Source organism: Trachemys scripta, chromosome 8 (assembly GCF_013100865.1).
Source record: "Trachemys scripta elegans isolate TJP31775 chromosome 8, CAS_Tse_1.0, whole genome shotgun sequence".
In the NCBI taxonomy this organism is placed as follows: Eukaryota; Metazoa; Chordata; order Testudines; family Emydidae; genus Trachemys; species Trachemys scripta.
In genome coordinates this window covers 83625241-83697329 of record NC_048305.1, presented here as the reverse complement: position 1 = coordinate 83697329, position 72089 = coordinate 83625241, and the positions used below count along the sequence as shown (strand labels likewise).

The window sequence follows — 72089 nt, the reverse complement described above, 5'->3', positions numbered from 1 at the left end:
AAGGAATTAAATTTATATCTGGAAGCTGTAACAAACTCACATTCTTTGTAGCACAGAGAGGGATGTGTAACACACACCAAACTGTGGGTTATATAACTGCTAATGTAGACAGTGCAATGAAGACTTCTGCTCAACGTGCAGCTGCAGTGAAAAATCAAACACAATGTTAAGATTTGTAAGGAAGAGACAATGAATAATACAGGGAATATTATAAGGCCATTATATCAAGCAGTGCTGTGGTCTCATCTGGAATCCTGTCACCTCATCTCAGAACAGACATTGCTGAATTAGAGAAGATTCAGACATGAGAAGAAAAACTCTCCTAGGAAGAGAGATTGAAAAGCGTGGGATTGTTTACCTCAGAAAGGAGACAAATCAGAGGGAACATGATAAATGTATATACAATAATGAATAGTATAGAGAAGTTGGATTGGGAACTTTTGGTCTCATGGTCTCATAACACAAGAAGAGGGGGATATTTGATTATACTGAAAGGCATCAAAAACAAAGCCAATAAAAGGAAATACTTCTGCACACAATACATAACTGGACAGTGGAGCTCATTGTTACAGGAAATTGTTGAGGCCAGGAGGACAAAGAAAACATGAAAGCAATAGCAGCTACAATTGGAGAGTTCGTTCCTCACCATGAAAGGGAAGAGGGTGCAACCACAACAAAATATTGCATATTATTATTTCATGTTATGGCCATAATAAAGGGTGAGGTGTACATATTTGCGAATGTGAGGTGATACATGGGGAAAAAAGTACAAAAGTATGAGAGAGGGGTTGGAGAGGGACTGCTCAGTATCTCAAGTATTTGCCATCATCAATATGTTTTGAAATATGTTTGGTTCAGAAGAAGATTCCAAAGGTCATAAATGTATCTTCAAAGTGGAAGAGACTGAGGCCCAGAAACTCAAAAGTAGGGGTGGCTCCAGTCAGTACTGCAGTGCCTAACCCCTAGGTAGACTGCTGCCTACTGGACTCCTCAACCTCCAGCTGGGCACATAGGGAAGGGTGGGTGCCCCAGAACGGCATTTTCAGAAACCAGCAAACTGACTGGAAGCCACCTAAGTTAGCAAGGAGTGAAATGCCACAGTAAGGGGTGGAAAGAGGAGGGGCCCAGGCACCTAACCTGGGCCGCCTGGCTCACGGGCCAGAGATAGGTTCTCCCTCCATTTGGGATCCTCAGTTATGAACCATGTCCTGGAGTTAAGTGGCTGACCTAGCTTAGTTCCTAGGTAGTTCATGCCCTCAGAGCTGAAACAGTGTCTATCTTTCGCTGTCTCCTGCTCGTGCGCGATACTGCTCTCGTGCTCACCCTACATTTCCCTGTGTCCCTGCTGTCTTGTGTGTGTGCTGTCCTGCCAGTCTGCTGTGATGCACTGCTGGAGCAGTGCAAGGACCAAAAAGTTCTGCTGTAAGGATTGTATTCCAGGGGTTTAGCCAGATTAGACTGCAAGGCTCCCTCATCCAACTGCACTGCTAGAAATGCTGCAGGCTGCACAAATTGCAGACTATCATTGCAAAGACCTGAGGGGAGTCTGTAGGAGACTGTGGGACTATCACTTTTTAAGGATCTGGTATGACCTACAGCGGGTTTGGACACTATGCCACTGAGACGGGTAAATCCTCTCAGAGGAAGAGTTCGAGTGGAGTGTATGCATATAACTATGTTTTACATTTGAAGTTGATAGCCACAAGTACTAAAACTTGGGGGAAACCCCACTGAAAGTGTTGTCTTAAAAGATTTCTTATTGCCAATATTCATACTTGTTTCAAGGACTGTAAGTAACTATGATGTAGTCATATATAGGTTTATTTAGTAAACGTTTTCATTCCAAGATTTTGTGTCACTGATCTTCTATCAGAGATTTAACTCTGTATGATATTTGTGAGTATACATATATATCAAAGTGCTGAAAAGACTACACCCTGGTCTCTACTGCAACGGAGAGAGAAACTACAATACAGGCAGAGGGAAGAAATACTATACCTGATTTAGCATATTGCCTTCCCCAGACCTGTTACAGAAACACCCACAGGCTCCAGTCAGGACCCCATTGTTCAAACACAGCTATGTTTTTTGCCCCAAAGAGCTTACAATTTAATTAAAGGCAAGACCCAACCTGGAGGAAGAACAAGAAATAATAAAATCATAAGGCCAATTGGGGAAGGAGCTAGTTTCCCATTACAACTGGCCTATAGACAGACTTTCTGCCTTTGGGTTTGTTTTCCCTTGATTACATTAGAGAGAGTCACTGTATTCCAGAACAGTCTATAGAGGTCCTGTGCTGTCAAAGTGTCTCTGCGTGTCTTAACCCGAACTTGGCTCCATAACTACGCCGCTCCAGTGGAGCCATTCTGCCATGGACTTGAAGCAGCATAAGCTTTGGTGTGGAATCTTAGGGGAGACGATGCATGGAGATTGTATGCTCCCGCCTTCCGACCACTCATCACCACCTGAGCATCTCTCATCCCAATCCACTCCATGCTTGGGCAACGATCCAAGGAGTTTTGGCCCCATTATGGCAGGGTGGAAAATGAATTCTGCAAAAACAATGTATAGCTCCCATGAAGGTAAACATTAAACCACAATGAAAACAATTTTAACATAATCCTAGGTAGAGAGGAAAGAGAAAGAGGGTGTGTATTTTTAAAAAATATGGGATCAGCTACTCAGCTGATGTGAATTGATGTAATTCCACTGAAATCATCAGCAAAGGATCTGGCCCCCAGCCTAGGTAAGGAACTGTTTATAATCATAAACTAAAGGAAAGATTATTACAAATGGATAGCACAGTCAGGAGAGACAGAATAAGGCTATACAATTCCAAAGGCTTTGTCAGACAAACATTTTAACACAAGTTTGAATTTAACTCTTAAAGTTTAATGAATGGCTTCTGTTAGGAACTGCTGTAAGGTTTGAATGGCTTTTTGCATACTCTGTGTATAGGAGGGGCCATCTGTGCTTAGTTGCTGTCTGGTTGAAACCATTAAAAATTGGCATTCATTGTGTCTTGGTGAGTCAAGCAGGAGAATGTGCATTGATAAACTAATGAAATTAAAATAGGTAAAAAAAATAGGTTTAAGGTAATAATGGTAAATGTTGTAATCCTGTCTATCTGTGAATACAATTTCTGCTTCTTACACTCCATCTAAAAGTAATGAAGGATATTGGGACAAATAAATTTCCACTGTAAATTACAGTTAAGTGAACTGTTGGAAGAAGCAGACAAAAGTTATTTTAGGTGCATTCAGATGTTTGTAGATAACCACAAAATAACCTTCCTATGCTGAGTCCAGGAAAGCCATATTTGCTATTTTTGAACAGCTTTGGATTTTCTCAGTAAACTGTTCTCCCAGCCCTGCTAGTAATGTAATCAGCACTTATCCAGCAATAACAGGAGTGAGAGTGGCTTAGGCAATATCTTTAACCTCCAGAGACAATGGAAAATGGGTGTTTACAAAGGCTCAGTACTATAATGCACTTATACAAAGAAAGTATTTTGGGGGTTGAAACAAACTGGGCAGTAATTCACTTAAAACTTTCTGGAATGTTTACAAACGTATAAATAAACCAGGAGGAGGCTTTAAACATTGTTAATAATCAAAAGAGTCAGTAGATGGCATGAGAGACTTGAAAATTCAATGTGAATAGGCGTTCCCTTCTTCAACATTGTGCCCTGTCTCCTGTTTTAGCGCCAAGCCCTCCACTGTGTGGATTCCCCTGGTCTCTTATTCATAAGTTGCACTTTACTTACACATAGCACATTTGTTTTTTAGTTTACTTACTAACCACTTATTCAAACATTGAGTGAAATCCTGGACCCATTAAGGTAAATGGGAGTTTTGTCATTGACTACAATGGGGCTGCGATTTCACTCATTTTTTAAAGTTCTTATTATGAAGTGTAGGCATTTAATTTCCAGCAGCAATTTGATCTTAACTATTTCTTCCTCTCCTGTCATCCTGGATCCCTTGTCGCTGGCTGCAGTACAATATCATACTTTCTTAAAAATGACACCCGTTGTCCTTCAAACTAATGAATCAACAGGAACCTAATAGAAGCATCTGATTGGACCAAACTGTTTATCACCTTTGTTCAGGAATGAAAAGAATCTGTTCAGATCAACCTTTTCCCTCTTTCACTTTAATTTAATAATTTAAATAATTTAGACTCATTACAAATAGGTGAGTTTTAATCAAAACTGAACACAAGCAAATCAACATGCTGTTTTGATTTCTCCAGATGTCTAGTTGTTTTAAAATGTGCTGAATCCTGAAAATACAACCCCTTTTCTTATCATTAAAATATACCGCATTTGGTAATGAGACCAATTGGAAAAATACCTTAATTTCTATCATCATGGACTAAATTGTGTAACATATACAAGAATAAATATTAATATCTAAGTATTATTAACTCCATGCAGGAGGTAGGTATTGTTATCCGTAGATGGAGAAAATGAGGCTGAAAGATCACTAGACTTGCTGAAGGACACACTGCAAGTCAGTGTTAGAGCCAGGATTAGACCTCAGGACTTCACATACTCTCGGGCGTATGTCATTCTTCCAGCCCTCATTTCATTACACAAGTGCAAATGAAAATAAAACATAGATGGGTGAGAACCCCTCAGTGGTCTGGATGGGCCCCAAAATGTCAGTGGTATACTCGATACAGCTGCTGCACCCAAAAAAATCAGCGAACCGAGATTCAGGCTCCAAACACTTGCTAAACACACTATAACAGGTTAAAAAGTGAGGGAGCAAAGTACAAAATTACAGCTTTTATATTTTCTGTTTGTTTATTACAGGTAAAGGGAATAGAACAAACGTCAGTATATGATGAATAAAGCAGCAGAAAAGGCAGATGAACAAAGACACTCACGAAGAAGCAGTTAGAAGAACTGTGTGAATAGCGAGGGCTGTCAGTCGATTAGAAGAAATCAGAGCTGGTGGCCTTGCTGCACTTACATGCCATGAAGAGCAATGGGGTTCCTGCCCAAAACTGGGGTCCAGAGAAGTCCCTTTTTCTCTTACAGGGCATATAAGAGACCAAGCAGATGGTTCCCCAGATGATCCAGCAGAGATAGCAGTGATGGTGAGAGGTCTAGACGTGTGGAGGCTCAAGTGGAAAGGCTGCTTGTGAAGGAGAGGCGGAAGAAACTGGAGGCCAGGGATCAGGAAAGTGGAGGCAGAGCTGGAGCAATAGAAGCTTGCTGCCAAGAACAAACAGGCAGCTTAAACAGTCAAGTCATGCCCATGGGACTCAGGAGGAAGGACATAAGGGTGTGCCTGATCAGGGGCTAGCAAACAAGCAATGTGGGTACGATGGATGCCATTGCTCTGCCTGTAGTCTTCAGCATTATGGCCACTAAAGGTTTTTCTGGGCATTGGGATGTGGGACTTCTTGTTGTTGTGTTACTTTCTGTAATGAAGTAACGGGGTTAAACTCAGAGGTCTCAGGTAGACGCCTACGAGGGTCAGTGGTGGAGGGGGCAAAATTACTGTCTATCCTTGCCCGGGAAACTGAGTGAGGGGTGAGTGTGGCTGTGGCACAGCAAAAAGGTGCTGTGGTCCAGAATCTGCTAGGAGCAGTCTCTTCTTAGCATATGCGTAACGTGCCTTAGGATTCATCACCAAACACGGTCCACTTGTTGGTTCATTAACTTCCTCAGCCGAAGCCGGGTACTGTTAGGGAATGCAACATGAATGCTGAGCCATGGCCCCCTGCTAGGATCAGTGAGACACTGCTACAGCTAGGAAATGCTGTGGGACAGGATCCGCCAGCAACCCAGAAACTAGGCACAGCATTAAAGCGATGTGGGTGACGCTGTGTGATAAAAGTGCTGACAAATTCATGCTATCTTGTGTAACATTCCCTTTCCTCCCTGGATTACTGAGCAGCAGGCAACACTCGCTGGGTGCCTGATGTTGACAGTAAAGGAGATCCTGAGTATCCCAGTGGTGACGTTGGCTAGGTGGGAATCCTCTATCCACCCCTCTGCTGCAGTCCCTTTACTGTACTAGTAAAGGAAATTAATCTTGAGGGTGCCTACACGTGGTTGGACCCTGTACACATGCAATGGCGTGCCTTGGGATCCTCAAGGAATAAACATGAGCTAATCTATGCAATGTGTCTAAATCAAAAGTACCAATTATAAACAATATGCATCTAATATAAACTTAGTTTAGAGTTAACGCACCTTTACTTAACAACTTAAAAACCATGATATTACAGACTGAGATTAATTAAAATGTCACAACCAATTTAAATTAGCAAGGGGAAGTTCAATAAATTAATTAATGCAGTTTACAGTAGTAAGTGAAACTTATCTAACTTGCATTTACACTGGGACCATTTCCCCCACCTCTGTGTGTGCGTGTCTCTGAATTTCAGAGTTCTAAACACTTGCGTGGGTGCATTTGAAGACAAGGGCGTAGTTTGAGGAGGTGCAGGGAGGGCCTTGCCCCTCCAAACAGAGATGAGGCGTGCAGGAGGCATGCGGGGTCATATGCCTCTCTAACCCCCCAGCTTTCTGTCAGTGCTGAACTGCCCTGCAGGGTTTGTTTTGCTCAGTCTTTGGAGGGTGGGGCAGACATGCCAAACCCATGAAAAAAACACAGAAATTGGGCTTCTTTTTGGCATAATTGGCTTGTGTGTTGCTTGTTGGCTAGTTTTTGGCTTGTAGCGTGTTGTAGCTTGTTGCTTATATTTTTTGATCAGCTCCCGGCAAGCAGGGGTAAGGGGGGGCAAGCAAGGGCAAGTGGGGGGTGAGCGTCAGGGGTGCCCAGCAGGCCCACCACAGTCCCAGACTGCACGCTGGGGAGATCTAGTCACATAGAGCGTTGAGGTTCTTAGAGATTGGCTTGTTTTGGCCTTGTTTTGAAATAGGGATTAGCTTGATTTTTGGCTTATTGTGAAAGTCAGGGTGCTTCTTTACCATGTGAAAGCTGGCCACTTTGGTGGGGGGGTTATGTCCTTCCCACACGGTGCCTCTCCCCTCTGCTGGCAGGTCAAGCAGCGCAAGCCCTGCAGCCAGGCAGCCTGGCAGGGCGGGGAGCAGGACGGAGCAGCTGCTCTGGGTTGCTACCTCAGCAGTTGGCCGCCACTTCTTGGGTCCTAGTCCTACCTGTTTCTTGTACAATGAGTGCCCACAGGAGACAGGACAAAGGGGGGCAGGGTGGGGCTGGGGAAGAGACAGTGGAGAATGGGGGCATAGGACGTGAAAAGAAGGGGCTGGGAGAATGGATTAAGGTGCCTCCTCCCCACCTATTCCACTTGCAGTCCCCCTGTTCTCTCCCTTCCGCATCTGGCCCGCCCGCAGCCCCACCCCTTTCTGCCCCTTCCCCAGGCCCACCCCTTTACTATCCAGGGTCCCCCCCCATTCCAACCCCCCACTGCAGCCGCCATCCTGTTTGCACCTTTCTCCCCCTCCCACCAGTGGCCCCCAGACTGGAGAAGCTCTGTCCCGGTTCCATGGCCTCAGGGCTGCAGCAGGGAGTGAGAGCTCCTCCAGTCCCAGGGCTGCAGCAGGGGGGTCCGGGTGCTGGGTCTTCCCCTGCCATCCCTTGCGCTTCTGCGGGGAACCAGGGTTGGAATGTTGGGACTTTGCCTGCCCCACCTGCCTGTCTACTCCCGGCACTTCTGCTGGAGAGTAGGTCAGGCATGGGGGCTTCCCCTGCCACCCTACCGAGTCTGCCGGGGAGAAGGTAGGGGGCTGGGTCTTTCCCCATCCCGCAGCTTCTTCTGGGGAGACGGTAGGGGTGCTGGGGTTTCCCCTGCTGCCCGGGCTTCCCCTGCTGCCCCGCACCGGGATTGTCCCACCTGCCTGGCACTTCTGGGAACTGGGGGCAGGTGCTGCTGCTGGGGCTTCCCCTGCTGCCCCATGCTGAGGTCAGGTGGAGTGGGGGGAGGGGGTGCTGGAGACTGTCCTGGTAGTCTGGCACTTCTGGGGACCGTGGGGAGGGAGCTGCCACGGGCCTTCCCTGCCGCCCCACAGTGGATTTACACTGCGGGGGAGGGAGAGCCCATTTTCCCAGTTCCCACCAATTGGCTGTGGGCCCAGTGGATAATCCACCACTGGGGTGGGGCCTTGGGGGAAGAGGCAGCGGAAGGGCAGGGACTCAGGAGAGGGGAGGTGCAGTGGAGTTGGGGCCTCAGGGGAAGGGACAGAGTGGCGGGACAGGGCCATGGTTTTGGGTGTCGGTGGCCCACCACTTTTAGGGAACTGTTGGAGCTCCTAGGCAGAAATGACTCTTAGTCATGGCCAATGGCCAAAACACCAGTATCAAACTCATGGGGGAGACTGTGATAATCAGGGTGCAGATGTAATGCTGACAGAACCTGGTCATCGGAGGGCAGGAGAAAACCTGGGACCTCTGGACCTTAGTGCATGAGTCTCTACTGCGTGAGCTAAAAGCCATATGGCCCTTAGCTAAGGCTGTAGGGCAGACTCATTAATTTCTCTCTCTAAGTGGTCTCGGTGCCACTACAGAACACCACACCCAGGATGTGTGTGGGTTACACAGACACCCCAAGGAGAGAAGAGAAGGGTTAACTTCTGCCACAATAAGAAGTTCAACCAATTGATTGCATATACTGTTATTTTACTGTAAGAGAATACCAAGTGAGATCTTTTATGAAAGCTTGTAATGCACTGAACTGAACAGTCATTTTGAGATATGTTTAGGCTTATGGTTATGACTGTATATATGTATAGCAAATTGTAACTGACCTCAGCACCACCTCACAACAGCATGGTGACGCAATCAGGTGGGGGTGGGCCACCTCTGAACCAGACAAGACTGCCTCAAGCATTAAGCAAACGAAGAGAGGTGAGCATTTTCTCCTCTCTGAATACTTATAGTGACTGAAGAAGACCCCCTCACCTTCCCCCGCCTCAAATCCTTTTAAAATGGAAGGAGTTTAAGTGAAACTGAGGGACAGGCTGTAGGCCGGAAGCTGTCCATGAAACACTGGCACACAGGCAGTATGCTGGGAAACAGTTCAAAGGCAACTTGTATTAGAAAAGGGATTTTATTTAATGTAGAAGTTAAAGCCTGAGGTTATGTCTGTGTTTATTTACTGGGTAACTCATATGTTTGCTCTCTCTTACTATTTCATCTTTGAATCTGTGGTTTTGCTATTAAATAAACCTTTTGTTTATTTTTACCCTAAGCAGGTCTCTGTGGTGCAAACTGTGTGGAGTGTGTGCACCAAAGAGACCTGATAATGTAGGGGGTAGGAGGTGAGGGGCTGGATTCAGACCTTTGGGAGTGCTGAACCAGAGGGGAAAAGTTAAGAGTTTCTGGTATTTACGAACTCAAAAAAGATGGATTTGGGGAGACTTTGGCAGGGCTGTTGAGTCACCCTGCAAGGAGAAACTAGGCTGCTGGACACCAGAGTGACTTTGCGCTTGTGAACAGTTACTGGTGTTAGGGATCTGAGCTGCAGTTGCACAGGTACCACCAGGCTGCAGGGCAGGTGGTGACAGATCCCCTTAGTAGGGTTGCCAATTTTGGTTGGACATATTCCTGGAGGATTTTTCACATGACATTATCTTTAATTAAAGACTAATCCTTAATTCCTGGAGACTCCAGGACAATCCTGAAGGCTTGGCAACCTTATCCCTTACTGGTGTGGATGTGCTCCAAAGCATCATAAGGGGTGTAACTGAAAGGCCATTTGCTTAGCTTGCTACAATACAGAACAAAACTTAAGCAATTCATAGCAGTTGAGAAGCAATAGTGAAGAAAGGTACAGTACATAAAAGCCTTGCCTGTTAAATATACATTTTAATACTCAGTAGATAATTGTAATGTTAGAGTTGCTTTATAACATAGGGCAGGACTGAATTCCAAATGAGCTTTAAATCCAAACTTCAGCCAGCCTCTGAAATAGGACTGAAATATCGCTGCGGTATATTAGCACGTGGAGCATTGGCCTTTTGACACTTACAAATCTAATATTGCTCTTAATTCCTTTGGTAAGATGAGTTTGTTCTACCAGCCTTTCCCCCCTCACCCCCCAAATTCCAACTCGGAGCATTATGAGCTTTCATTATGTTTGGATTTCACAGCTGCAGCATCAGTGGCTTCGTTCTGTCTTTTAAAGATATTCAGCTGCCTCAGTATGGGGGCACTAATGAATGAGCACCATCACCTGCAGAACAACAGACAGAAATAAAAGCTGTGCCTTAAAAATGGAAATAATATGAACTGTGGCTAACCTCTGTCCTGAATGGAACAGAGGGAAGCAGGCATGCACTCGTTTCACTAGCCACGGCTTCCCCACCTGGGCGAAGCTGCAGTCTGAGCAAAGCCTTATTTGAGAAAGTGTGAATGGTTGCCACCTTGTGCACTTCCTTAGCAGAAATGAACATCTGCTCTATCATCATCTTGTGCTCCCAGCACATACACTCCCAGATATCACCTTTCCTTTCGTCAGCCGCTTGAGTGCGGCGGAGCATTCTAGCTTACGGTCGTTTAGAATGTGCCAGTACTGCTTCTGAATGTACCTACACGTAGAATACTGTCCACTGATTTCAATAGCCTGTAAATAAAACAGCTACAGCATGGCAGCTGCAGCACTGAGCCACAAGAACGTGAAACAATGATATGTGTTGCCTGTCACAAGCTGCTGAGCTAACGTCTGTCCTCAGATGCTTGGGGCCAACGCCCACTGAAGGCATTTTAGTGCACCTGAGTGCAGAAGAAGGTTAACAAAAAAAGTTTAAATGAGCAGCATGGTCTTCCTTCCTGTTTCTGCGCTTCAAGCTCCCTTCTACTCATCACTAGCAGCCTGACCTTAAGTCAGGTGACTGGCCTGCAGTTGTTACTAGGGTTGAGAATTGAATACTCAAGGCTCCGCCCTCCATCACTGGGGATGAGCATTTATCGTTTCAGGCAGTACAGCATAGTGTGTCTAATTTGGTAAATTTTATTTAAGCGGGTGCTATACACAGGGAAATGCATTTTTACTGTCTTCTCTTTGTTGCGCTTGTAGAGGCTGCCACCCCTGAGACAGGAACATAACACTCTCTGCATTTGCCGTGATTTATGGCATTACTGTGTTGCCATTATGTAATACACTGGCTTAGTATATGTGATTGAGTTTCCTCTCTTGAGATTGGTTCCACGGATTATAAAAACACCCTGAGTCTTACTTCCAGGGGAAGGAGTTCTCTTTTAGCTGACATAACAGGGGCTTATATGTTTTTTCATACTGCAGGTACCAGCTTGATCAGTGCTGATTACAGTGGTATCTGTATGTAGAGGGCATGGTCTATTAAAAGTAGAATTAATTCATAATAGTAAAGAGTATTTGGTTTTTATCATAGTGCCTTTTGAGCATTAAAGCTCCTGTTAACATTTCTCTTCACTATCTTTGTTTTATTTGAACTGGTTTACTGGAGGAAAGTTGCCCTTTCATAAACAGGTGGCTTAAGAGGCAAGAAGATTTGGAATTAGAGACAGTGGGCCCAGTAGTGAGTGCATTAAAGTCAGGGCAAAGCTTCCACAAATGATAGTGGGAAGTGGCCAAGGCCCAATGGAGGAGCTGACAGTAGCTCAGCCTGTACTTTGTCATTTTAATGGGAGGAGGAGTGTAAAATGCTTCATCTCCCCTTTTGCAGTGTAACTCTTCTGAGGAACTAGCAAGTAACATGGATTTGGATTGAGGCAGAGGTTCTTCAAGGAAGGATAGGGAACATCTGTGAACACTGTATTACAAATAAAAATGTAGCAGGAGAACTGATGTTATTGTTCCTAGACTGAATGGAGTTGATGGGAAAATTGCGGATCAACATTAAATAGTTGTCTGAACAAATTCTTTGGTTACTACTACCCACATGCCAGACAGAATCTGGCCCTTACTGTTGGACTTTATTTTAGATATGTAATGTATGGGTATTGTTGTCATTTGTATCATATTTTTCTGTCATTCTTTTGGTAATTTTACTCAGTGTTTTACTAATAGTTTCCTAAAGTTTTTATAAGCATGAATTTCACGGCTGTACAATAGAAAATGATCAACAAAAAAAGTTCCTTTTTACTCTAGTAGCTTATGAACTAACATCACACCCTTTTAAATTTAAATCAAAATGGGGACTGTGTCACACACATTGGCTCTCTGAAAAGCTACTGTGGGAGCCTAGCAGTTCAAGTCATTCTTTTGTACTGTACTAAGGCTAATGCTCTTGCTGGGAGTGAAATATTTTTTTACAGAACAGTTTTGAAGCACAGGATTTTCCTTTTTATTAGAAAACATAAATGAAAACAAGTGTGTACTTTATCTTTAGTATGCTAAATTATGAAATCCTTTATATTATAGAATGTTAGAGATAGCCATAATCATGTTTTCCTCTCATCACCCAGTGAACATAATTTTAAGAGAGGACCAGTGTAATTATATCCCAGATAAAAGGATCCAGAATATTATACTTGTCTTGATGGCTTTGTTGATAAGAAGGAGGGGGAAAAAAGAGATCTGGATACTTATTTAATGAACAGCATATTTATTAAGCAGCGCATATTGTACATAATGCATTTGACTTTGTACGTAATGCATTAGGCTTATCTATTTTTAAAGCATTTTTTTTAATATTTTACCGCAGCTATTGCATTCCCCCTGCAGCTGTCCAGCTATTCAATCATTTGGGTGAGTACATCTATAGCACATTGCTAAAGCATTAAGATGAACTACAATCGTCAGTGCAGGAACAGTCAATGTCAGCATCCACAGACTCCACGATGTCCTCGGCTGCATATTTCCTATCACTGCTCCTATGCCAGTCAGACAGGCTCACAGCAGAATCTGTCAGAAGAGCAAAGTCACATTAACTAACAACAAGCAAATTAACACTTGAAAACATTCCAAGGCAATATTATTTTGATGGTTGCCAACTCTTTCACCAGACAAGGAATATGGGTCCAATCCTGCCTCTACCATTGACCTCTGACTGACCTATTGACTCAGAGCAGGATTTTCATCCGTGGTGTAATTACTATAATACTTCCCTAAAACAAAATGAATTGAATTTCATGATGCACAAATATAGAAAGCAGGGGCTTGTAGAAGTGCTGGATGTGACCGCCCTTTAAATAAGAGCACTCTGTAGAAAAGCACATCAGCCATCTCTTTTCATGTTATCTCTGCCTATGAAGGTGGAGTGGGTGGGTGGGTATTTCATCTCTCTGTTTAAGTTCATTCTGAAGGATAAGCCCTTTGGAGGATTTTCAGAGGTTCATAAACTTCTAATTAAAGTTTTCCCATATATTCTCAAAACTGGCAGAGCAATGTCAGTTTCAGTATTAACCTTACCAGGTTGCTTTATCAACAGCAGCTTTAATATATCATAAACCCCTACTGCTGAAATAATCTAAATGGAATAATAATATTCATCCTCCCAATAAACATTCTGAGCTGGTTGGAGGTTTAACATTGCATATGGAAGAGTATTAGAACCCGCATTTAGATTGTTTGCCTAAGTAGAATGTGCCAAGCTTCCATAATTTTATTTCTAGTTGTTTTGTCAGACATATGGGCAATATATTTACAACATATTATATTATACCAAGAGAAAATCCGGAACTGTTTGTATGGGTTTTGGCTGTATCAGTCATCCATACTCAATGAATGAAATGTTAATGCACAATTTGGTGGAATTACACCTCTCTGACCAACTTGACACACAGGTTTTGTATAATGAACTACAAAACATATTATCCTAGCATGATGCTTGAGCTGTTTGTTATTAAATATTTAATATTTTAAAGCTAGAAAATGAGAAACCCTAAAGAGTCTAGTTTTGATTTGCTTTTGCTTAGCTTTTTCTCATGCCTTGGTCTTCTAAATTTTTGCATACTAAAGGCCCAATCCTGCAAGCTTTAGCCCCATAAGTAGTCCTTACTTCTGCAAACAGTCTCAGTGGCATCAATGGAAGTTACCTGAGTAATTACGATGCAAGTGAGTAAGAATTTGTAGGATCTGGTCCATCAGGCAAATTGCCTGAAGTATAAACTGCAGGATTTGGCCACAGATTTCTAGGGCAATAGGGGGAAATTTTCCCCTCAGTTCTGCACAGCAGTAACTTCCCTGATATTATGCTCACCCTATACGTGTTGGCCTCCCATTGTTGTCAGTAATGTGGGCTCCCACTTTGTGAGGAGCAGAGTATCAGGGCTGAGTTCTCCCTGTGTGGATCTGAGAGAAGAATTTTGCCCATATATATAGGAGTTCATTTTATGAACCTGGGAGAGAGAATTATGTTACCAGCTCTGCTTCTGCTGCTACTTATCTGGTCCATCAAACAAAAACAAAAAAGGACATCTCTTAAAGAGTTCCATTGTAATGCTGTTGATTCCCAGCCTGAGGAAAAGCAATCATGTTACTGAAGAACACCAATGGCATCCTCTACCTTCTTCCTCCTCAGGAAAATAATAATAATAATAAGAAAACCTTGATAAAAGAGCAAGAAGCAGAGGTGGTAGTGGGCTCCTGTGTCTGAGATTCAGTAAATGAACCAGAGAAACCTGCAGCTGCTGTGCAAGCAGCAGTGACTATGACGACTGATTTGGCTGATTTTCTTCTTTTCATTCTGTGTGAGAATGAGACAAGTTTATTATAGTCTAGTAATCGAAGCAGTGAGTGGCCTAGGGTGATGACACTTCACAGATATGGAACATGGACACAAAAGAAAATCTGTGAAACATGGATATGACAAGATTTTAGAGATAGCTTGGCGTTGAGGGTGTCTTTTCTTTTCTTAAAAGGATTCATCTAGTCACATCACATGGTGCTGTCAGAATGCTATTAGTAATCTCACTGTGTTACTTTTCTTATTGGTTGTGTGAGCTGGGTTGCCTACTGAAGAGATATATACCCAATGTTTTCGTGAACTGCTTTGGCACCTTGGGAATTCTAATAATATGAGCAAAGCATGATGATCTTTAGGAACACTGTTTAAAATCAGTCAGAGAACACTAGATTCTTCTTCTGGTATAAGTTGAGTTCTATGGAGCTATGTCAGTTTACACCAGCTGGGGCGCTGGCCCAGAAGGTTAACATGCAGAACAGAGCTGTACTGGTAGGTGGCAGAACTGTTTACGGCTATGGTACATGTGAGTTGTGTGATCAATTCCTGTATATTTAAGGATTTGGAAGTAATGCACCAGAAAGGAAGAAACTCTGTAGACATGAGGCCTGATTCTCCTCTCACACTTGTGTGAATTTAGAGTATCTACTTTGTAGACAACGGAGTTGCACTAGTGTCAAGCTGATATAAGTGAAAACAGAATCAGGTCCATGCTTTTTAAAAATCTGATATGTCTGAGAGTTAAATACCTTCAAAACCAAGCTGTTTTCTGAAATAATCAGGAGAACACCCTAGCAATATGGTTTTTGCTGATGCATTGCACATGGGCAGAGCATGGCAGCCTAATCACACTGCAGTCATATCACATTACGTGACTGACTTTCAGTTGCTTTTCTCATCTTCGTCTACATGAAATAGCAGATTGCAATGTGACTAAAAGGACTTTTTGTTGCTTATCACAACTCAATGAAACATCTGGAAGGCATGACACATTTTTATTGGTCACTGCTGCCCCTTTTACCATCCCTAAGATTTTTTTCAGACAATACCATCTGCCAAATAATCCACATTGGCTTCTAGCTACCCATTATTGTAATTGTTTATGTAAAATATTAATGGGGTTAGGAAATAACAGCTCTGAAAGTCAGGTGGGATAGTAGGAGGTCTGTGTGGTGCTATGCTACATCTTGACTAACTGATCTGACAGAGCTCCTCTGGTATGTGACAAAAAAGTAAAACAAAAAAAAATCCTACCTTTTGGGAAACAGGAGAAGCCAACTTTAACTGAGGTTTTCTCAGTTGGAGTACAGCCTTTCATACACTGCAGTATCCTGTCAACAGAGTAACATGTAGATTCCTTTCCATCAATAACAGGATGTCCCTTCAGTTTCACATAGCGGCGTTGCAGTTTACATCCTAAGAGGAAAAAGAAAAAGTAGTTAAACCCTAAGGAATACAAACGCTCTAATCTTTCCTTACAATAAGAAAAGTCCATATTTTCTCCTCAGCTTTTAAGTACAACTCCCCAATGACCCATTTTCACAGCAGTAAAGGTGGCAAGATCAGGACCATAGTTAGTGGGGAAAACTGATTTTTGAAAGGGGAGTTGTGTTTAAAAACTGATGGCACAGTATGGCCCAAATGAAATCCTATAGTCCACTCTTTTAGAAATAGGTCTGAAAGCTATTAAGAATAGGTGCTGTGTAAGAACAGGGACTGCTGAATTGCATTAGGAAAAATGTCAGTTGTTTGTGAGTGCATAAGTAATGGCAGCGTTTACATAGTGATATCAAGACCAATTGTTGTATTGAATGATTTTTATAATGCTGCAATTATCAGCACTAAAAGGATCATTAACATTCACAGGATTCCACATGCTATCTTGTTTCCTGACATGCTTATGGGTATGATCTTGCTGCCACTGAAATCAATGGAAAAAGCCCATTTGACTCTATTGAGACTCTTTACAGGCCCAAAGTAAATGAAAATACTGCACTGTTGGAGGGAGTGTAGTATTATTATAAATATATGCAAGGAGACACACTTATACAGTAAGAGTATTTCCCAAAGCCCCCTCCTGCCCCCTTTCTATCCAGATCCTCTGATGGGGTAAAATGGAATTGAAGTCAATGGTGCTATGCCAGTTTACCCCAGCTGAGGGTCTGGCCCAATGTACTAAAATTCTCTGTGGGCTGTTTATAGATTCATAGATTCTAGGACTGGAAGGGACCTTGAGAGGTCATCGAGTCCAGTCCCCTGCCCGCATGGCAGGACCAAATACTGTCTAGACCATCCCTGATAGACATTTATCTAACCTACTCTTAAATATCTCCAGAGATGGAGATTCCACAACCTCCCTAGGCAATTTATTCCGGTGTTTAACCACCCTGACAGTTAGGAACTTTTTCCTAATGTCCAACCTAGACCTCCCTTGCTGCAGTTTAAGCCCATTGCTTCTTGTTCTATCCTTAGAGGCTAAGGTGAACAAGTTTTCTCCCTCCTCCTTATGACACCCTTTTAGATACCTGAAAACTGCTATCATGTCCCCTCTCAGTCTTCTCTTTTCTAAACTAAACAAACCCAATTCTTTCAGCCTTCCTTCATAGGTCATGTTCTCAAGACCTTTAATCATTCTTGTTGCTCTTCTCTGGACCCTTTCCAATTTCTCCACATCTTTCTTGAAATGCAGTGCCCAGAACTGGAGACAATACTCCAGCTGAGGCCTAACCAGAGCAGAGCAGAGCGGAAGAATGACTTCTCGTGTCTTGCTTACAACACAACTGTTAATACATCCCAGAATCACGTTTGCTTTTTTTGCAACAGCATCACACCGTTGACTCATATTTAGCTTGTGGTCCACTATAACCCCTAGATCCCTTGCTGCCGTATTCCTTTCTAGACAGTCTCTTCCCATTCTGTATGTGTGAAACTGATTTTTTTCCCCTAAGTGGAGCACTTTGCATTTGTCTTTGTTAAACTTCATCCTGTTTAACTCAGACCATTTCTCCAATTTGTCCAGATCATTTTGAATTATGACCCTGTCCTCCAAAGCAGTTGCAATCCCTCCCAGTTTGGTATCATCCGCAAACTTAATAAGCGTACTTTCTATGCCAATATCTAAGTCGTTAATGAAGATATTGAACAGAGCCGGTCCCAAAACAGACCCCTGCGGAATCCCACTCGTTATGCCTTTCCAGCAGGATTGGGAACCATTAATAACAACTCTCTGAGTACGGTTATCCAGCCAGTTATGCACCCACCTTATAGTAGCCCCATCTAAACTGTATTTGCCTAGTTTATCGATAAGAATATCATGCGAGACCGTATCAAATGCCTTACTAAAGTCTAGGTGTACCACATCCACAGCTTCTCCCTTATCCACAAGACTCGTTATCCTATCGAAGAAAGCTATCAGATTGGTTTGACATGATTTGTTCTTTACAAATCCATGCTGGCTATCACCTTACCACCTTCCAAGTGTTTGCAGATGATTTCCTTAATTACTTGCTCCATTATCTTCCCTGGCACAGAAGTTAAACTAACTGGTCTGTAGTTTCCTGGGTTGTTTTTATTTCCTTTTTTATAGATGGGCACTATATTTGCCCTTTTCCAGTCTTCTGGAATCTCTCCCGTCTCCCATGATTTTCCAAAGATAATAGCTAGAGGCTCAGATACCTCCTCTATTAGCTCCTTGAGTATTCTAGGATGCATTTCATCAGGCCCTGGTGACTTGCAAGCATCTAACTTTTCTAAGTGATTTTTAACTTGTTCTTTTTTTATTTTATCTGCTAAACCTACTCCCTTCCCATTAGCATTCACTATGTTAGGCATTCCTTCAGACTTCTCGGTGAAGACCGAAACAAAGAAGTCATTAAGCATCTCTGCCATTTCCAAGTTTTCTGTTACTGTTTCTCCCTCTTCACTAAGCAATGGGCCTACCCTGTCTTTGGTCTTCCACTTTCTTCTAATGTATTGATAAAAAGTCTTCTTGTTTCCTTTTATTCCCGTAGCTAGTTTGAGCTCATTTTGTGCCTTTGCCTTTCTAATCTTGCCCCTGCAGTCCTGTGTTGTTTGCCTATATTCATCCTTTGTAATCTGTCCTAGTTTCCATTTTTTATATGACTCCTTTTTATTGTTTAGATCATGCAAGATCTCGTGGTTAAGCCAAGGTGCCACTTTTGCCACGAGTTCCTCCCTATTTGATAATATCAAGTCTAGAACAGCTTCCCCCCAGTAGCTTTTTCAACCTTCTGAAATAAAAAGTTGTCTGCAATGCAGTCCAAGAATTTGTTGGATAGTCTGTGCCCCGCTGTGTTATTTTCCCAACATATATCCAGATACTTGAAGTCCCCCATCACCACCAAATCTTGGGCTTTGGATGATTTTGTTATTTGTTTAAAAAAAGCCCCATCCACCTCTTCCACCTGGTTAGGTGGCCCGTAGTAGACTCCTAGCATGACATCACCCTTGTTTTTTACCCCTTTTAGCCTAACCCAGAGACTCTCAACACTTCCATCTCCTATGTCCATCTCTACCTCAGTCCAAGTGTGTACATTTTTAATATATAAGGCAACACCTCCTCCCTTTTTCCCCTGTCTATCCTTCCTGAGCAAGCTGTACCCATCCACACCAACATTCCAATCATGTGTATTATCCCACCAAGTTTCAGTGATGCCAACAATGTCATAGTTGTATTTATTTATTAGCACTTCCAGTTCTTCCTGCTTATTACCCATACTTCTCGCATTTGTATATAGGCATCTAAGATACTGGTTTGATCTTTCCTCCCAGTTTTGTCCTGACCCTCCTTTCTCTCTGCCAATATAGCCCACACTCACTCTCGTTTCCGACCCATCTCCCAGGTCTCCATGTTCCCCACTTACCTGTGGGCTTTTCTCACCTATCCCCGTCGAACCTAGTTTAAAGCCCTCCTCATATTATAACATATGTAGTTTGTTTGATTAAATTAAGTCTACAGAGAGCGAACTGATTTAGTGCACGCCTCTGCTCTGAAGCAAATCAGTGGTGAAACTTCCACTGACTTCAGTGGGAGCAAGACTGGGCCTGATTTTGCCAGTCATGGAGTAAGGAACTACTTAAGTATCAGTAAATGTGGCAGAATCAAGCCTCTAGTAGTAAACTGAATGTGAGAAAGAATTGTATTCAACGCTTCAGATTCATTGGGAGAGTTCTAAAACAACGATTAGTTATATAAACGGAAAATGAATGACAACAGTGGTCCTTTTTATTTACAGGTAAATGTTTCTTTTTTCTTTTTTGTATTTTTAGGGGAAAAATAAAATAAAAATGACATTTTCTCTAAGTAGAAATGGTTTTCAAATCTACTGACCTTTGGCGCAGGTTTCTTCTACCAGTACCCATGAATGGACAAAAGCTGAGCAGCTGTGTGCCAGCCTATGATTGGGCATGAGGAGTTCATTTTGCTTTTGTCCATCATTATTTCCACAAATACCACAGGTCCTTCCTCTCATCCATGAAACAACAGTAACCTATAAAGATAACACATCTTTTCTGTCGATGCTAATGTGTTGGCCCATTACAATGCAAAGGTGTAAAAGAGAAGAAAGCTAGTAATATAATAGATTCAGAAGTACCTTAAGTGTCGAGCCATCAAAAGTCACATTCGCCAGCCCTTGGTCTGGAGCTTCTACTACAACTGTTGTTTCATTTCTATAAATTTTAATGTTTTCTGTAAAAAGATACAACCGTTTACAGGTGGTTCCTCTAATTTTGAAATAGTAAAGAAATTATCTAATCTCAGGGATAATGTATATAATCATTAATTTTCATTTACAACGACGGGTTATTATTTCCATCTGAATACATTTTTTGTGGAGAGGTGAGGTCAGAAATAAGAGTTTTTTCTTTTTATTTGCAAAATGCTGTTTCTCTGGATCTATATAGCTGTCATTGACTTTTCTGTCTAGTCAACAGAGCCAGCCTGATTTACACCAGCTGAAGATCTGGTCCTAAATATCTAGTTTTCTCTATGATGTTCATCATCATGGCATTGCACCTACATATAAACAAGTACCAATATAGTCAAGCAGCTCTGAATGCAAAATGCTTCACATTTCAATTAGAGGATTAATCCTTATGCTTTACAATGGCAAGCACACTATACAAATCAATATAATAATGGGCCTGATTCACTTATTAGTGAAAATTAAGAGTATGTCAGTTGAAGTCAGTATGTAAAACCAAAATAAGTCACAGAAGTATCAGGCCCATAGTTTTTCTTAGTATTGATACACAATTATTTTTTACATCTCAAAGTCCTCATTAAGCTTGTAAAATATTTTGGCCTAGATATTATTTAGTCCTGCCATTAGTGCAGGGGCTAGACCAGATGACCTCTCGAGGACCCATCCAGTCCTACAATTCTATGATTCTATATTCCTGTAAATATTTAATTTCTAAATAATTCCTGGAAAGGTGAGTAACACACTGTACCTCTTTTATTTTGATACAATTTGCTGCGCGTTAACACTGGTCCGTCATTGTATGACACGAGGATAGAGGAAGATGGAGAAAGATAGAGTTTCACACTTCTTGAAAGAAGAAAACAAATGTGTTTAATTGTGGGAACATTGATATAAATGACCAACACAGACACAGCCCCAACTTCAGCATCCAAATTTTGAATATGCCCCCAAAGTTCAACACTGGTTGGGTTTAGGGCTCTGGTTCAACACTTTCCTGGAAATGAGAAGCCCAAGGAGGTAGCTGTGTGGGGGCTGTTGATAAACATTACCTGAGAAATTGAAGAGAGAGGCTGGAGGGCAGAAGAGGATTGCTGGTATTATGATTTAAAAAGTACCCATCATTTTTTAATGCAACAAAATTTAAACTAACTTCCTAAAATTCTATATAGAGACTCAAGAATGATTACACTTACGATGAACTAATATTGATGTACACCTCCCTGGAGGAAGAATGTGGATTGACTTTTCTCGTCGTGACGATGAATTTGGGGTGAGCAGTGCAGTCTTGAGCTACTACAAGGTCGCAGTCTTTATTGAATGAACATTTGTACTTCACTTTGTCAAATGTTTTGAAGTTTTCTTCCCTCACTTCACATGTGGCTGAAAAACAACAATAAAAATAAATGGCAGATGCAACTGTGCTTTGGAGTTTGTCATGGAGATTTTGAAAGCTGCCCAAGAGGTCTGAATGGCCAGTTCCCATTAAAATCAATGGGAATTGGACAGCCAAATCTTCTTGGCAGCTTTTAAAATCTCAGCCTAAGTATACATACTTTAGAAAGGCACAGCAGCAACATAAAATGATCAATCAGTGTGGAATTATACTGTTGTATACCCATCACTTTTTTTGATAAGCAGCTGAAAACAAACCATCTAGTGATAGTCTTGTTTTAAAGACTCTGTTACTATCACATTCCTGAGAAGCTAAAAGCTGAACCCATGACAAAAACTATTAGCATTTCTCCAAATTTTGCCACTGTTTGTAATAAGTATCATTAGAATTAGACAGACCCAGTCCTACTAAAAATCATGAAGTCTCCCTTCTAAGGAAAATAAATAGGATTGGAAAACTCATGTCCCTGCCCTATATCCACCAGGTCATCCCTCTTGTAGTGGGGATGACAGCCTCTTGGAAGCGACAAAGGACAGAGCCACTTGGGATCTCTGTGTGAAACCCATGAATTCCTAACCATGCAAACAGACCTGAACTCCCTGCACCCCCCCTTCCAACAACTGCTGAGAAGGCATCTCCTGTGGTTGGGGTAAGGGTAAAGGTAAGGGTTGCCAAGTTTCCCCAGAAGAACACTGCTTGAAAAGACCAAGCCCAAAGCCGACAGGAGACAGAGTCACTGGAGGGGCCAAGTATTAACTATTACAAATAACCATTGCTCATTTATCAGGGACTAGACCAGTACTGAAGTAACATTTACATTGATCTTCTTTAGCTATCAGTGAAGATATTTCTGGAAGGAAATTCCAAGCAGTCACTTCTTGAGCCTGAGAAGCTGGAGCTGGGCTCACAGGCAAAGCAAATGGAAGTGGGAAAGCCTCATAGTAAAGGGTTAGCTGAAAAAGAAGCAATGAAAAGGCTTTAGGATATGTTTAGTCATACAATTTGGTCAATCATAACAAGCAAAAAGACCCCCCTTGTTTAAACATTCCCTAAATATGTATTTGTATAACTGGAGTCATTATAGTCTTCCCAGGACATTGTGGGCACCCAAACCTAACATATATATTTTTATGAGCTCATTATCTTTTATTTTATTATCACTTGTACATTTTCTTGAGAGATTATCTTTAAACGATTATTTAAAGACATAGGGAATTAAGATGCACAGATGATGTTTACGGTATTGTTAAATGACTTCCTTAAAACGAAAAACCAAACCAAACAAACCACCACACCACAGGGTGGCTGAATAATAAGTTCTCTCTGCCTTATCCTGTCCCACTGCAACTAGGTACAGCAGACTAAAGAGCATGTGTTAGCTGGCAGTCTTACAGAATGAAAGTTGGCTTGATGTGATTTTGGTTAAGTTCGCATACCATAGAGAAAGACACATTAAATATATCTAGATAAACAGGTCACACACCACTCCCTCATTGTCACATATGAAAATCCCCTGGAAAATTGAAGTACAAGGGTAGGTTAAGGACACACTTATTTCCTTTATGGAAAGCCAAGCTGTTGTTAAATTACACCAGACCCACTAGGGGACATTTTTCATAAAGATGCACAGGGATTTAGTGGACAAAGACCAATTAATCAGTTGGAGTCTGCAGACTACATCTGTGCAGGCTGCTGGCAAAACATACCCCTTCTTGTTTGTTCAGAGAACTGCTTCATTTGGGAGTTCCAAGGCTTGATTGGTGAATAATGGACTGCAAGAAGCACCGGGCTGTAGGACTCCAGCACCAGGCAGCATATAGGTGCAAGTAAGGTTAAGCACTAACTATAGTCTTCCTCAATGCATCCTTTGTAAGTCACACACCCCGTATTCCTGAGAGCCCAGGATAAAAACAAGCAAAGTGTGTGGGCAGGATGGGCATATCTGAGGAGATATCAGCTTCAGTGCTACCCTCCTCATACAAATGAAGCATTTGGCTACAGGCTTCCCCTTTGGGCATTACTCCGCAGGCCAGACTGAGTTGGTCATGTGCAGTTGGTGGCTTTTTCATTATGAAAGCATCAAGTTCCCAAGAACTTCTAATAATGCTGATCACGTTTTTATCTTGTGCTTTATGGCACACTACAGGATCAAGCCCTGTGTATTCAGGATCTACGGTAGCTCGCGTAGGAGGTAAGGTTCTGCATTTTTCCTTTCTCAGAATTAGCCTAGATGTATTACCCAAAGTCAAACTATACAACTAGAAAGTATATTTGGAAAAACAAACAAACAAACAAACAAAAGGTCCACATACCCCAGGAGACTTTATGACTGTATTAATTGTCCGTGGTGAAGTAGCAACTGCTCTTACTACAACCTCCTGAGAAGGATTTTTCTGATACACTTCTGAGAAGCCCATCAGGTATGCTATTCCAGGAACAAATTCCATAGTTCTAGAGATAAACAAGATAAACATACTCAGAACCTTGATAACACCAACCAATATAACAAGAACAACACAACAAACGGACAAGGTAGCAGACTGCATACGTTATAGTTGTCCTCCTTATCCAGGATGGAAGTTTTGTCCAAGCCAGCTTCACCTGTACAGCTGGATTCCTTGAAATATGGCCTGTGGAAGCTCTTGCTTCAATTCTATACTCCCGGCATTCCTTGCCCCACCTGAACCTGGCCTTTATGAGGAAGAGAAAAAGTCATTAGAATTTTGGAAATGAAATCATATAAAAAAATCTGTCATCATATCAAAATACATGATCTCTTTATGAATCTTCAGTGAAGTCTTCAACTCATTCACTAAATATACTTGTGGAGGAGCTTTGGCTACATCTGGAGGAATATGGGGATGAATGGTAAGGGTGGTAGGCTAGGCTGAATGTTCCCATTTTGAACGTTCAAAATCTTGCACTGAAACATGACTAGAATTCTGCAGTGTGACATTTTGCTGAGATTCATTACATTTTGCAAATTCATCACCAATCTGTATATTTAAAAAAGAAATGGCATGCTCCTCTAGAAAGTTCACTTTTACAAAAATATCTGGTTTTGCAAAGATAAACAATTTTCACTACTGACAATTCTGATGAAATTTTGAAACTGCAGCCACAAAATGCAGAAGTCTGGAGATCACTGTACACGTACATAGCTCTGCAGAGGAAGGCTTCCACGACTGGGTCATGTGGGCATTGCTGTATGGAGAGGATTGAAAATAGAAACTGCAAACACAGTGTCCTAATTCCAATGCTTTCAGGCATCAACTGAACACCCAACATGACTTCAGCACCTCTCTTATATGGAAAGAAGGAAACAAAATGTCCTTGAAGTGGCAAGGTGGGTGAGGTAAAATTTTGTATTGGGCCAATTTCTGCTTTTGAGACACACAGAGCTCTTCTTCAACTCTGGGAAAGGTACTCTGAGCAGCATAGCCAAATGCAAGATGGAACACCTTGTCTCGCTAATGTCCTTGGACCGACATAACAACTATGCTGCATACATTTGAAATGGCTGTCATTTGAAATGCATGTATAAAGAAAGGAATGAGCCAGATTCTCAGCTGGTGTAAACTGGCACTTGAGCTGGTCAAACATTTTCAAATTTTGAAAATTTAGCTACAAATGTTTTTCAAACAAATTTTGAAAATTTTCACAAATTTATTTTCCTGTTTTTCAGTGGTTGCATTTTTTCAAAAATTCAAAATTTTGATGAAAAATATTTGCGAAAAATTCCAGGAAAATTTGTCTTCCTTGTTTGACCATCTCTAATCAGTATAGCCATCTGGTTATTTGATATTGAGGGGCCTTTTAAAGCTCTCACTTGGTGGAGCTAGTTGTATCTTTACCTGTGCTTTGAGAGGCAATACTACAGAATCAGCACACGCTTTCCAGTTAGTTTCAGCAAGCTGAACCACAACCAGTTGCATATCGACTTTGGTAGCAGCAGAGTTAATATATGCTGTGGCTTGGTAACCTTGATTTTTGTTGTCACTCCTAACTGCCCGAGCCACAATGGTGAGCCCAGGTGGAAGTACGTCTCCCAGGAAATTGGGCTGAAAAACAAAACAAAAATGGCAATGATTAAACGCACATGTATATTCAGTGGTGAACGTTGGATTCATTTCGTACTGCACTGACAGCTGTACAGCAGTACAGAGCCTGGGTTGGTTGAGAATGAAAATAGTTCCAGACTCTTATTGTTATTTCAGTGTAAGTTTTGGTGAGTTATTCTCCTTTTTTATTTCAGTAGAATAAAGAATTTTAAAAAGATGCAGTTGTCTTGACACAAGAGCCACGACTTACTTAAGACATGTCAATGGACTTATGAAGATTTTGTGTATTATTTTTAATATTTAATCGATTTCTAGAACATTGGATATTACCATAGCAATATATTCATTCAGAAGCAACTCCTTTGAGCCATAATGAGAGATGTGAGTTCCTTATTAATCGCAGTATTCATACAATATTATGAATCCTTTGGATATTTCACTATGTATTTGGGCCAGGCTGGTATATTATTATTAAGATACAATTACTTGGAATGGATCAGAAGACCACACTAAGGATTGTGAACAGTTAGTGAGCTAATTGGTGCTTACAGAAATGTTTGTTTTTCCCTAAAAGTAATGGATCAGTTTTACTGAGCACATGGCCAGATTTTCTCTCTGTTACACTGGACTTACACTGATGAATCCGTGACTCTACTCTGGAGAGTAAGCACTGCAAAACCAGGATTTAACATTTAAATGAATAGGTGGGGTTTTTTCATATTCTCAATGAATATATACATTATATAGGACACATGCCTAAGTTGTGTTTTTCAGTAGAGGTGGTTGAAAATTTTCTGTCAAAACAGTTTTTGACAGAAAATACCTTATCAATGACATGGAAATTTTCACCAAAAATTTTAATTTTGGAGTTTTCATTAAAAAATTTGAAAATCTTTCCATTTCTAGCCACCCAAAAGGAAACGTTTCTTTGAAAGTTTTTGACGGCTGAAAACTCCAAAAAAAATATATATATATATATATTGAAAAATTTAGTCAAGAAAGGAACTTTAAAAATCTTTGTCACAATTTTTCACAGGAAAGAAATCATTTCTGGTTTTCAGCTTGTAAAAAAAAAAAAGATCTCCCTGTAGGGCATTTTCCGGAGAGCAATGACTCATTGGGGTTAATGGCTAGAGGCACAGGCCAGGTCAACAATGCCCCTTACGCATCTAATTCCCTGGCAAAGACAAAATTTCACCTCATGTGCAAAGCTAGAATCGCTGCTGCTGCTACTGCTACTGCTGCTGCTGCTGCTACTACTACTGCTGCTGCTGCTGCTGTTCCTGCTGCTGCTGCTGCTGCTGCTCTCTCTGGTACTGTCGCTGGAGCTGCTGCTGCTGCTGCTGCCTGACTGAGGGGAAGATGATGAGGAGGAGCTGCTTGACGACGCCTGGTCTGGATTCTGGAGAAGAGAAATAGGTAGAAGACTGTCTGATAGGTATTTGGCCAAATCCAGCTCTTATCATGAAAACCAGGAGTGGCGCCAGGGTGTTTGGCGCCCTAGGCGGGAGTCCTTCCGCGCTCCCGATTGTCGGTGGCAATTCTGCGGCGGGGGGGTCCTTCCGTGCTCCTGGTCTTCGGGGCACTTCGGAGTGAAGGACCCGCCGCAGAATTGCCGCCGAAGACCCGGCGCGCAGAAGGACCCCCCCACCGCCGAATTGCTGCCCTCCCCCAATCCTGGTGTCCTAGGCGACCGCCTAGGTCGCCTAAATGGAAGTGCCGGCCCTGATGAAAACTTCCTCTCCTAACTGGAAGCTCTTGTGTCAGTAATCAGATACTATGTCACACGGAGGCACCTAAACAGTGTAACATATCATTATAAAACTAGAGCTGGTTAAAAATATTTTAGTTGTATAAAAAAGGGCAGGATTTTTTCATTACAAATTTCACAAAACCATTTTCCTATTTTGTGACCAGCCCTAATAACAAGAACTTTACAGGAAGAATCCATAAAGCCACCACATTATGCTCCTCATTTAAGTACCTCCTTAAAACTCACCTCTGCTGTGATGCGCACAGAATCTGCCTTCTGATAATGTCTAGGCAGGTGGCAAGCTCTTATTACTGCTACTGATTGTCTAAGAATTCTGCACATAGCTAGTCTGTGCTAAAATATCTTATTACTTTGTTATCCCTTTCTGCCCCCCTCCCCACAACATGCCACGCCTGCTTGTTATTTACTATATGGTTCTACACCACCTAACTCAGAATAGCCTTGATCTTGTTGAGGCTTCTAGGACTACAGCAATATGCAGGTTTTATAATAATATTATCAATAATAAAAATGATTATCAGTCCATTGTGGCTGCTCTAGATGACACCATAGTATTCTTCACATTCTGACATTGGATATTAAATTATTTGGGGTCACTCACTCTTCAGAATGTCCACGTGAAATGAACATAAAAGTCATTTTTCTCCTCCCATCTTCCTAGTAACTCCTCTACAAGTCCTCTCCCTCCAAAGTGCTCTGTTTAATGCCATATACTCTATCACATCACATGCTAATATGTCTTCCCTTATGACATCCCACAACTTTTCCTTGAGTCAGCCTCTCTGTCTCTTTCCTTCAATCTTCATCTGTTGGACTCTCTTACTCGTACAGTTGTCAAGACTGTCCTTTACACGATCAAACCAACTGAGCCTGCACTCCCTCATTTTTTTCATTTATGAGAATTATTTTGAGAATGTATCAAACATACACATTCCTCATGTGGTCCTTCTTACTTATGCCACTCATCCATCTCAACATTCACGTTTTTCTGTGGAACAGATCACTTGCTCATATTTCTTCTTTGAAGCCCAACCCTCAGTGCCAGACTTTAAAACTGGATGGACTAGTTTTATAGACTTCCCTTTTAATCTTACTGGTATCTTCCTGCCACATATTACACCACTTATCTATCTCCATTTGAGCCAGGCATTTATTACCCTAGCTCTAATTTCATCCTCTACTTCCCCATTTTCTGGAACCCAGATACTTGACATTTTGTGGTTTTGATATTGTCTGTCCATCTAGTTGTAGGAATAATTCTTCAGTGATCACATTATTAAAATTACATACCATATATTGTTTTTCCTCTGCTTATTTTGAGTCCAAGTCTCTCCTACACATCTCTCTATTTATAAAGATCCTCTTCTAGACTATCTTTCTTCTCACTGCATAGAATGATATAATCTGCAAACAACATGCACCAAAGTGCCTCCTTCTTTTGTATGTTCCTTGTAAGGGTATCCAGGAAGAGGATAAACAAGAAAGGGTTCAATGCTGATCCCTGATGCACTCCCACCTTTACCGATCATTCTTCTCTTTCACTACTAGGAAGTTTTGACTGTTGACATTGTACCATATATGGTTTTAACAAGCTGCACACAAAGTTCAGTATCATTTTCTCCCTCGTACACCTCCGGATGACTTTCCTGGGAACTTGGGCAAAGATCAATGAACACTATGTGACTATTTTCCCTCTTCTCTCTGAATTTTTCTCACTAGCTGCCTCAGCTCAAAATCAGCATCTAGTGTCAATCTTCCTGGCACGGAGCTATATGGGTTTGCTCTAATATCTGCTTCACTTCTTAGTTTAATGATCATTAAAGTAAACACTTAAATTTTGGACTTACCAAATGGGACTTGAAGCGGAGTCGGTACATTTCTGGAACGTGCTGTTCCTGCAAAATTCCAAAACAAATGATTGCCCGCAATGATTCGACAAGAATCAGATCACAGTCAACTATGATACATTAAAGAGGGTTACCCAGTCTCCAGATGAGTCATAACTGCTGCCACTGGTGTATTGAGACTTAGCATGTTTCCTCTCCTCTTTTCTATCAGTTTTGCTGAACGGATACGACGCCTTGGAACGCTTCTTGGCGTCGTAGCGAGCTTTATCCGCATTGTCACTGCTGCTGCTGCTGCTGCTGCTGCTGGGTCTGCCGGTGGTGGTTTCACTGCTGCTGCTGCTGCTGCTGCTGCTGCTGCTGCTGCTGCTAGAGCTGCTCTGCTGTTTGCGTGCAGCCTTGGAATGTTTCTTCTCATGAAAACCTCGCTCCTTATCAGCACTAGTAGCGTGTACAGTAGGTGGTTTCTTAGTGGCATGTTTTCCTCCAACAGCTTTGCTGCTGCTGCTGCTACTGCTGCTGCTGCTGCTGCTGCTGCTGCTACTGCTCTTCCCAAATGGAGCTAACTTCTTTACTTTGGTTTTAGAATGCCCTTTGCTGCGGGGCCCTTTCTGCTCATGTTCTTGAGGCCCCTTCTGCTGTTTCTTGCTTGGTGGGCCCAGTGAATCGTCAAAGGAAGCTACATCTTTCTTCTTCAGCTTTATCTGGCCCCCTGCCCTACGCTGAGAATCGCTGCTGGACTGGCTGCTGGATGAGCTGGAGCTACTGTTGCTGCTGCTGCTGCTGCTGCTACTGCTAGAGCTGGATGATGATTTTCTGTCTTTTCGACTAACGAGTGATTGTTCCTAGTAGACGACATGAGCAGAGAAAGACAATTATTATTCTGTTCACTTGCGGCAGTTTTTAAGTAAAATGCTCTTCTGAGAGAGAGAAGTCTTTCTGCTGTCCTTCAGAAAGCAAGGTCTAGTCGCCAAATAGAGACTTCATCATATTTTAGTGATGTCCACGTGGGATAGTGCTCTAAGCCAATACATTTAGATGACTATATGTAGAAGTTATGGTGCATAGAATTATGCATGACTGAAGTTAATACTGTATGATGTTCTTTCCTGCACTATCTAAAGTACTAAGTTTGCCTTGTTATTGTCACTTTATTTACTATTAAGAGTGTACTAAGTGTGTGTATATTGTTCCCAGCAAGTCTAGAAGTGTATATATTAGATAAGTACCTGGACTGTGGGATCATCAAGGATTTTCTTCAGTTTTTTAATTGCCTCTTTGTCGGAAGCTAGTTCCGTTTCTGTGTCTTCAAATTTTACTAAACGCACCATTTTTGCAGCAGCCTGAGCACCTGCTTGGATTGTTACTTGTATTTTCTCAATTGATGACCCTGTATGGACTGACATTACATGGCAATTAATATCACTGTTGCTGGTTATTGTTATTAATAGCAATAGAGGACTACACTAGCCGTAGTATTGTATAACAGTATTGTTACCGTTTTTTGTTGTTAATAGCAGCAGAGGACTACACTAGCCGTAGTATTGTATAACAGTATTGTTACTCTTTTTTGTTGTTAATAGCAGTAGAGGACTACACTAGCCGTAGTATTGTATAACAATATTGTTACTGTTTTTTGTTATTAATAGCAGTAGAGGACTACAATAGCCCAGAATGTGCCAATTTGTGCTTTTATATTGTATGTGGGAGATAAAGCAACATTTTTTTTTGCAGTTATATTTGCATTTGGTGAAAATGGATATTTCTGGTATTTAGTGACTTCGATAGTGTGTCATGCAAATTGAACTTACATACATTTTTCAGTGTTGAGCATGACGCTAGATTCATGTCAAGTGAATAAAAAATTGCAGATAATCCAGTCAGCACATCGAGGTCACTGAAATAAATTGCTTTTTTTACCAGAGTTTATTGGCGGTGCCTTACTTGGCAACAGCTCTGATAAGAGAATTACACATTTGTTGCCATATTGGTCTTGACAAATTAACATGAATTTCTGTGTTTATATATTAATTAATTAGATATTGTGCTTGCCTCTGGACATTTAAAGGATGGTCCAGAGTTCAGGCCATTAGCCTGGGACTTGGGAAATCTTTGTTCAATATCTTTCTCTGTTACAGATTTCATGTATGACCATGGACTAGTCATTTAGTCTCTCTGGAGTGTCGTGACGATAAATATATTAAATATTGTAATGTGCTGAGATACTAAGGGCCATGAATAGGGGCCATGAAAGTGCCTAAGATAGAAAGACAAATATTTATTAGTTTCTCTCAAGACAATAGTATTTACCTGGTTTGCAGGTAAGTTTAAAAGCATTCTCCCCAACCAGATAATAGAGAGGAGCCTTTCTGATAAATGCAGCATTCACACTTTTCCTTTCTGCGCAAATTTCAACTCCAAATGTACTTGCATTGAAGCACATGGAACGAACAGATGGTACTTTCTGTTGGGATGATTGTCCAGCTGAATAGATGTTTCCTGTTGAAATGATTTCTGAAGATAGTCTACCCTATTGTGTAATAAATACATGTCAATGTTAGATTCTGTGATGCCAATAATAAAAAATATCATCAAATTGTTAAGTCTCCTCTTTTAAGAATAGATTACTGTATGTTTTATAGAGGTCATTAATTGATTTGCTTGAGATTCTGGTCATCTGACATGGAATGACCTTGTTGTCAGCTGGTCAAATTGGCCATGCCATCTCATGGTCAAGTAGGCCATGTCATCTCACGTTTATGGTATCTATTTAGAATAGGAGGGGAAGGAGCATCAGGATTTAAGGCTGGAAAATGGAGTTCCACCTAATTGTGCTAATTATTTTATTTGGCTTTGTTTGTTCAGTGATTTAAGCTGTGTTCATTGAATCCCAGTATCTCGGTAACCCTATAATGACTGTAGAAGTTCTAGACAAAAAGAAATTTATAGTATGGAATTCTGTCCTACAATAAACATTGAGCCAATTTGCTCAATGGAGCATTTGCCTTGATAGAGTTCTAATAAAGGCTACAGGTTTCATCAGCTAAGAAAGCCACAAAGATCTCCTAGATGGCCATAGTGGATGACATTAGAAAGTGCTTCCCCTAAGCATTCCATATATGGCAAACAATGTCTCCAAAGGACCCACTGAATTACAGTTAAGAGGTTGGAAATAAATCCGTGCAATGCAATTTATGGTTTCCCTGAGCAATGAAGCTAACAGCTAAAGGGACAGAACCATTAGTTTCCACCAGCCAGGTGCATAGTGGCTCTTTAAATGTAGTAAAAGGTTTATAACCAATTTTACTTTTTCATAAGCGAGTAAATACTTCACATTTTTGTGGACTGCCTGACAAGATTCCTGAGTTGTCAGAGGCATACTCTAAATATACAGCTTTTAATGGTAGCTCTTTCTTTTGGAGGTAAATTCCAACTATGCTGGGAATCTTTCAAGTTAGGCTTATCATTTAGTTACTGTTCATTTAGCATCAGTTCAACAGTCAGGGCCAGATTCTGTGCTGCAGCTCTCCGCAGATGCAGCAGAGAGACACAGAGTATGAGGATTCAGCTTGTTTCAGTGCCACAGGGGCTGCTCCACCTTATATACTCCTGGGGGAATTCTGCACCACTGCATGCATGCATAATTAATGAGCCATGCATATTTTTATTTTTTTTTGCTGCAGTTCTGCCTTTTGTCCACCAGAGGGCGCTGTGGCGCTAGACCACAGCAGCAACTCCCAGCCAGCTAGGGAAGAAAAGAGCCTTCTTCACAGCAGGCCAGGTCAGGAGATAGGGGCTATGAGGAGACAGACAGCGTGAATGCTGGCGGGGTCAGACAAGGGCTCATAAGGGCTAGTGGGGGAGGATAGACTGGGGCAGGAGCTGAATGGGAGTGGAGGCATAGGGCCACAGGGGGAAGGGAGGTGCAGGGCCACATGGTGATGGGGGAGGGGGTGCAGAGCTACATAGGGTGTCTGAGTGGGGGCATAGAGACACATGGGGATGAGGCAGGGGTGCAGGGCCACATGGAGATGTAGATGTCTGAGTGCAGGTGGGGGGACACATGTGGACAGGGGGTGCAAGGACACATGGGGATGTGGGGAGTGGGTGTTTTAAGTGGTGGTGGAGGGACACATGTGCCTGACTGAATGGAGGAGGCTAGGGGTCAGCCAGGATCTGTATGGGGGAAGCTCCCTAACAGTCCCTCTCCCCGCCCACTCCCCAAAAACCCTTGTTCCATACTTTTCCCACCCATACCCAACAACCTTCCAAGTTCACACCCAGGCTCCTTCCCAGCAATTATTTCCCTTTCACTCAGATCCTCCATTACCCCTGACTCCCCCCAGCCTTTGCACTGCCTCTGGGATGCGTGGGAAATATGGTTCTGTATTGTAGTTTAAACAAATTATTACTCAGAGTTCTGTATTAATATGCATAGTAAGTAATCTGTTTGTCAAAAAACATTTTCTGAATCTTTTTTTGTCTGTTACACACATACTTGCTGACAGGTATTTAGAAATAAATGACCAAAAATAATTGAAACTGGTGTGATTATATTGGGTTATTTTGACAAATAAAATATGCAGAATTTTGCAGAATTTGAAAATATTGTGTGCAGAATTTTTCATTTTTTGGCACAGAATCCCCCCCAGGAGTACTTATAGCAGCCTCCCCAGGATTGCCTATAGGCTTTGCCACAGCAAAGCACTATGGCCACTCTCCTTTGGACCCCCATCCCACCCATGAACCAATTGCCAACATACCCCTCTGACAGAGGCTGTGAGGGGGACAGTACAGTGTTGTGTACGCCATCCCTTGTTGCTCTTGCATTGGAGGAATTCTCCACAAGGCCATTGTGTCTCTTATACGTTACTAGAACATCACGAAGACGCTGAACTAGGAAGCCCTTACTGAAAACTGTGTCCCCAAAATGGAATTATAGTCAGTCATGTGACTTGTCACAAAAACAGACATTCATCCCTGAACCAGAAATGCCCCATTCCTCAACATCAAATTTCAGTTCTACTTGTTGAATAATCCACCCATCGCCGCATGGAACATTTTCTAACCCTCTGTTAATTTACAGGAAGGCTACATGAGAGTTACAATGCATTTAAAGGGTTGTGGGCCTTTCCCATAGGAAATTGCAAAAATTAATTATTCAAGACAATGTTATAGTTTCTAAAAACAATTATGTTAGCCTGACACTGTGATTAAATTCCAGATTTTTGTTATATCATTACTATTGGGTTATTTTTGTCCGAAGGTTGTACTTGACTAATTTTGAAAAAAATAATGGGTCAGAAATCATTAATACAAATTCACTTCTGGATAAAGGAGATAATCTTACACAGATCAAAAAAACAAAAGGAGTGTTCAAAATCCAATATGTGTTACCCTTATTTTATCATTCTCGCTTGATGCGGAACCTGAATCGAAGGACAGCTTCATTATGTCAGGCACTGCCTCAGGTAGAAGAACTGGCGTCATCTTAGTGGCAGATAAGTCTTCAAGATTTCGTGTAACAGCATATGTCTTAGACCTGCAGAATAAACATGAAGGGGAATGTTGTATCGATAAGCACTTCTGAGGAAAAGATCTGAATTATATCTTGTGGCATGTACTTAGCAACAAACATCCTACCTTGCAAATTACTTCACAGATATTTACAGAAGTCATCCTGCTAGTGAGATTGTCAAGCCCTATAAAGGCTGCAGAGAAATGTAGACCAACATTTTCAAAGTTGGGTGCAAGCATTGAAAGCAGTGGGCTCTGTGCATGTAAGCACATTGGAAAACGGGGCCACTTAGTCTGGTGTCTAGCTATGGATTTAATTGCTTAGCTTTTGGCTCCCAAGTTTGGAAATTACGGCCTTCTTTTTAATTTTCAAAATCGTACATAGCCTAGAAAAGACTAGCACGTGGGATGCTTGTTTCTAAACTGTTACTTCATCCTCTCCTTTTTATAATTAAAAATAATAAACACCAGGGAAAGTACGCCATGAAATGTAAATTCTTGTGTGACATTTATTAAAAATGCCATTGAAGAGAGGCGCCGAGAGTCACCTGAACAAGACATCCGCAACTTGCTGCAACTGCATTATCACTAGAATCATTGCTTTTCCCAGACCAGGAATGTTCAGAACTTTATTTACATAATAATATTCAGTGCCGAGGTTCCTAAGCTGTTGTTTATGGACTGCTGGTGGTCCAAGAGCACTCAGATCTGGTACTAGTAACATGGGATGAGATTCTGTATTGCACCCCTTAGAAGCTCAGAATGAGAAGGGGGATGAGGTGGCTTTAAGCCACCTTTGTGCCTTCCCAATCTTGGGCTGCTCCATGGCCTGGAGAATCCTCCCCCAGCCAGATGTGGGGCTTTTAAGATCCCTTTACTCCTCTCCAGCCCTTTTACCTGGTGTAAGGGGGCCCACACAGAGATGAGGATCTTACCTCTGGTGCTTGCTCTTTATTTCTAGCTATTTAATAGCATTAAAATACAACCAAAAATACCTTATGTACTCTCCTAATGTTTCTTTTTCATGTCACCAATTGCCGTAGCTACCACAGGGTTGTTATGGGATTGTGAATGAGAGGAGGTGGCCTGCCTGACCGCGAATGGGGAGATGGCCTATGAGATGATTTCTATTATAATGAGGTCCACACTGTGTGAAAGTCTGAGAGCTCTCAATCTTCCCCATTTGAAAGGTGAATTTGTATTCATTTGATGGTGCTCTCTTCCTCTTGAAGACTCTTGCCATGCTGCGTGCACTGTAAAGCACACAATTGCACTTCATGTGGAACACCTCAATAAAACACAGGTCACCCAGGGGGGCTTTGTTTGCTTTTCCTGCTCTCCCATTTTAGATAAGGACATGACATCAACGCTCCACGCTGAGCGTGAGTAGAACCTTGAAGAATGGAATCTGAAGTGAAATATTCTTCCTAACAAGCTGAGTGGATAAAAGAAAATACAAATCAACATGCATTTCAGATGGCTCATCTGGATAAGGGAGACAAAGGAAAAAGCAAATGGCTTTTATTTTAGTCCCATTCAATAATTTAAATGACCACTGAACAGCAGCCTGGGTCTCCAGGCACAAAGCTCTCCTATTCCTTTTTTTTTTTAAGTATTATTTTTTTATGCCAATAGTCTACTCCTGCCACCTAATGAAAGCGGAGGATCAATTCCTCCCTGTTGTGCTCAGAGAGCTGACAATGCAGCTGCATCAGAGGTGACACATGTCAATGTCTGCAGAATCACACAGCACAGTAAAAATAGGCTGTAAGAACCAGCTCTGGCTCTTTAACAAGAAAAAAACAGTTACAAAGAGGGCCTACAGCTATGATATGAAAGAATCTGTTCTCTGTGATCCCACACAAGGGAGAAAATAAAAGGGAGATTTTCCAATATATGTATTAGTGTATTTCTTGGATAACAGAAGAAGCTGTTCATTTATCCGTGATATAATATCAGCCAAATTCAATGTGTGTGTGTATGTGCGTGTGTGTGTGGGGGGGAGGATTCTGTTGAACTGGGCCCCTTTATGTCAGCAGCGAGTGTTGTCCTAAGTACTAGCACAGAAAAAAGAAAATAAGAGCTATATAGGAATATGTTTCATTATTTAAAAAAAGTCTTTATTCATTTTAAAACACTACCTATAAGAACTACATAAATGATACACAAGTAACAACCCTAGGGCCAAATTCTGATCTCATTTGCACCAGTGAAAAGCCAAAGTACCTCCGTTGAAATCCACAGAATTACTCTTGATTAATACCAGGAAAAATGAATTCAGAATCTGGCACAAGAATGTTAAAAAAATAAAGTTTTGAACTGGTATGGAACTTCCCTCCCACACATGCACACCACATCTCCTTAGTAATGTCCTGTACGACACACTGGCCCACTTGTGTACTCCTTCCTAGGAGAGTGAAATTATCCCATGTCACATAAAATTGTGCAATTCTGTAATTAATCTTATTTATAAGAGGGTCCTGTGAAGCAATTTCTGCCAGGCCAACCTACAATTTTTTAAAAACTGGGACACAGCACTATGCAAGTGAATGTATATATTTCAATAGCTTGTCATTATGAATATGAGATACATTTTCAAAGCGTGCATTCTCTGGCATCTCTCCATACCTATACTTTAAGCACAAGGCTCTGATTTTCCCCAAAGCTTATTTACATTTCTTCTGTAAATGTGATAGGAAAAAATATGTTTTTAAGTGGCCATCTGCTGGCAAGCTGAATATAATACCAATAAATATGCAAAACCCAATAACTGTGTGGAAAAGGTTTTAAAAATACCTAGGGTATGTATTGTTTCTCAAATTCAGTTTAACTTTGATTGGATTGGATTGAAACAAACGCTTTGTATTGTTCATGTAGTATTATTAATGGGTAATTGTGATATGTGTTGAAAAGGGAGTCTGAGTCCTAAATTTGCTGTCTTGTCTTGGGGCTTCAGTGTCTTTATCATCAACACTTTAAATCAATTCTTCAAAAGTCAGTGATTTCTCATCTGGGTTTTTATTTGCTGCTGGAGTCTCATGCATCTCACCATTCTCACAGAAATGGTGTACCAGCCTAGATAATATTGAACCAGATTTTACTCACAGTTACATGCCCATGGAAGTCTGGTTACTCTCAAAGCATGAGTGCCAGGAGACAGTCATGCTAGCTTCCCCATGCAGCCAACTATCTTCTCACTATCTGTAATGTCACTGTAAGCTTTCAGTGCAGGTTGGTTGGAGTAGGTGACTTTTTAAGGTCTCTTTCAGCCCTGTGTTTCTATGGTGCCTAGGTAGCTCACTGACTGTGAAGTCCATAAAGACTGAGTCAAAGTGCCATATTGTAAAATATAGTTTCATTATGAAGGCTGCTCACAAATGGCTCTAAATAGCAAACACCTCCAACTTCTCAGCTTCCCCTTAAGAACCATTCCCTATGGTTTCTTTAACAGAGAATGCAAAGGTAAATAGTGTCAGAAAATTTCCAAAATATTGAATCCAATCGATTTCTTATAACTTGACAGGAAGCACTGAACTATTCAAAATATCATGCAAAACAAATCCATATTAAATTAAGGTTTCCTGCTAATTCTCCATATATTGATTTAATATTTTTCCTTTTACATTTAAGATTTTACTTGTCCCAGAAGTACATTGGTGACATGGTTCAATCTTTTGTTCTCTGATCATTCCCCTTATGTGCACATTGTTTCATTCTGAGTGCATATGCCATTACTCACTTGTTTTGTAGCATAGTTTTGAAATTCTTTTATAAGCATAAGAAAAATTGATGGTGATAAAACTTTGCTCATCTTTGCAAGAGTCTATAATGTATGTGTCTGATTAGACATTATCTAATTATTTCTATCTAAGATGATTTCAGGTGACATATAATTTACTGTGCTTTGATACTCAGAGGTGAGCAAGGGGAAGTGGTTTGAATAGGAAGGTGTGGCTCCTGAGTTCTAATCCCACAGTTCTAATGCTGGCTCACTCTCTGACCTGGAACAAGTCATTTAACATTTCTGTGTCTAAGTTTCCTTTTATGACAGACAAGGAAAATAACTATCTAGTGTTGCAGGAGTGTTGTACATTAGTTAAAGTTTGTATAACAATTTGAAGCTCCAGGTAAATGCTCAGCATTATTATTAATATTCATTATTATTATTTATTTCCTTAATATTCCCTTTAACCTGTCCCACACTGGCACCCACTCAGAGTGTTTGGCATAAATATCCCTTTCTAGCTGATCTCAGGAATGGACATGTGGTCCATGCAAGAGACTGAACAAACAACTTTGGGCCATGACCCCTTTGAAGCTCTTGCACAGATAACTGATGCTCTGTCAACCGTGGAAGAACTCGCCCCTTTGTTTAGGTATCTGGAATGCTTCCTGAGCATGTTCACTGGAACCCCCAAAGTCATTGTGGAGAACCTGGTTATGATCACTCTTGTTGGAGTGAAGGATTCACGCTTGGAGGAGGGTGTAATACAGAATGTCTAATAAGACAGTTTGCGACCATAATAGGGAGAGGGGACTTTTAAGGGAGAATAATGATCAGCCTCCATGACTGTGAAACTGAAGAGGCCTGCAGAGCTTCCAGGAGCCAGCAGCCATGAATGCTAACTTCAGGTGGGCCAAACACTGAATTTTTTCATTGCTACTATATTCCTAGAACAGAAACTTGTTAACATTTCTGGGCACTGTAGATTTCTGTTGTTGCTGGCACTTCTCCTTTGTGATGAATTTTCAGCCTGGCTTTCTGTGTCTTTTGTATGTGACCATTTTCCTAAGCTTTGGTCTGCTGCTTTGATTCCTTGGACACTCTCTTTTTTCCCCTCCCTGCCTCTCTTTGTGCTTGTATTTCTATCTGTTTTTGGTTCGTTGCATCTGGCTGCAATAGTTTTCCAGAGTGTTTTGCAGTTGCATGAATGGTAGTAAATCAAGTAGACCAATCAGGCAAGAAGATCAAATGCCCACCGCAGGAAAACCAGATAAAAACACAAGAAATGCTGAATTCTGTACAATTTTAAAACATTGAATGTGTGTATGTGGGTGTGATTAGCAATGTATTACAATTATAATCAATGGTGTTCATTCTACTTAAACCTAACCTTATGCTTTCAAATGCAAACTTTTTAATACATATATATTGTGTAGTTATTTGAGAGAAAAAATGATGAAATGAATGTTATAAACAATTTGGGCCTAAAAGTGGTTTAAAAGAGAAAAGCAAGTGAAGACCACTGGAGAGAAGTGGCATTTATATAAGCATAATTTTTGATTCAAGGCATTTACTCTATAATAAGTAAGTTATGCCATACAGTGCCAGTCACCAAATTATTTGCATGGGGTGATTCCTAAAAAGGAAATGCATTTTATTTTCAAAAGATTCCTTTCTGCATTACTACATAGGAAGATAATATAATATCACCAAAAGAATCATAATATGACTGATACAACCTGATATGAGAAAGTTCAGAAAACCGAGTCATAAAATGGATGCAGCTTACCTTAGAGTAATAACATCAGTTTCCTGGCTGCATGGTGGGATTTCCAATTTGAAATTCTTATCCTTAATATTCAGAGTAGCTGCAACGTTCATAGGGATATTTATATTCGCTTTAGCATGTGCCTCCAATCCAGCTTGGAACAGGTGTGTATTAGTTCCCATTACAAAGATCATGTCCTTGACCATGCTGAAAAATTAGAACAACATGGTGAAGTTGCATGCATACAGTAAACAGCTGACAGATACTTACAACTGCCCTGTGCATTTGGAAATATGATCATTTTATTTTGTACTAAATGTTTACCTTAGGGTCAGCTTGGATCGCACTTTAATATTGGCATTAAGTAAGTCAGCCAGTCTGAAATCGGAACTTGGAGCTGGTGAAATCTGTGCTTGAACTATTGTAAAGAAAGAAAAGAATATGAAACTGTGTAAAAAGTACCTTGCAGTCCTGCATACCACTTGATTTTCAATTTGCCTTACCACTTCCTGCAACATTTGTGAAAGAAGCATGATACAAGCTTGTCTCCATTGGGAATCCAATACACATAGGCACGATGCGACGGACTTCCGCAGACAACAAAGCTTTTGACCACTGGGTCCCTACACCACTTTGAAGATGATTTATGAATTTCTTTATTGAGGGAATTTTTTCTTCTGGTCCATACAATGCCTGCAATATAGATTTGCCCTGTTTAAATAAGTAGAACTTGAATATCATAGTCCATGTCACAAATTATGCTCCAGGAGAAAATCTGCCAGCAGTGATAATAATTACTGTTGATCAAAGTTTGAACTTATTGTACATGATCAAATCCTTACAGCAAAACATCTCATGAGTGTAAAGTTAAAAAAAAAGGAAAGAGAGAAAAAAAAGAAACAGTATTTTACGCCTTTTGATCATGTGTCTGATGGTACTATCAAAGAGCTACCTGTAATAGAGTTTGGATGGAATCCTTATCAAGTGCACCAAAGAGGATTTCTTGTCCAAACATCTTCATGTAGCCTGATGCAAAAGGTTTATCACTGGGCTGTGCCTTCCAGTCAGAGAGCTGCGTGACAAGAAGAAGTTTGTTAGAATGTTCCTGGCATTGGTAGGATTAACCCCTTACTACATTTTTTTTCTGTGAACGCACCGTTTTCAGAACTTCCGTCACATCAAATGCACTGTCAGAATCACTGTCAGATAAGTGTCTTTTCGCTAACATCTCCTGCAGTCTTTCAGCTTTCAGTCCCACCTGCGTAAAGAAGTAAATCAGAAATGAAAAAAAGTGTGGGAGGGATAAAAAAACAGTGATATTAATCAGAGAAAAATTGTGGGAACGCCCATTTACCTCCAAAGGTTCAGCAATGTGTCCAACGAAATGGGCCCTGAATTTGGACAATGCTATTGATGGGAATATGCTGCCTACGTTATTCAGTGTCAATGAATGGGCTGCCATTCCAATCATAAGAGACTCTAAAGAGAAAGGAAAATATACAGTAAAACGCAAGCTCAGTTAGTTTTTAAAACCACAGAGTGCAGACTGTATCAATTTACTAATTGCATAATATGAGCAATACAGCATGACATGAGAGAGGCCAGAAATCCCAGTAATAAAACTGATGTCATAAAACTGTCATAAACAGAATATTCTGCATATTTGAACTACTAATGGACAAAATTACAACTCCCCTGCTCGTTGCATAGCAATTATGCTATTTTTTTCAATTGCTTCTGCTATATCGTTTACATCCGGTCAGATTCTGTAACATCAGCTTATGAGGTGCATTTACAAGACATCATTCAATGTAACTTGACAAAGGGGATCAAGAATTGAAACAAATTTGCCATCCTTTGCTAACAGTTCAGGGAAAGTGATATAGATGTCCTATAAGGACAGATGGTGAGGTGTCCCAAATTACTCTAAGGCAGTTAAATACATCTAGTAATAAATGTTGTAACTCCTTACATGAAGTGGCACTAATTGCTCAGTAATTGTTAACTGTCAAGTAAATACAAAGCAATGTAATTTATATGTATTTCCCATTCTCTAGGTTTATCATACACAATGGGGCAGATCCTAGGGCATGGTTAATCTGTACGGAACACGTCAGATGGCTCTGTGCTAAGGTGGTTTAAAACTCTCCTTTGCACTCCCTTGATCTTGGTGCAGCTCTGTCCAGTCTAGTCCCTGTGCTGTGTGAAAGTAGCCTCAAGGCTCTTCTAAAAAAAATTGGGCTTCAACAACAACAAGACCAAAACCATACGTGAGAACCAGGATAGCACAGGGGCATCCCTACTATATCTCCTTTCCTCCACTCTTCCCTTGTTACATCAGCAGCAGCTAGTGTGAGTGGCTGAAGAACTATGTTAGTTAGATCTCTGCCACTGGAGGATCACCCTAAGGTGATCAGATGTCCCGATTTTATAGGGACAGTCCTGATATTTGGGGCTTTTTCTTATATAGGCTTCTATTGCCCCCCACCCCCTGTCCCGATTTTTCACACTTGCTGTCTGGTCACCCTAGATCACCCTTACTTTGGAATTATACTCCACATGCTTGTTAAACTGGCTTTAAGACCAGACTACCCCAACAATGCAGCAGAAAGTTGAATAAACTTTACTGAGACCCCATATTGCTGCAATCCCATTACATAACACAGGAATCTAATGGAGAAAGGCCTGGAGGCAACAAACTAAGCCATCAGGAGATATAATTTCGTACGGTCTCCAATACAGCCAAGAGATGTCATTTTAGTGTGTAATGATCCCACATGGGATCACCCACTAAGGAGTAAATCTGAGGCTTTCAACACCAGAAACACAGGTCTCCACCAATTGAGATAGGTCCATTAGCTAGTAGCATTAGTACTCTATTATCCTTTATATGAACCAGCCACTGATGCGTGTTACAGTGCATATTGTCTACATTCTAGGCCATGAAATCTTGTCATTAACCCAAACATTGCACCTACTGACACTTAATAAGAATTGCTGCTTGTAAATGATTAGATGATTACACAAAATGTATTAACTTGAAGAGAGCATGGACATTTTCCATCAGCGTGTCAGTAACTCATACAGCTTGAGTATCAAATATTTTTAGCTTTCTGAGAAAATATTTACTAATGTTTACCAATGCAAAATCGTGTTGGCACAGTCATATGATGCACTGTAGTCATTATATCTGGAGAGATGTGGATACATATAAATGTATTTGACTAAATGGCATATCTCGAGGAAGACTGAGAGATTGATGGAAAAAAACAGTGCTGACAAAAAGCAATGTTTAAAAATGAAACCCTAAAATATTAATAAATGTGTTTTATTTAATTCTGTAATAATTTCTAGAGTATCTCCCTGAATGCATTTTAAAAGGTACAAAAGTTTATATAGCACGTATTACTGATTGTATTTCTTCAGGCGTTCTCTGTCTGCATCTCCAAGGTAGCAAGCATGTGTATCATATATTACTGTGGTCACTGTGGTATGTACTATACTTATTTTCATTGTAGAGCAGATTAAATGGCTATGTAAAATCCATGAAAAAAAGGCAGAGCAGTAACAAGATCTACCAAGGCGTTGCAATAAAATAATAAAATAAATAAATAATAATAATAATAATAATATTAATTATTAATAAATTATCAATAACAACAAAATACATCAACGTTTGTCACTGTAGGTTTAGAATGTTTCAGGGGCTTGTTTTTCATTGATTTTTTTACAAAAATAGCTTTAAATATCCTGATAAGTTACAAAAGTGATAAAAACATCCAAATACAGAGGGACTGTGTTTATAGATATAATTCCCCTAGTCTGCCAGCTAAATATGCCAAATTGTTGGGGCTGTCATGGTCATTTGTATCAGGGAACCATTTAAATAATCACCATTATCAAATAAAACTTGCATGAAAATAGCTAGAATTTGGTTGAGCAAGCATGTGTCTTCTTATCATGCTCTCTCTCTTTATACAGCTAACGGCCATACACTGCCTAGGACCTGCGCATGAAACTCCCATTGACAGGAGTGGGATATCAACAGGATCCCATGCATGGATTTACTGTATTGTATAGGAGAATTAAGGGTATGATGGTGCAAGCAAAAGCTATGAACGTAAATCTTAGTTATTTGTGGGAAAAGGAAATGTTTGTGTCTGAATATTTTCAAACTTGAATGTTTAAAGATGGGCACCTATTTTCAGAAGTGTTGAACATTCATAGCTGCATTTGAATTCAGGGGGAGTTGTGGAGGCTCAGCACTTTTAGAAATCAGACCACTTATATTCAGTTTTGGTCAGTTTTGGTGCCCAACTATGGTTTGAAAACTTGGCCTATGTCTGCATTGTTCCTAGCTCATCATGGAAGCTATATTGGGCTGGCTGTGTACAATGTAAAATGCACAGGGATATAAATCTCTTTAAAGGGAATATCCTTAGATATGACATTATATTCCTGACGATAGAAGAATTTTCAGGTGCAATGTGCAACTGACAAGCAGTTCAGGAATCTATGGGTAGAACTGGGCTTGTATGATTGGTTTGTATGATTCCCCTCCCACCCTTAACTTATGTGTATTTTATTTCAAAGCCTACAGGTGATTAATATCGATGGAGAAATTTGAGCCTTACCTCTAAACATACTAAAGCGGAAAACTTTGCTGAATCGATAGCCAGGTCTGTCAAGTTTGGGGCTGAGTATTCTGATAGCCATTCTGCAGGCAGAGGCCCTGAAAGATTCAGTGAATTGTACCATATTAAAATCTCCATTGCAGTTTTCAGGAAAGCAAGTTTCTCTTTTAGAGAAATAATATGTAGTGCCCTTACACGACTTGGAGATCCGGAGCTGTACTTCTGCCCAGAGCCCTCAGGGAAGTAAAGATGAAAGTTGCCACTTGCATGCTAGGTTCTTTTAGCATAGCATTAGCTAAAGTCACCAAGACAGGAAGACCTGGTTTGGTTTCAAGCAGAACAAAGGCAGCAATCATTCGGACTTGAGGATTAATCTTGTGGTTTAGGAACATCTCCAGGGTAATATCTTGTACCTGAAAATAGTAAATAGAATTTTGAGTTACTGTATGTTTGAACATTTGCAATTAACTATTCATCTTTTCCCACCCTTTACCACAATTGTAGTACAAGTCTTGTGTTAGAAACAAAATCCATGCTTAATTTTTTCCATTTAATTCTTGCAAGTAGTGTGGCAACAAAGTTCATAATTTTAAGTTCAGAAGGGACCATTATGACCATCTAGTCTGACCTCATCGGCCCAAAGGACCTCATCCAATGCATTTTGCATGAAACCCAGAACTTCTGTTTGAGCGATAGCAATTCTTTTAAAAAGCTAGTCAGTCTTGGCTTAAAGCCTTCAAGTGATGAAGAACCTGCCACCTACCTTGTAAGTTGTTCCAATGGTTAGTTACCCTGAACGTGCCTTTTTTTCTAGTCTGAATTTGTCTAGTTTCAACTTCCAGCCATTGGATCTCATTATAGCTTTATCTGCTAGACTGAGCAGCCCTCTACTATCAGAAATCTCTTCCCCACATAGATACTTGTAGATTCTCATCCAGCCACCTCAAGTTTACACAACAAATTTAACTGCACATTGTTATATGTGACAAATATCGTCTGAGCTGTACAATATTTAGTAGTGTAAGTATCCAGGTTGTGCAGTGTAAGTGCTTGATCCAAAGTACTTTAATGATCAAGCTCTAACTGACGTGATATTAATTCAATGATGTGGCTTAGCAAATGTTAAAATAAAGGTGACTACAAGGATGCAAATGTTTCCAAAATGTACACAACTATTTCAAATTAAGCAATGAAATGAAAGGCCACCTGGTAGGACTGATTAGTGCAAATTTGTGTGTAGTAAACCACAAACCTGGGATCACATTGTTTCTTATACAGTGGAACACCCAGTCATGGGCATTAAAATACTTCAGATTAGGGTTTTTCCAAAAAGTGCATAATAAATGTAATGAAATAACTGCCTGGGCCACATGAGGGGTGCTGGGCTCAGAGGGAATCACAGCCGCAATACCGCTTTGAAACACCAAAGCAGCTTTTTCTTTTCCTTTGAAGAAGAAACCATGGCTCAACCCCCATCTCCCTGCTTATATATCTCATGCAACCTAGCAGCTGTTTCCTTATTTTTTCTGTTAAAAACACATTCTGGAGCGGCTTACCTAGAGCCAAAAGATGGGATCAAGACAACATATACAAAAATAGGGTATAACAGAAATCCTGATAAAGCCTCAGTGGATGTTGTGAATTCAGCTGACGTAAAGATTAATTAAAACCGTATATATTTTTTTGTTTAGAACAAGAAAAGAAAAAGAAAAGAAAACAACAATATTCCACCCCGAGTGATTAAAAAAGAATCTTGAACATAAGTCAAACATGAAAACATAAGGTTTCTGGTTTAGAATAACACTGTTTTCAGGTGAGAGGAGCAGTAAAGCCTGATCTGTGGAGTAAGAGACTTTTTTGTGCTGCCTGATCATAATATAACTCAAAGACAAAAGTCACATTTAATAAATGTTCCGTTTATGGTTTAAACACACACAATGTCTATACATTCATAATTAGGATTCAAATCTGCAATATCTATGAGATATCAATATATATCTAAGATATGGCCCTGATTTATGATTAGATGTGACACTTAATCTATAGTTAATATAAATCTTTGGAAAACCTTGCTTTGTGGGTTCTCTCTCACACTAGTGTTGAAATAACACTAAACACATTTTGATCAGTAACTTATCTCTCATGTATCTTTGGAAAATAAGATTTTAAAATGGAAATGCTGACAACAACCCAACAACAGAATAATGAACGTATCCTTATACTAAGCTATTCCGTGCGTTCTGAAATACTGAAGATGAATGTGTCATAAGGAATTGGAGGTTCCCACTCATAAATAATGGAATTAATGTAAAGAAAACCACCAGAAGTATGTATAAAATGCCACCCCGGTCTTGCAACAAATAGAAACAACACGTTGAGCTTATAGCACATGCTAAAGAGGGATTCTTTGTTTCCTTACCTTTCGTGGGTCTCTCTTGGCCAGGTTTCTCAGGGCCATCACTGCATTATTTTGAACCCAGACTGGGAGATCAGAAGCACCAGGTGCATATCCTGGCATAAATTTCATGATGCGCTTTAGGATGGTTGGATGTCCTACATTCCCAAAGGTCTTCAGGGCCAGGACCATTTCTTCCTCCTTGGCCCTGCTGGATGCTTCAGCTGCAAAATCATATAGTGGCTGAAAAAACAAAAAGGGTTTAAATTGCAATTCGGTTCTGTAGACATACCCTAAGGGGGTCGTTGAGTAGTTTTAGTTTGTTCAAATAATTTAATGAAAGTATTTTCAGTTGCATTTAGTGCTCATGGAAATTGCTGGAATTTTAGCGCTGAAGACTGAAGTTGTGAATTTGTTCTTGGAACAAGTACAGCATAGACAGCAGCAATGCACAGTTCCTCACCGATATACCTTAAACATGATGGGTTAGATGTATACAGGGCCGGCTCCAGGCACCAGCTGAGCAAGCAGGTGCTTGGGGCGGCCAAGGGGAAGGGGCGGCACTTCGGGCTCTTCGGCAGCAATTCGGCGGCGGATCCCTCGGTTCCTGTCTGAGGGAAGGACCTGCTGCCGAAGTGCCACCGAAGAAGAAAGCGGCGCGATGGAGCTACAGCCGATCGCGATCGCGACTTTTTTTTTTTTTCACCGCTTGGGGCGGCAAAAACCCTGGAGCCGGACCTGGATGTATAAAGGCACAAATGGCAGTTAGGACCCAATTCCCAATGGCTTTCAATGGGAGTTAGGAACCTGGCATTGGTGCATTTGAAAATCTTTCCTTTCCTGCTTAAGAACCCCACTAGATTCAAGAAGACAGACTAGTCTTTGGGCCCATTCTGTCTTTAGTCTCTTTTATGAGATGGTTAATAAAGGTTCCAATCTCTGCCAACTGGAATGGCAGTTTTGTAGCATCGACTTCTAGGGAGACCACCAGGCCATTTTATTCTGCTGCTTGTAAAGCAAGCAAATCCTAACATTTTTTAGTCACTGGGCAGGATTTGTACTTGTGGTCTAAACAGCTGTCATTTTTGAGTGTGTGGCTAGACTAACTCTTGCCTGGTAGAGAACTCTTCTGACTGTACAAACAAGGGCTGAATGAAAAAAGCCAAAATATCACAGAATATTTTCAATACATCAGATAGGCCTAAAGAGCAACTTTTATTTTTTAAGACATCATATTTTTGATCTATTAATCCAGCTCAAAACTTGCACAGGATAATACTATTAGGCAAATCCAAATTTAAAACATTTCCTGTCTGACCCCTTGCTTTGCTTTAAACACTTCCCATCTCTCAATAACATTTGTCTTAAGTAGCCTAGTGGAGAAAGAGTGCTACAGTTCAGGACACCTGGGTTCTATTCCTGACTCTGCCCTTGGCCTGCTGGGTGACCTTGTGCAAGTCACTTTAGCCCTCTGTGCTTCTGTTTGCCCAACTGCAAAATGGGGAAAATGATACTTACCACCTTTGCAAAGCACTTTAAGGTGTACTGAGAAAAAACGCTGTATTAGAACTAGATATTATTATTGCCTGTGTAGTCTATTGGTTTAAGTAGATGACTGGGTGTCAAGATTTCTGGGTTCTACTCCTAGCTCTACAACTGACTCTCTACATGACTTTAGGCAAGGAATTAATCTTTGTGTTCCTTAATTTGCACATCTGTTAAATGGTTATATTTATGAGTACCATGGAAGTGTGTCCATAGGCGCTAACTTTCTTCGGTGCCAGTGGGTGCCTGTGCCCCCCCTTTCCCTGCCCCTGTCCCCACCCCGACTCCACCCATCCCCGTCCCTGGTCCCACCCCCCATTCCAACCCCACCCCCAAAGTCCCCGCCCTAACTCTGCCCCTATTGGATCCCTTCCCCAAATCCCCGCCCCGGCCTCTTCCCCCAAAGTGCTGTGTTCCCCCTCGTCCCCCCTCCTGCCCTGTGAATGAGCTGTTTTACAGCGCAAGCGCTGGGAGGGAGGGGTGAGAAGCAGGACGCGGCGGCACGCTTGCGGAGGAGGCGGAGGTGAAGGTGAGCTGGAGAAGGGGGGCGGGGCCACAGGGAGCTGCCGGTGGGTGCTCAGCGCCCACCAATTTTTTTCCATGGGTGCTCCAGCCCTGGAGAACCCATGGAGTTGGCACCTATGAGTGTGTCATGAGACTTCACTATAAAGCATTTTGAGAGTCTCAGATAAAAGATGCCACGAAAGCGTGCAGAATGATATGCTTTGTCCTTCCAACCTTAATTGTCTCAATTACAATTTTTCCATTAAAAAATAAAAGAAATTCAGGCTGTGTACCTGAAGAGCTGACTCAGGGCAGGAGTCCGAAACGGAGCAGTACTTGTGAACCAATGAGCCATAGGCTAGATAGGCAATTCTGTGCAGTAAAGTATCTGAGCGTGAATGAGCCTTTTTCAGGATGAGCTAGAGAGAAAATATTTGGACATTACCATCACTAGCAAGAAATAATTTAATTTTTATTTTGCATTTATGTACGTTTTCTATAAATCCGCATGCAGGAAAAGGAAATGCATAGCAACTGATATTCCCTGAAAGGTTGGCTTCTTAGTTGATCAGTGGCTGTTACTGTATTTCACATAGTGACTACATGGTATCTCTGAGAAACTTAAGATTTGTTGTTATAGTAATATTCCAGATTTTGATTTGGGTATTAAGTTCTTGTTGTAATCTAAAGGGTGAAAAATCACCAAAGTAGGGAAGGTGAATTTTACTGAGAACTGAGGGACGCATAGTATTCATAAAACTATGAGTGTTCTTTGTTGCTTTATAATTGCCAGAACTGTAGGGACAAAAAACTAAGAGGGATACTAAATATATCCCAATAATTCAGACTGATGGGAATATTTAGCGTGAAAGCATATGCTAACATCGGACTTGAATCCATCACTTTCTGTCCCATAGGTGAACATGCTAATAACTGGTCTGTGTTGACATTCATAGAGGGCCAAGTTTTGCTCTTAGAGGCATGGCTGAAATTAAGAGGAAATGACTTTATGCTTCTGAGGGCAGAATCTGACCCACAGAATATGTACAAAATTTTATAATGAGCCTGATTCTACTCTCTCTTACACAAGTTCATTCCACACTGGCATAATTCCCTTGACTTCAGCAGAATTACTCTGATTTATACCAGTCCTGATAGGACAATCAGGCCCAATATATTCCGATAAAGCAAAACTTGTATTTCTTACTATCTAGCTGTTGTGGGGTCCCTGAGTTACAGAGCCAATCTTGATCTAACTATAAAGTTAATTTGGACAAAAGACTTCCAGAAATCAGTTTGCAACATTAAAACTACATCACTTAGGAATATTCAGCTGTTTCATTCTGGCTTCATCTATGTCCCTTTGATTGCTTCCGCCCTTCCAACACTGTCAGGAAATAAAGTCTTTTCAATCTCACTACCGGATATAAAACCTTTGTATTTTCAAAGCCTGTGCAATCTTGCCAAAGGAGTAAATACAATGGATGCTAGAATTGGTGAAGAAAGATTAGAGAGTGTTAAAACATCCTACCACAGCTTCCTCTATCACATCACGGGTTGGTGTACTTAAATGCAGGCCTACAAGCACTGCCTGGGCTGCTTCCAGGTCACTGAGTTCTTGCCTTTCAATTTTATGCCTTAAGAATCTGATTGCACTATGAGTGGAAACAGCAGGAATTATATCCCAAATCAAGCGCCTGCAATAGGAAAGACAATGATCATTTTCCAGATCTGCATCTGAACACATTAATTTCATATCTTCAATCATAGTTTTAAGAATTAAAGTTACTATTACCTGTATACAGGCCGGCTAGAAAACTGTTTCCAAACTGACTCATAGATATCATCATTTGCTGCCCGGAAAAGCTGTACAAGCTGCAGGAATTTTGATGGAGCATCACTAGGAACCCGCTCATGTGTGTGCTCTACCAGATACCGCAGGTTTTCCACTATCTGCAAGAAAATTAAAATAGACAGCAAGATCAAATATGTTCCCTTTCCCACATGCATCAGCACTGATTTACCGCGAAATATTTACTTCTGGCAGTTAATTTTACCTGACTCTCCAAGTTTTTGATTTTGAATAACTGGCCGGGAATCTGAAGCAATTCACTGCCAAAATGGTACCGAAGTGATCCACGTTTCCGGAATTCTGTTGATGGGACTTCTGAGGAGTGTTTTTCCACATCACTCAGTACCAGCTTTTGCCTGCAATGGAGAAACCCAGTGAACTAACATCATGAGATCCAGCTTGCAAAATTAAGAGAAGTTCTGCTCTTAATATAATTATGTATTTTTACAAAAGTGTTTTGTTATCAAGATGCAAAGTGATTCACAAACATATGCACTGAAATCCAGAGAGAGGGCCTGATCCTGAGAGAACCTGCAACTCCCAATACTCAGAACGTCTCAGGGTCAGATCTAGACTTTACTCCCCTTTAGGAGTAAAGAACTAAAATTCCAGGGGAAGGGAAACTGGGACAGGAGGAGTATATGTGTTGAGGGGGGGGGTAGGATGAGGAGGCTTCATAAATAAGATCACAGGAAATGTGTGTGTTATATGTACATTTCTGTATTGAAGTTCAGACGAAAATAACGGACTTGATCCTTCATCAGATATCATCACTGAATTTTGAGCCTGTCTAGAGGTTTCCTGAAAGTTCTTAAACACCTCTTCACTTTCTGGTCTCAAATGGAAGTGAAAAAAGTGAAATACTGCAAGAAATGTTACAGTCTCTTCTTAAATTATTACTGACCCAACTGTAAGCAGAATGTCCTGGGGTTTTCATAAGATGAAATGTTCTCATGAGATTTCCCCAACCTGTTTTCTGAAGCAAAGAGATTCAGATACTTTGGAAAAACATCCAAACCTCTGGAAACTTTTCAAACTGAGCTAAACCATCACCCTTCATCATCAAGAAGTTTTTAATGAGAGGCTGTGTTTGTAAACATTTCTTATCCTTGCCATATCTGTGGCTAAAGGGATGTGTCCTATCCTGCCAATTACATTTAAATAGACCATTTAGGACAATATAATACTTTTAGGTATTTGTACTGAACATCTGAGAACATTCCAGTAGATATGATTGTACTGAATAGTCTCTAAAACCTCCATAGAAAATTGACATGTTTACTTTGGAATCTCTACAGAGATCTTTTGAAACATTCCACACACTGTTTTCATAGGATCTTTGCAAAAATATTATAGAAATACTCTACAGACAATCCAGTAGGAGCTGAATACAAGGGCCTATACAATCAATAGAGATTTTTCCTCTCCAGAAAACTTATACAATATTACTGGAAGGGCATTGGAGTCAGGAAGTATAATGCCAGGTACACTCAGACAGGTTTCTCTCCCCCTTCCAGCACATGCCAAATCTATTACATACCTTCAGCTCTGAAGTATTGGGAAGAGGCATATGTGCATATATGGGAAAATGAACATCAAGGCTTGGTCTACACTTAAAACTTATATCAGCATAGCTATGTCAGCTGGGACTGTGAAGGGGAAAAATAAATCTAGTGACGCGGCTATTCCAACAAATCCCCCAACGTAGATGCATCTTGCCAGCAGACACACTCTTCACTGGCATTAGCTAATGCTGTTCAGAGAGGTGGCGTTACTATACTGGGAGAACACCTCCATCTGTTAGCATATGGTGAATCTACATTGGGGACTAGGCTGGCATAGGCTTTGTAATGTAGCCATGGCCTTAGGGTGGGTTAAAAGGTAAAATAATAGTAAAACTCCCCCGATTTCAATGGGAGCAGTGTTAGGCCAGCGGTGAACAGTTTTGAAAATCTGACCCCAAGTGTATTAAATTTCTTGATATTTTACTTCTGACTTATATGAAAAATGTATTTAAAATAGCTTTAGTTATCTGACAAATGCTTCCTGGAGACCCAGACTGCATGCCCTCCTCTTACTACCCCTTATGTGGTTGGCCAATTCTGCTGGACAGTTCATGGAGTATAGGAGCAGGGAGCAGAGCAAAGCCACTGCTGAGTCTCTTTTCCACTCTTTCGGGGGGCATCAAGCAGCCCTTGAGGAACAGAACGGAAGCAGTCTGTGCTCTCCTGAAGACAGAGGGCCAGGTCCTAAGGGGGTGGAAATCAGTGTAGGTCCATTGGCTCCAAGCGGGGTCTGCTAACTTACAACAGCCTAGGATCTGGTACCTGGTCTGCAATTATGCCTGACCCTTTCCTGGGCTGCATCAAACACCGTCCATCATCACCACCCAAATGTGTATCCACATCTGATCCGTAGAGTGTAAAAGTTCTTTAAAATACCTTATCCTACCCCCGCTTGTTCACTGTTTAACCAAGTTATCATGCCCACTTATGCTCCTCTTGGCCAATTGTTCTCCAGCCGTTTATTCATTTTTGCTGCAGTTCTCTGAATTCCTAATTTGTCTTAATCTTTTTGATATTGCAGTGCCTAGACCTGTAAGCTATAGTGGAGGGGACAGTTCCTCACTGAATTTTATGGAGCAATGCCAGTTGACATAAGCTAGGATCTGGCTTGAGATGAAATATATCTAAGTGATAAAAAGAACTCCCTATCTTCCCTACTCTGTGACATGATTCCTCTGTATACAAAGCCCATAACTAGAGCTGGTCATAAAATAATTTGTTTCTGTGGAAAATTTTGTTGAAAATTAAAAAAAATATTCATAAAGAAAACGTGAATGTTTTTGGATTTCAGGTGGAAAGTGGAAGGTTTAAATTTTTCAAGCAAATATTTTGAGGTCTTGGCCACAAAGTTTTTGACATTAAATTCAAAATCTTCCACAGACGGCAAACACTTTTAGCGTAGCATTTCATTGGTTAAAACCCCAGGTACCCATCAAAAGCAGTTGTGCTGGAAAATTTTCAACCAGCCATACCCATAACTGCATTGGCAACATGACAAATTTCAAACTGCTGTGAATATCCACATGGGTCTCTTTCAGTGATGTGGTTTTCCAGGGATCTTCCTTTTAGTGAGTAACTGTGTGTCAGAGTATTTTACTACAAATAAATTAGTTTGCATTTTTTCAGCTCAAATTGCATTTATCTTGGCTTTAAAGGCATAAATCAAATATCCCAGAGAAATAAACTCATCAAATACTGCCAACTTTAGCTAGCAAAATTTGGATAGTGATGCACATGTTTCAGATTTATGACCAACAGTGAAGGTTTTTTTTTTATTATCTGGTTGAGGCTTTACATAATGTAATATTGCCAGTCAACAAGTGGTAGGTACAAAGGTCTCAATTCAGTTAGGGAATTTGACTAGATTACTTAGATGCTGAATTAGTGAATTAAAGGGATATGTAATTTTGGATCAGCTATGCAGATGTACAGTACCTTGCTTCTACTATCGCATCCCCTCCAGTGACCTCATGGAATGGTGTGAACTGATGGACTTCTTGGACATCAGCTTGCACAATTAAAGCCTCCTCACGGGAAGATTTGATTTTGTAATTGTAAGTAGTGGTTGCCCGGGAATACTTGTTTTTCTTCCGAATGAAAAAGGGACAAATAGAAAGTTATTTAATTTAAATTCTGTGAATAGAATTCATAGCTAGTAGGCTCAGAAAATACCACTTATACCATCCAGTGTGACCCATTTGTTTGCAAGGCTACTCTATACTATTCCCATTAATGTCTCATGTGAACTCTGCTTGCCTATTTACATAATGGAGTTCAATCCCATTGCTCATACTGCTAAGAATTTTAAGCATAAACTTTTCTTTCCTTGAATTTAAGTAACTGATCCTTCTTTTGAGAGGGTAGAATTTTGTTCTGAACAGAGACAGCATGAGACATATGTACACCTATTCTGAGGGCATAATGTGATACAGAGGTTTTGCAATGGCCAATACACATGAATACCATGCAGAAAGCAAACATAGATAATGAGATATAACAAGCCTGATTTGTCTTCCACTTTAAGTGATATAAATCAGGAGCCAATGTAGTTAAATGGGTGCAAAACCAATGCATGTGAGAGAAGAATCAGCCCCACAATGTGTTTAAATATAAATCCATCTTACTTACTTCTCTGCAGGCTGGGCATTGGCAAGTATATGCAGCACCAGTAAACATCTGAGCTCTCTCATCACAGCTGCTTAGGTCCTTGGATTTTGTCACATAGATTTGATTTGCTTTCTTGTTTTCTTGAATCACATAGGTTGTATTGCAAACACCATCGATCCCAGCCTGCCAAAAATTAGAACCAATCAGCGCTGTCTCAGAGAATGCTTCTCTTGATGCAGACTTGCCTAACATGGATCTCTACTGTGCTCTGACCATATTTAAAAAACATGCATGTACTGTCAAAGGGCCAAAGCAGGGGTCCCATTGAAAGCACAGACAAAATCCCCGCTGACTTCAGTGGGATAAAATTTTGGCTCAGTGCGAGGTTTGTATCAATTTCCAATTAGGGACTATGGAATAGGAGATATAATTTGGAAAAATTAATAAATATGTGCTGAAATAATTTGATCAGTCAGAATTAAACTTCAAAAGCAAGAGATTTTTGAGTTGCGGCTGATACTTTGCCCTCAAAAATCCCATTATACCTAATCTCCAGCTCATACATTCCTCTATTAGAGGCTTCAGAATAGCAGATAATCTGACACACAATGTGAGCAGCAATAATTATATATTAGTTAAGAATACTGGAGCTTTAACTGTGGATTTTCTTGCATTAGAAGGTTTAACTCAAATGTTTAATACTACTTTAAGTATTTATATGTATAAGGTGTATTGGTTCTCGTCAGTCAGTGAACAGGACTTCTACTAATGTTAAAGGGGAGATAAGTCAATATATTTGGGGGGGAATGGTTCATTTCCTGACTTTTCATTGTTAGTGGTAGCATACAATTACTCCAAGGACTTAGTGGTACGGGACCTGATTTTTCAGACCTCAGTTAAAACTCCCATTAATTAAGTGATCTCTTGTAAGTCATTTATCACCTGATTCTTCATTCCTTAAATATCCCATACTGTTATGGACCTCACTGGGAGTTTAGAAGGCACAGGAAACACAGAGTCACGCTCTGCAGCTCAGGTTCACCTTCTGTGTTTTGGGACCTATCGTGATGCCTATCTTCCTTTCTGAAGTTGAGATCCTCAGGGAAAGATGCCAAGGTTTATTAATCAGTAAATGACTGAGTAAAATAATGAAAACTCAAAGATTTCAGTAGTTAAACCCATATGTGTAGGTTGGCAACCGGACTACCACATGTAACCAATTCATTTAGAAATAATGAAGATGTGCAACTGGGCATTGCAAAATACTGCATATGCTACAGCTACAAGGTCTCAATATGATGATGCAGGTGGAACACATATTGTGAAAAATATGAGATCCTGAAGCTCATTTCTGAACCTTATTCTGATCATATCAAGTAAATGAAAGTGGTTTGGGGCTACATTTGCAATAAAAATATTTTGAAAGCACAATAATATCAATGAAATGAAAACCAACCTCATCAATGTAAATATATTTATGCAAAACTAAATCAATTTCAATCTGTGTGGTGAATTTCAATGTGGGGTTACTTAAAATGGTATTAAAACCCATAAAACAGTGGAAATTCCAACAGAACATCAAGTACAGCTGTAAATGCTATTATAATAACACAACATCATATGTACTATATTCCTTCTCAAATAGGAGCTAAAGGAGATTAAAGTATGCATGATTTCTTAGAGACATCAAATTGCTATTATTTCTAGATGAAATGTTAATAATATGCTGAGGGTTTAAGCTTATTTTAATGTACTATTCACATTTTTTGTAGACCAACATTATAGCTTTCAGAGTGGTTTCCTTTTTCCTTTTACCACCCAACAAGCCATATTTTCTTAGTTTCTAATGTTGTTAATGCACTCCTGAAATCATTGGATCAATTAGATTAAAAATCTATACATTTCTCTGGACCATTAAGGCATAGATCTACCAGTGGTAGTACAGAATAGATGAACAACTTTCCTCTAAGTCTAGATGTTGCTTACTAGTAAATAGACACTTAACACTGAATTCAGATAAATGTGTTAGAAGAACCAGAAGTGTATGCTTATTCAAATTACACCACAAACATAATTACCAAAGCAGAGTGCTCACCTCCTGCAAATTATATGTGTTCTGTGACTTCTTCAGGGTGAATTCCAGCACATTCAGAAATCCTCGATAGAAATTAAGACCATCATCTGAGAGAGCATCTGGAGCCATAAGATTTCCAACACGGCCATTGCTGTATTCAAATTTGACGGGATTTCTGAGTTGTGCTGAAAGAGCCTGGGTCAGTTTAGATGACCGTGCAAATGGATCTCTAGGCCAGATACCATTATATTCTGCTGCTTCAAGTGAATGAATCTGGGAGAGAAGCGGAAATAGATTTCCTATTAACATTTTTCCATGAACTTTTTTTCTTAGGATTTTATGAAGCAATACCTCAAGATAAAGCCATGACAGGGACTTGCAGATGTGAAAAGTGGCTGAGTGGGATGTTTCCACACATACCATCCTTTGTCTCAATTCACAGATCATCTGTCTGGCCCAAAGGTAGGCCTGTGTACAGAACTGAACCAGAGAAGAGACACACTAAGCCCTATTCTACCACCAGAACTGTGGAAGACCTGCAGTAAATTGTGTGGAACATCAATGTTGCATGAAGCAGCATTAACTCAGGTGGCACTTGCTATGATCCCCCTAACTGAAGTCACAAAGCACAGCCAAGGGTAGAGCTAATAGTGACATGGCAGTTGAGCTATTCTTAGAGTCACAATTAGTGTGTGTGTGTGGGGGGGGGGGCAAGGGAGCAGAGTGGAGGAATTGTCCCTCCCTATATGTTTTCCCTGGGAACCGTGGGGTTGGAAGCTCAGATAGCTGCAGATCTCTCTTCTCCACCTCATATTGTAGCCCTGCTGCAGTGCAAAACTCCCTCATCTCCCAACACACTGCCCCATCAATGTGCTTCTGCCATATATGTTCAGTTTCCAGGGCCCATTCAGTACTTGGGCTTTTAGTGGAGACTGCCAACATGGGTGAGAGTTATGCTGGTGGTTTTACGATGAAGATACTTGTCTACTGGGAAGGGGTCTGAGACCATTAATTTTGATTTAAGGTAGATATGAACCAGTGGCCTACAAGTGAAAGGTTAATCTCCTGCGCCGTTCACTTCTCCAAAACCAAATGCTTTAAATTTAGCAGCATAAAAATAAACGTCCCTTATAGCTGAAAGGACATGCCATGTTCCATAACCAAAGAGAGACATTTCCTATTGCCTTTCATTATATCCTATAAGAATACACAACAGCAGGCAGCTACTTCAGTTGGAAAGTTCCTGCTCTTTTCAGGCACTTATTAGGACACAGCCACTAGTCTTTCCTATCTATAATTTAAATTTGCCAAGTGAAATCTTTTAAAAAGATGATTTTTCTTCCACACACATACAAGACTAAATGGAATCAGTCCAGAGCAATAAAGGGGTATGTTTCAATACATTCATTGAAAGCACACATAGGCTTACATTAGAGGTCAAAATCATTTTCATATCATCAGAAATCTTTAGCAATTACTCAAAAATGTTAATGTCAGCATACAATAAAGGAATACAATCTCAGTGTAGCACAACATGGCATTTCCCCACTGAAGCTAAAGAAACAGCCAGAAAAAAATACGCATGCCAGATATTGAATGACATCCAGCTGCTGTAATATGTTTATTTCTGTTTGTTTGCTAGTTGCAAAATCAGTTGATTAAATAATCTTAGGTTGTACAGTTTGGGAACAATTGAATTGATCCAGTAATGAATTATTATGCATTTGAAATTACATTCTGTTGTCTCCCTGACCACAAAGCAGAAGAAATCCTTCAAGCCCAAGGTTGGCTTGAGCTGAGAATTACCTGGCAAAGTGCAAATAGAATATAGGGAACTGCATAAAAAAATAACAGTGTCAGTTACATTCTGCCTGAGTAAGCAAAACATATGATGAAACTTAATTATTTCCCCAAAGTTTGAAAAAAAAAGTCAGGTAGGAAGATAATTTCAGCTTTCTCATTGGATACATTTTCTTACCCTAATAAGACAAAGTTTTGGCCCAATACCACTGATTTCCACTTTACATTTTACTTTTATTCCAGCTCTTGCAAGTCCTCTGTCTGGAAGTCCACTGAGAAATACACTTTCATAATCATATGTGTAAACCTTGTTTTCTTTGAAATCAGGTTCTGTAAAGAAACAATGCTCAGTAAACATTATAGAGAACCTATAGAATATATTTTAGTACACTTAGTTCCAAATAGAAAAGATCAATTTGTTCATTTTGATATTACTTCTGAAGTACATTAGCAGTTGTAAAATTAAATTAAACATTCCTACACCTTTCAGATTATATTTCAATTGCACCCATTAGAATGATATAATCTGATAGGAAAAATACTTACGATAATTAAGATGCTGACTCCCTGAAAGAGAAAAAATATATAGAAATTATGGCAAAGAATCATTTTACAATTTTTTTTATAAAAAATTATTGTCCAAATTTTTATCTCAATTTATGAAGTACATGCTGCATAATACTTTCCAGTTAATTCTGTTAATTTTTAAACACAGATTTTTATTCTTAAATCAGAATATATCCAAACTTTCCTCCCCTAGACAATGGAGAATTTGGTATCAGGTTTTCTTGTCCATTTATGCAACTTTGAAGTTTATATTTATAAATGAACAACAATTAGTCTCTTAAGCCTTATTCAAAAAAGTCTCTGCTATAAACCTATCCAGACAGATAATGTACTTACTTACCCACAAGGGTTAAAGTCAGAGCTAGAATTAAGTCCCTCATTGTGAAGGATAAGCTAAAGGTGAATGTGCCGGGTTCTCTTTTATAAAGGCATAGTGTATCACATGATCATCAAAGTGAAGTTCCAAAATAAATAAGCATATTTCAGAATCAGTATTGATCAATCAAAAAACAAACATTTCTTGGGGTAGGAATGCTGTTAATGCAAATATATTGGATAATTTAGACCAAATGTATCTTTTCTATGAAATATGGAATCTATTTCTGATATTTCTTGTTTTCGCCCTTTTTTCCCATTTCTCCACACACATTTATACAATAATTCAACAACTAGCAATACATATTTGGGCTTACTTTAAAAACAGTGGAGCCAGCTGATGTAACTCAGCCTCACTCCATTGAATTCAGTGAAGTCATGATGATTTACACCTCCTGCATATCTAGACCACAAGCTCTTTGAGACATACATCAGTTCTTCAAAGTGACATAGTCTTAAAGGAGGATTTGTGCATAATTTAATCTTTCAGTGACTGAGATTTGTGCATGCTGCTTTAGGTCACAATCCTGCAGAGAAAACCATGCAAATGCAGAGCCCCACTGAAGTCAATGAGGTTCAATGACTGTGCATGGCTCCCCCTGCAGTTCTCTTTGCAGGAGTGGGGTCTTATTACAGACTTGTGTGAAGCTATCTGGGGAGAGCAACTCCCTCAGATTCTGTTGCTGGTTACGTGTGTATCAATCTCGAATAAATGGGCTGGCCATTTAGGTCAATGGCATTACTCTAGATTTAAACCATAAAAATGAGAGGAAAATTCACCATTTTCATGGAAGCACAGAATCACAGGGTTTAGAGGAACCTTGAGAGGTCGTCAAGTCCATACCCCTCTGCTGAGGCAGGACTGTGTTTACCTAGACAAGTCAACCTATTTTGCTGTGATATCTTAAGAGGAGACTGTAAGAAGAGGCAGTGGGTAACATTTTCAAAAATACCCGTGTGTGTTAGGTGCATTATATCCCATTGACTTTGAAAGGAATGGCCACTAAATCACTTAGGTGATTTTTGAAAATGTTACCCACTACCTCCAACTCATCTTATATAACTTTTTGATGCCCAACTTCTTGTAATAATGACAATTATTTTAATCTTCCTTTGGAAAAAGTTCACAATGTGTTGCAAATCCAATTTCTCCCAAAACTAAAGAGAACCTCAGTTATGCACATTTTGAATGAGCTTACGTCCATTTTGAATGTAACCTTGCCTTAAGGGCAAATGTTTTATGTAAATTACATATCAAGTAAAAGACATAATTTTCAAGTGGCTGGGTGCTAAGATTGTTATGTGGAGAGGGGAGGAGAACTCAAAATGTACATCTAGTATTTTTCTTTGAGGCTGTGAAAGTTAAAAAAGTGCTTGCAAGATAGATGCACATGCAGGCAGCTAAAATACAGCAGCTAAAAAGAAGAAAAAGATTTCCTTAGGCTGCTACTTCATTAAGAATAAGATTTCCTTAGGCTGCTACTTCATTAAGAATAAGAAGAATAAAAAATGGTGCTGGATTTTTAAGACTGATTCTGGGCCTAAAAATCTACTCTGTGGAGGCCCCATTGACTAGTTCCCTCTCTACCATAATGAAACTGTACATTTACTTGAGTGTTACTACCCGAATGAGGGAATAACACACTAGAGCTGTGCCAGTGCATCTGAGGAGGAGTCTTTCGGTGGAGTGCATGGAGCAGTCAACTATGTAGAATAACCTGACATAAATGTGCTGTGCACAATCATCAGTGGACAATCATTGTGCTTACTGGCAACACCAGTTACTCTGTAGATGGCACCGAGGTGCACAGATGGAGCAGCTACTGTACATCACTTTTGGAGTTGAACAGATAATCAATGAGGGAAACCAGTGGCAGAAAAAATAAGTAGGATGAGGGCAAACTCATCTGGGAACCCTTATTATTGATGCTGCTAAGTCCTGGAAATCCTAAATTCACACCTGCCTTCCAGAAAACAAAATGTATACCCCCAAATATCCCCATTCCTGGAAATCAAGCTGTTCTCTAGTAAAAAAAACAAACAAACAATGAAAATATCTCCTTCTATTGAAACACGTTAAAATTTGCAAGATATATATATGAGTTGTTATGCCAGATCCATATTTAAGTCATTGGTTCGGTGCCAGTTCAGATGGTAGAATACCACCTTACTGAATAATCAAGAACAACTGGGTTTTCCTTAACATTTTCTCTTCAGAGTGTTCACTAGACCCTCATGTTTCCCATCTTGTAGCTATCTGATGAGATCACAGTGTGTTTTCAGGCGATAGGGGTTCAGTGGCATCCATTTGCAGGTAGCATGTATATTGCCATAAGTGGCTTTAATAAGAGATGGATTTCAATGGAGTTACACCACCGTAAAACTGGAGGGACACAGTGGCGAATCAGGCCCATAGTGTGCATCAGTAGCTTCCAACTTTGAAATTGGAACTGTCATATGGTCTTATTAACTGCTATCAACTCAGCCTGCAATTTTCAGTGGGGACTAAAGGAGTTCGATGCCCAACTTTCATTGACTTTCCATGGGAGATGAACACCTACTTCCTTTCAAAATGTCAGCCTAAAAGAATGTCTCATTCTGTCTTTCCAAGTATCACCGTCTTTCCCAACTCACATGTTCCGTCCACTTGGTGTTTTCCCATCAAAGATGTAATCTGCATAATGTGGGGAAAGAAATAGAAAGTTTGCTCGCCTCTAAGTAAAATGCTACAAAAATATATTAAAGAGATGGCGGTGAATAACCCAAGAAGATCTTTGAGCCCTGAAGTTCTAATATCAAATGTGTAAATGCGTATTCTCTCATTAACTTTCTTTTAAGAAATCCTAATTTAATTTCAATCTGATTTAATGAGAAAAGTGTGAGAGACATGAAACATTCACTGACTATATAGTTTTCTTACCCCTTTGCCTTTGTTGACTAGGGCATTAAGTATACAATGGTGACTGTTTGAAGTATTTAATAAATGCAAGTCTATTACTAAGGAAGGAAATGCTTATTTTTTCTGCAGCCACATTATAAAAGTGGCTGTATGTATAGTGGCAACATAATATTTTCTGAGTGGTAACATCAGAATTCTGCTGCTTCTGTTACTGTTCTTTCATTCGACTGTAATCAATGATATAGCTCAATGATATAGCCTGACCACTGCAGTCATATTGTGCCATCATGATCAACTGGCCAGGCTTGCATAGTACAAAATGTTGAAACACTGTGAGTAAGACTATTAATGTGAGACTATTAACACAGTATTGGGACAATGTGTAAGCGGCACTCATACATTTTTATATGGTGCTATAAGGTGTTTCAAATTTTAACAATAGGTTTTATAGTTCAGATAGCCTTGTTCTAGCATTACTTTAGTGATGGGAGAACCTTAAAAGAATTAAAGTTTGTGATCAGCTTGTATAAGCACCCCAAATTTGGATGCTTAAAAGTATGTCTACATTGCAATCAGAAGATATGATTGCAGCACACATAGATATACCTGATATAGTCCTGCCCTCCAAGGGCCTGGCTACATACTCAAGTGGCCGCCACAAGTGCTGCTGCCGCTTCACTGCTATTGTTATTCAAGCTAGCTTTGATTTAGCTAGATCAAAGCTATCTCAGGTATGTCTCATTTGCTGAAATCACATCTCCTGATGGCACAAGAGGGACATCCTGAGATAATTGAATCTCCGGAGTATCCCTGTGTTCCATTCATCACCAGTTCCTGCAAAATTTCCTCCCTACCTCACCATAGCTGCTGAATCCCCACTACCTGAGTTTGTTTTCCTAGGTGTCAGGAAGAAAAAGGTACAGAAATTTGTTACACTTTTATTTTCAAGGGGGAGCCTGGTGGACCATTCCCCACCCCACACAAATTCACTGGGTACCTGAAAGACAGCCCTAGAGTTTTGCCACTGACTTTGAGGGGAGTAGCACTGGGCCCTAATCTAGCTTTTCCCCAAAACATCCAGCTCAGAAGGGATAAACTACCTACCACTTTAAGAAATCAGATGAAAAGGAAAATACAAGTAATGAGCGACACTGAAATACACCTAAAATAAATACAACTGAAAAGAACCCTACAGTAACCAGCTAGTGGGTGCATACTTTCATGGTAGAGGAAGGAATTTGCAGTCTGGTCACAGACTTCATTTGCAAACTACAAAGGTATTGCTAAAATACAAACAATAAGCAAAACATGATTTTTAAAATGATGGGAGCATCTTAAAAAAAGGCAAGTGAAAGAAGTTCACAATGCTACTATTCTATGCCATTTCCACAGCAACACATGTAATAAGGACCGTGATGTGCACTATTTCAATATGTGGGGGTGGGGAGAGTTCCAGAGAGCATGATGGCAGCGTATACTTACAAGGGCTGCAGCATGATAAGGTAGGATGCTTTGAATTTACAGGTACGTGCACCATAAATGAAATATGAATACAGGCTAATTAACCAAATTAGAACTATTGCTTCCATGCTGCCATTGTCTTTCATAACATATTCTACTCAGGTAACAGACTCTTATTATCTGCTGTTGGACTGTTGCTGATAGCCCTGCACTCTCCTTGTTCTCTATTTATGTTGCTGAATTATGGTGCAGTGATGCCATTTTCATCCTGCTAATATATTGCCTAACAACAAAGAAGGGATTAGCAAAACAGCTTCCAAGCAACCACTGTAGGTTAAAATGGATGCAATCAGGTGGCTAAGATTTTTGCCTTCGAATTGTACACAGCTTCTATAGTTGGAGAAAGGTTAAAATGACCAAACAAATCATGTCTAACATTCAGTCACTGAGAAGTTTTAAAAAATATTCAATAGCCACTGTTTCGGTGTGGCTTACAGGACAATGTTTTGTACTTCCTCTGCTGGCTCTGGCGCAAGGAATGTTCTCTAGTTTGGGCCAAGCTGCCAGATGCTGATTGTCCAGCATTCACCTAGGGACTTTCCTGTATCAGCTTGCTTTAAAAGTTTCTTTTGTTGTTCTAAAACAACAAAAACCCTGATAATTCAGTCCAATGTACTAGAGATAAAGCTGCAGGCCCAATTTCCTATCATGTTACCCCAGTTTCATACTGGTCAGCACCACTGATTTCAGTGGAGTCATACCTGTGGGACCAGACACAATGCGTTCACAATGACATTGATGGCAAAATTATTTATTATTTCTGTCTTTCTTTTGGAATATGCAAAAATTAAAAGGGGGCATCTATCCAAAGCCCACAGTGGAGCTGGTTGGAACATTTTCAATGAAATGGTTTTTCACTGAACTGTGCTGTTTTGTTGAAGCTGAAATCTTTTGTGGAGATATACCAATGTCAATGATCTTTTCAACAGGAAAGCTTCTGAGGTCCAGGGTGGACTCTTCAGTCATTTCCACAGAGAGAGAGAGAGAGAGAGAGAGAGAGAGAGATTGAGGGAGAGAGAGAGAGAGAGAGAGAAAGGGAGCCAGCGAGCCCTGAATCAAACCCCAGCCTTTTTGAAAATGGATGTTTCAACACAATTCTTTGTCACAAAATTGTTTGAAAGGCTTTGTTTTTATAAATAAATTTCAAAATCTCAAATGTTGTCAATGAATGGAATTTTCCTCCAGCGAGCTCTAGTCCACAGCTCGCCTGACAAAAGCCATAAGAACAAATGATACGAATCCCACAAACAGCCAACAAAACTCCACTGCTCACAGACTGCCCACCTCAGAACAAAATTATATTTCATTTGATTTTTGAGCTACTACAATGGGATTAAAGATAAAAAAGAGGAAAATGTTTTTTTGAAAAAAGGCAAATTATTAAATTAGCTATAATTATGGAAATTATACATCTACAGAAATGGAAGGCACTGATTCATCATCACACTCATCATCAGCTGTCAGGCTAATTACTTGGCTTCAGCTTTCTTTCTTTCTTTTTTTTTTTTTACTTGAGGCAGTCCTTGGATAGGAAAAATGTCAGTCAACTAGATGTTAGAGTCGGGGCAGATAGCTGAGTGCTAGCAGATATCTGAGTGCTAGCAGATATCTGCTATAAGTTCATCTTGCTCTAATTCAGATTTCATGGTCAGGTAGCTCTTAATTTCTGTGGCATTGGTATGCAGACACAACATCAAGTAGTACTGAAATTTAGCCTTTGCAGGAAAATGTGTCTTCACTTAACTCACCTTGGTGAGGAAACAGTGTCTGTACAAACAGGATACTCCAGAGATACAAACAGTTAGTGTACATAGCTTTCAAACCCTGTTCTTGTATAAACGGCCACTGCATGTGGTTGTATTCCTGGTTATGGTCACAGTGGACAATAAGGAGACAAATGCCAGTATAATGTTTTATTCTGATACACTTTGACTGGATAGATAATGTGTTGATGCTCAATTATGGCGCTTAACACCATCACCCCCAGTCGGGATGTATGTATAGGATTGTGGAGGTATTCTGTCTACCTTAACAATAAGACACACAGAATGTATGTGAGATCATCAGCCGAGTACATGCCAGAATGCCCATTTTTATAACCGCTCACAAGAAGTTCTCTGGGCCCTACACATTTACTATAATCTAAGAGCCATTGTAGAAGGCAGCCCATGTTCCTTCATAATCTACCACCTTCATGAAGTTGCAGAATGTGAATCTCTCTTGTGCTCTGGGAGCACAAGGACTGAGACCTTTGCAGAAGTGCTTAAGGAAGAGGGGAATTCTCCATGCACCCTCTCTCTCCTCCATTATATCCCATGCCAGACCACCCTTAATCTGGCTCTAGTCTTTAAGCTCTCCTGGGCAAAGATTTGATTTTTATGTGTTTTTAAAAGCATTGTGTACATTTATGGTACTATCCAGATAAATACTAATTAATAATTACATTTATGTTGTGGTTCCATACAAAATGTGCTAAGCACTTTCCAAATGCAGAGGAAGCCATTGCCACTGCTTGGAAGAGCCTACAAAAACCATAGTATTTCTCAGGCAAGGTGTTTATAGACTTCTTTGTTTTATAGACCATGGGTTTGATTCTCCATTCAGTTATGCTATAAAATCAGTGTAACAGAATGGTGAATCAGGCTCATCCAGTTGCCATATAATTGTAAGAACATTCCTGTATTATTGACAGCTAAAGAAGTTAATGATAACAGGTTATAAATTCAATATAAACTCATTTAGGGGTAGAACATATGAAGAGCATGATGCCTTACCACTAGGTCACTGTGACATCAGGTCATAGGCCAGATAAGATAAGCGGTTTATAACTCCCAAGAAAGAAATACTTTTCTGCCAATACAAATAATAGATATTGACTTTACCCTCAAAAAATGCAAAATCACCCATCAGTATTTGATCAACGACTTTGACGTTGAAAGACTCAGGGATCTAGTCTCATGAAAACAAGAAAGCAATGCAGACTAACACAGTTTAGTTTTAAAATTAATCTAATGGCTAATTCAGTAATGAATTAAATACCTTATATTTCATTAATTAGGAAGAACTTTTTTAACACTTATAAAATGGATATTTCTGCTATATTTTAAATGGCTCATTATTCCTTTTCTGTTTTATATAATTTCATGTTAGAATATTAAATGTAGAAGTGACATTCATATCTATTAACCAAGCAACTTAAACCCATCTGGACATGGGGTATAGCCCTAAAGCCCTGAATTGTAATTGACCATGGATGTACTGTATGCACAGGCTAGTTCTGGGTTCTGAGTTTCCTGGCAACATTCAGTGATATCACAAAAAGAGTACTCCTTGTAAACCATTTCGGAAAAATAGACTCTTGGTTCTAATTCATGGACTCACCTGGGGCTGAGATTATCAAGGATGAATTTGATTCTGTGTTTGTGAGAGAAGGGCCTAAATAACCTTCCCAGATCCATGTGTTTTGGAATCAGGACTGAAATCTAGATTTGCATTTCACAGTTGCCTCCGGCTGAAATTTTTCATATCTTTTGTCCTGGCCCTTTTACATTCCTCATACTGCAAGGCATTTCTTGTTCATTAGAGTGAATACCACAGAACAATGCTGAGTATTTGTAGAAAAGATCTTCCTTTCCTACAGGACAGGAGGACTTTTACATAGCCAGCACAGTACATTTTCCCCCATACAGTATGTTGCACACAGAATGTATTTTTGCATGCAGCTTGAGTGGTCTAGTCACTTGAATAGTATTTGCACATTCACATCCTAGTTTATGTATATGTAAAAGATAAGGGCCAGATTCTGGCAGCCCCGTCCACAAAGCTCAATCCAACTCCTACTGAAGTGAATGGAGTTATTTCATTCACTTTAAAGGGAGTGGATCAAGCACATACTGAACAGTACCTTACTGCTTGAGTAGTTATTTTAACTCTAATAGAAGTGCTCTAGGAATAAAATACTACTCAATCTGAGCAGGGCTGGCAACATCTGGCCCTTACTCACAACGCATTTCAACATGTTTTTACAGGCCCCTTAATGTTGACCCTTATTTCAGCAACCATCCAGTTTCTTAGTTTTTGGTACACAGTTGCTGCAATGTGTAAATTCATTTCCTTTTTCTCATCTCTGGGGAAAGCAGTAGCAGGATTATGCTTTTCATGGCCTTTTTAGAAAAAATACTGGGAAAGCAACTTCTGAATTGTTCTGTAGCAGTCCCTGCACTGATCAATAAATAACAATATTCATTCTTGAAACCAAAGTGTGATATAATGACCAAACTGAACAATTCTATATGGCCTGTAGTGGAATAAAAGAAACACAGGGAGATGCCCTGCCATATAAGGTTTATACTCTTTATGCACTTTGCCTTTTCCTTCACCTTTGACAATAGGTATCTACTGTTTATTGTATGAATCAGTCAATGAGCTAGAGTTTCAGCTGGGGTAACTTGGCAGAGCTCATCAAAGTCTATGGACTTATGCAGATTTACTGCAATTGATTATCTAGCCCAGTATTTCTAATCCCCCAGTCAGGATGATCTTGGTTAATGTAATTTATTGTAATTACTTTTTTCTGGTAGGATCTATACCAATCAGCTGAGATCCCCGTGAGTGGGAAATTAGAAATACTGCATGAATCTCATACATTACATTCTTGTTGGATTCTTAATTTCTTTCCCAGAATCTTTGGACATTGTGACATTAAAAACTAAGAATGCAAGAACCAAAGAAAATCAGAAATTTGACAACTCATTCATTTTGAGCTAGATCCTGAATTCCTCATGTTTTATAATAAATTTGATCTTAGGACTTCCAGATTTTTCAGTGGTTGATTTTCATCTGTTATGAACGATGATGCAGCATGCATGAAAAAACAAAGTCCTCATACCCAATAAAATCACTCACATTTATTGTCTAGTGATAATACTATTGTCCCATAGACTATTGGCCACTGTCTCACAAGACTCTTGTTGGAGTAGAATTGGTGATACTATTAATAAGATCAGCAAGAGTCTTACTAAAATTTGGCTTTCATGTGAAGAAAGATGCATTTTATCAATGGGGCTGTGAGTAACTCCAGAGACCTAAACATGCTGCTGGAAATCCATCAACATGTGGGATTGAGAATGGGTGTCTTGCTAGATTTCTGCTACCAGTGCCTAACTCATTGTTCTGGTAGCTTTACATACTATTTTGGTGGTGCTTATTACTAAACCTGGAATCAGGAGAAGTTCAGATGTCAGGTAGAAGCCCGGAGTTGTTACAATATAATTCAGTAACTTACTTTCAATAACAACAAGGAGTCTGGTAGCACCTTAAAGACTAACAGATTTATTTGGGCATAAGCTTTCGTGGGTAAAAACCTCACTTCTTCAGATGCATAGAGTGAAAGCTACAGATGCAGGCATTATATACTGACACATGGAGAGCAGGGAGTTACTTTGCAAGTGGAGAACCAGTGTTGACAGGGCCAATTCAATCAGGGTGGATGTAGTCCACTCCCAATAATAGATGAGGAGGTGTCAATTCCAGGAGAGGAAAAGCTGCTTCTGTAATGAGCCAGCTACTCCCAGCCCCTATTCAAGCCCAGATTAATGGTGTTAAATTTGCAAATGAATTTTAGTTCCGCTGTTTCTCTTTGAAGTCTGTTTCTGAAGTTTTTTTGTTCAATGATAGTGACCTTTAAGTTTGGCCAATGTACATGGCAGAGGGGCATTGCTGGCACATGATGGCATATATAACATTAGTAGATGTGCAGGTGAATGAGCCCTTGATGGTGTGGATGTGGTTGGGTCCTCTGATGGTGTCGCCAGAGTAGATATGGGGATAGAGTAGGCAACGAGGTTTGCGACAGGGATTGGTTCCTGGGTTGGTGTTTCTGTGGTGTGGTGTGTAGTTGCTGGTGAGTATTTGCTTCAGGTTGGGGGGTTGTCTGTAAGCAAGGACTGGCCTGCCTCCCAAGGTCTGTGAGAGTGAGGGATCATTTTCCAGGATAAAAGAACAGGAGTACTTGTGGCACCTTAGAGACTAACAAATTTATTAGAGCATAAGCTTTCGTGGGCTACAACCCACTTTTCCAGGATAGGTTGTAGATCATGGATAATGCGCTGGAGAGGTTTTAGCTGGGGGCTGTATGTGATGGCCAGTGGTGTTCTGTTATTGTCCTTGTTGGGCCTGTCCTGTAGTAGGTGATTTCTGGGTACCTGTCTTGCTCTGTCAATCTGTTTCCTCACTTCCCCAGGTGGGTATTGTAGTTTTAAGAATGCTTGATAAAGATCTTGTAGGTGTTTGTCTCTGTCTGAGGGGTTGGAGCAAATTCAGTTGTATCTTAGGGCTTGGCTATAGACAATGGATCATGTGATGTGTCTTGGATGGAAGCTGGAGGCATGTAGGTACGTATAGCGGTCAGTAGGTTTCCGGTATAGGGTGGTGTTTATGTGACCATCACTTATTTGCACTGTAGTGTCCAGGAAGTGGATCTCCTGTGTGGACTGGTCCAGGTTGAGGTTGATGGTGGGGTGGAAATTGTTGAAGTCCAGGTGGAATTCTTCAAGGGCCTCCTTTCCGTGGGTCCATATGATGAAAAAGGTCATCAATGTAGCACAAGTAGAGGAGGGGCACTAGGGGACGAAAGCTGAGGAAGTGTTGTTCTAAGTCAGCCATAAAAATGTTGGCATACTGTGGGGCCATGCGGGTACCCATAGCAGTGCCACTGACTTGAAGGTATAAGTTGTCCCCAAATCTGAAGTGGTTGTGGGTGAGGACAAAACTCAGCCACCAGGCTTGCTGTGGCCTCATCAGGGATACTGGTCCTGACACCTTGTAGTCCATCCTCATGTGGAATATTGGTGTAAAGTGCTTCTACATCCATGGTGGCCAGGATGGTGTTTTCAGGAAGATCACCAATGCATTGTAGTTTCCTCAGGAAGTCGGTGGTGTCTCAAAGATAGCTGGGAGTGCTGGTAGTGTAGGGTCTGAGGAGAGAGTCCAAATAGCCAGATAATCCTGCTGTAAGAGTGCCAATGCCTGAGATGATGGGGCGTCCAGGGTTTCCAGGTTTATGGATCTTGGGTAACAGATAGAATACCTCTGGTTGGGGTTCTGGGGGTGTGTCCATGTAGATTTGTTCCCGTACTGTAGCTGGGAATTTCTTGAGCAGATGGTGTAGTTTCTTTTGGTATTCCTCAGTGGGATCAGAGGATAGTGGCCTGTAGAATGTGGTCTTGGAGAGTTGCTTTCAAAGTCTTCCTTCCAGCCAATCCACAAAGAAATGTAGCTGTAAGAAGCATTGGAGGAGTCTGATAAATCTCATCTTCCAGGCATAAAAGTATCTGCTGGTAAC

The 72089-nt window shown here is 40.4% G+C and overlaps 2 protein-coding genes across 4 annotated transcripts in view; one reads left to right on the top strand and one right to left on the bottom strand.

The window, feature by feature from the left end:
- The window catches only part of LOC117881818 (interferon-induced protein 44-like), a 27406-nt gene extending 22060 nt beyond the window's left edge, over positions 1 to 5346 (top strand). For 2 of the 3 annotated variants that reach the window (XR_004646867.1, XM_034779549.1), the window contains one exon: positions 1 to 1848. This exon is cut by the window's left edge. The gene's annotated coding sequence lies outside the window, so the exon portion shown is untranslated. Of the gene's footprint in view, positions 1849 to 4819 lie in introns of those variants that run through there. The other variant, XR_004646868.1, reaches the window with a different exon arrangement.
- Positions 5347 to 12535: 7189 nt separating this feature from the next.
- Positions 12536 to 60332, bottom strand: LOC117882105 (vitellogenin-1-like). The gene is made up of 34 exons (XM_034780087.1): positions 60293 to 60332; positions 59932 to 59952; positions 59564 to 59715; positions 57607 to 57858; positions 55533 to 55694; positions 54840 to 54991; positions 51545 to 51695; positions 51283 to 51440; positions 51019 to 51184; positions 49781 to 49906; positions 47463 to 47681; positions 45239 to 45456; positions 45044 to 45141; positions 41764 to 41888; positions 41566 to 41667; positions 41362 to 41481; positions 40913 to 41102; positions 40734 to 40827; positions 40431 to 40616; positions 34798 to 34942; positions 31711 to 31930; positions 30630 to 30799; positions 29968 to 30245; positions 26981 to 27125; positions 25576 to 25782; positions 24270 to 24412; positions 24034 to 24172; positions 22539 to 22674; positions 21522 to 21708; positions 21077 to 21174; positions 20218 to 20312; positions 19953 to 20112; positions 15857 to 16018; positions 12536 to 12822 (listed from the first exon to the last, which is right to left on the bottom strand). Exons 1-34 carry the CDS (start codon positions 60330 to 60332, stop codon positions 12698 to 12700), a joined length of 5142 nt encoding a protein of 1713 aa, XP_034635978.1. The 3' UTR covers positions 12536 to 12697.
- Between the last annotated feature and the right edge of the window lie 11757 nt (positions 60333 to 72089).

Excerpts from the sequence above, each read along its gene's own strand:
- LOC117882105 (XM_034780087.1), bottom strand. The coding sequence starts at position 60,332 with ATGAGGGACTTAATTCTAGCTCTGACTTTAACCCTTGTGG. Across the intron at positions 59,953-60,292 it reads TCTGACTTTAACCCTTGTGG|GGAGTCAGCATCTTAATTAT; the intron begins GTAAGTAAGTAC and ends TTTCTCTTTCAG. Across the intron at positions 49,907-51,018 it reads ATGTGATAGAGGAAGCTGTG|CTCATCCTGAAAAAGGCTCA; the intron begins GTAGGATGTTTT and ends TTTTCTCTCTAG.